General features: G+C 37.7%; 5 protein-coding genes and 1 pseudogene across 5 annotated transcripts; 4 read left to right on the top strand and 2 right to left on the bottom strand.

The window, feature by feature from the left end:
* Positions 1-19526: 19526 nt before the first annotated feature.
* Positions 19527-20285, bottom strand: LOC109187344. The gene has a single exon (XM_019337533.1). It carries the CDS (start codon positions 20283-20285, stop codon positions 19527-19529), a length of 759 nt encoding a protein of 252 aa, XP_019193078.1.
* A 13518-nt stretch (positions 20286-33803) lies between these two features.
* Positions 33804-36995, top strand: LOC109188073 (annotated as a pseudogene).
* An 8941-nt stretch (positions 36996-45936) lies between these two features.
* Positions 45937-49809, top strand: LOC109188072 (probable amino acid permease 7). Its single transcript, XM_019338572.1, has 7 exons — positions 45937-46243; positions 46775-47011; positions 47308-47401; positions 47636-47850; positions 47957-48090; positions 48202-48429; positions 49246-49809. The coding sequence occupies exons 1-7, from the start codon at positions 46102-46104 to the stop codon at positions 49645-49647; spliced, it is 1452 nt and encodes a 483-aa protein (XP_019194117.1). The 5' UTR covers positions 45937-46101; the 3' UTR covers positions 49648-49809.
* A 3153-nt stretch (positions 49810-52962) lies between these two features.
* Positions 52963-54608, top strand: LOC109188075. Its single transcript, XM_019338574.1, has 2 exons — positions 52963-53933; positions 54015-54608. Exon 1 carries the CDS (start codon positions 52989-52991, stop codon positions 53859-53861), a length of 873 nt encoding a protein of 290 aa, XP_019194119.1. The 5' UTR covers positions 52963-52988; the 3' UTR covers positions 53862-53933; positions 54015-54608.
* LOC109188074 (THO complex subunit 3) lies at positions 54459-59746 on the bottom strand. Its single transcript, XM_019338573.1, has 11 exons — positions 59579-59746; positions 59311-59406; positions 56904-57033; positions 56524-56615; positions 56244-56312; positions 55706-55763; positions 55467-55566; positions 55278-55364; positions 55117-55195; positions 54874-55006; positions 54459-54776 (listed from the first exon to the last, which is right to left on the bottom strand). Exons 1-11 carry the CDS (start codon positions 59639-59641, stop codon positions 54742-54744), a joined length of 942 nt encoding a protein of 313 aa, XP_019194118.1. The 5' UTR covers positions 59642-59746; the 3' UTR covers positions 54459-54741.
* Positions 59747-62979: 3233 nt separating this feature from the next.
* LOC109187343 (replication factor A protein 1-like) lies at positions 62980-65461 on the top strand. Its single transcript, XM_019337531.1, has 8 exons — positions 62980-63222; positions 63319-63415; positions 63972-64099; positions 64169-64256; positions 64333-64453; positions 64605-64889; positions 64996-65226; positions 65300-65461. Exons 2-8 carry the CDS (start codon positions 63363-63365, stop codon positions 65459-65461), a joined length of 1068 nt encoding a protein of 355 aa, XP_019193076.1. The 5' UTR covers positions 62980-63222; positions 63319-63362.
* Positions 65462-72089: the final 6628 nt, after the last annotated feature.

The raw sequence follows: 72089 nt of genomic DNA, 5'->3' as shown, positions 1-72089 counted from the left end.
TAGATTCATAACTTCTAAACTGTACAGTTATCAAATTATGAACATATAGTTACGTGATGTGTGAATACAGAGTTTAATAATTGGGAATATGAACATCGAAAATTATGAACATATAGTTCTATAATTATGAACAAATATTTATAAAATTATGAATCTACAGTATAGATGTTTTGAATCTACAATATAGAAATTATGAATCTACAGTATAGAAATTATAAATCTACAGTATAGAAATTATGAATCTAGACACGTGTACACCATGCATGGTACACATGGTTGCACAGCATAATTTGCCAACGTACTATTATTATATACTTAATGGATATGATATTGCTGGTCCAATATATATAAACAAATGTATTTAAATTTTATGAAAATGTCCTTTTTAATCTTTTTACATTTATCAACTTATCAAAAATTTAATTTAACAAACACTTTTAAGCATAATCAACTAGCTTAACTGCTATATTCAATTTTCAATTTCTAACTTATAGTTTTTCAACTTTCAACTACCTTTTCACTAGGTTTGCCAAACATAGTAAATATGACTTACTTTCCCTCAATATAAATTACATATAAAATAATTGCCATGAAAAATTAGTTATATATTAAAATGTTGGCCTTCTCAACTTAATCTTTCTGTGTAAATATATCGTAATTATGTGTCACAAATAATAGAAGAAATGGAAAAAAAAATGAATATTGAAAATGTTTGGGAAAAAAAAAAACACAGAAAAGAAGTCTCTTTAATTTCATTATATATAAAAGTAACCTAGCTATCTAAGAATCAATACAAAGAAGAAAATACTTGATCACAATCTTATAAAACACACACTATTTTAAAAGTTTGTTTTTTTTTTTTTTTTTTAATTCTATGGATCGACTCTATTACAATCCTTCCAAAAATGTCTTTCGATTTCTGATCCCAATTCTTTCCTTCAAGGAACATTGTTTTTCTTCATTTTCTTACTTCTCAATTGCCTAACTTCATTAGGCAACCCAATAGTAAAACATGTTTGTTTGCCAAGTGGGATAGGGGATATGAGGGAAAAAAAAAATCATTTGGCCAACAAATATTGTCCTAGTGGAGGACCATGACTGGTTTACATTTGATAGTTAAAGGACTATGAGTAATTAAATTTGAGCACGGATAGTAACAATTTGAATTGAAAATCGAAGGACTATATGTGGTAAATTTGAAAGTTTAAGACTAAGCAGGACAAAATCACTATAGAGTGTTTGGTAGAATTTATTTAAGAGCTTATAGCTTATTTTAAGCTATAAGTTCTGTTTGGTAATGTTACCAAAATAAGCTTGTAGCTTAAAATAAGAGCTTATTTTGGAAAGATAGCGTTTCAAAATAAACTAGTAGCTTCCTAATTTTTTTTCCATCTTTGTCCTTATTATTTTAAAGAATGACATCATTTACCCTTCCCAATTAAAATATTTTTCTATTCTACTTTATCCACAACTTTCACCGCAATTATTATTATTATTATTATTATTATTATTATTATTATTATTATTATTATTATTATTATTATTCCAAAAGGCTGAACCCCAACCCTAAGGGCATATTATTATTATTATTATTATTATTATTATTATTATTATTATTATTATTATTATTATTATTATTATTACTAGTATTTTCACCCGTGCTATGCACGGAATGGAATTGTTGCAATATATTAAAAATATTTAAATCGATATATAATTATTTAAGAGTTAATTTCACCCGAGGTCGCTTATCTTTCCTGACAATTCCAAATTTAGTCCCAGACTATAGTTATTAATTATTACGTTTTATTCTATGTTATAATTCTTACGCCGTTAATATTCTTACTATTATTATTAACACTTAATTACTTTTAGATATTATTATTACCACTTATATTATTATTAGTTATTTTACGCGCTTTGCGCAAATGAGATAATGCCCAATGATTATTTTTAAATAAGTATTTTAAAGTATATCAATGCAATATTATATCGGAGATGTTCATGCATATATAAATAAATATTGAATTTGTTTATTTAAATCGGTAACTCAAAATATATAAATGCAAGATAATATTTATTGAATTTTCTAATCGATATTTGGTAGTGGTAGTTTTCCCCTACATGTTTCATGCATTGTGAGATGTGTGTGTAGGTTATCATGTGAAAGTATTGAACAAAATATTAATATTTATTATATTTGTATAAATTACTTAATTGGTAAATAAATATATATAATGTATTTTGTATTATAACTTTAATATTTAATTACAAGATAATGTAAAAAGAAGACAATGGACAACGCAGTGAATAAAATAAATTGATAAATTTGAAGGTAATGAATCTTTGAATTGTAGAAAATAAAGATAATATAACTAATGAAATTATATCTATTTTTACATTTTTTATAATGAATAATTTTTTTTAAATAAATGCATTATAGACATCTAATTCTAAATTAAATATGTATTATTTTTTGTTGTAGCTACTACTTTATTTAGTTTAATAAGAGTAATAAAGTGGCTATATACTTTTCATCAACAATAATGCAATCATTGATTTTTTTTTTTTTAAAAAAAATACATACAAAAAATATTAATGCAAAAGTATAATTGAAATATTAAGTTTTTTTCTGATCTAAATAATCAAAAGAATATTAAGTTTTTTTCTGATCAAATGATTTTTAAATTTCTTGATTTATAATCTTTGATGCTTAACTTTGAATGTTATGTATTTAGTCAGACTAATTATTTGAACAAAGTTTATGTTAAATTTTATATTATATATATTTTATATTTTAAATATATTTTAACATATTCGTAGTATATATGTTTAACAATCATGCCAACTCTAATTGGGATGTGGTTCGAAACTAAGACTTTTCTTATAGAAATTAATGTATAAGTTAAAATAATAAATACTTAACGGAATATTTCGTTACTAAAGTTTATGCTAACGAAATTTAGGTTATTTAAGGGAAGAAAATAATATAATAGAGGGTAAATAAGGAAAATCAATAAAAAATACTAAAATAAAAATAATATGAACCATTCATTTTAAGAAACAATAGTATAATATGAACCATTCATTTTAAGAAACAATAGGACCGACATTTTTTTGTTCCAGTTAAGGGCCTAACATTATTGGCTCTTATTAAAATTGTAGATAGATTATAGATGTAGATGTAGATTATATTATTATTATTAGTTTCCTTTCAAGTTCTGTTAGTATATAATGGCCGTGAGGCACAATAATAATATAACCATAATTAAATATTCTTGTATTGTATTCCGTGAGTCACAATAATAATATAACAATAATTAAATATTCTTCTATTCTATATTCTTCTAGGTTCTCTATTACCATCATTAATTATTCCCTAATTTACCATAATTAAATAATTTGACCAATTAAAAAGAGAAACTATTAAATAATGCACGGGACAATTTTTTAATTAAAAATTTTAAAAATTCATTAATAAAACATAAGGTTCTCATAATTTTTTCTTAGAAACTATTTAGGAATTGGGCAGGAAGTTAAAATTCAGAATTTTATTTTTATATATAGTATAGATTAGAATAGGGATAGTATTACACAAATTTATAATATTAGAATAGATATATTTTAATCCAGAATTATTGTACGAATGAAAAAGTAGAAATCAATATATTTTATTAGCAAGAGAGATTTTTTAGGAATTGGGGGAAGTTAAAATTAGGATTTTGTTTTTATATATAGTATAGATTAGAATAGGGATAGTATTACACAATTTTATAATATTAGAATAAAATTTTAACCCAGAATTATTGTACGAATGGAAAAGTAGAAATCAATATATTTTATTAGGAAAAAAGATTTTTTAGGAATTGGGCGGGAAGTTAAAATGTCAGGATTTTGTTTTTATATATAGTACAGATTACAATAAGAATTGTATTACACTATTTTATAATATTAGAATAGAATTTTAACCCAGAATTATTGTACGAATGGAAAAGTAGAAATCAATATATTTTATTAGGAAGAGAGATTTTTTAAGAATTGGGCGGGAAGTTAAAATTTCAGGATTTTGTTTTTATATATAGTACAGATTACAATACGAATTGTATTACACTATTTTATAATATTAGAATAGAATTTTAACCCAGAATTATTGTACGAATGGGAAAGTAGAAATCAATATATTTTATTAGGAAGAGAGATTTCTTAGGAATTGGGCGGAAAGTTAAATTTTCAGGATTTTGTTTTTATATATAGTATAGATTATTATTATTATTATTATTATTATTATTATTATTATTATTATTATTATTATTATTATTATTATTATTATTATTATTATTATTATTATTATTATTATTGATGGGGTGAGGACCCCAGCCCAAGAGATAGGGGGCCCAAAGAAAATAGATAGGAGAACTGGGCCAGCGTCGAGAGGAGCCCGAAGAGCAATTGGGCCGAGTCCGGGAGTCGGCCCAGGCCCAAACACGGGGCCAAGTTCAGAGCTGCTAAGAGGAGTCCAGTAAGAGCTTAGGCCGAGACAAGGAGTCGATCGAGGCCCAAGCCCAGGAAAGGACTCGGCTCAAGGAGCCGTTGAGAGCATTGAAGAGATTCGTTTAAAAGGGAGCCGTTAAGACATTGAAAGCCGGACTCGGTCGGGCCGTTACAAGCCTGGGAGAGCCGTTGGTCGACCGAGTAATGGCGTCCAACGGCTCCGTATCTTAATTAGCCATAAAGTCGGCCATTAAAGGCCTTCAAGTCGGTAGAGAAGGAGCCACTATATAAAGGCTCCTCCATTCTTGTAAAAGGATAGACAATTGAACACCCAAAGGGGGGAGAATACCAAAAAGTTCCGAGTACTAGCATAATCTCCGAAATAGACATACATTTTACCGAAAGGTGCACCCACCAGCCAAAGGTTGTGTTGGACCTCCTTGGGCCCGAAAACCCTAAAACCATCAATTATTATTGTTATTATTGTTATTGTTATTGTTATTGTTATTGTTGTTGTTATTATTATTATTATTATTATTATTATTATTATTATTATTATTATTATTATTATTATTATTATTATTATTATTACTGATGGGGTAAGGACCCCGGCCCAAGAGACAGGGGCCCAAAGAAAATAGAAGTGGGCCAGCATCGAGAGGAGCCCAAAGAGTAGTCAGGTCGAGTCCAGGAGTCGGCCGAGGCCCAAGCCCAGGAAAGGACCCGGCTCGAGGAGCCGTTGAGGGCATTAAAGGGGTTCCTTTAAAAGAGAGCCGTTGAAGCATTAAAAACAGGACCCGGTCGGGCTGTTACAAGCCCAGGAGAGCCGTTGGTTGACCGAGTAATGGCATCCAACGGCTCCACACCTTGATTAGCCTTGAAGTCGGCCATTAAGGGCCTTCAAGTCGGCAGAGGAGGAGCCACTATATAAAGGCTCCTCCATTTTTGTAAAAGACAGACATTTTTCGGACACCCGGAGGAGTGGAAAATAACAAAGAATTTCTGAGCACTGTTGTTATCTCTGAGTTAGACATAAATATTATTGAGAGGTGTATCCTCCGACCAAAGGTTGTGTTGGACCTCCTTGGGCCCAAAAAACCCTAAAACCATCACTGGCGCCGTCTGTGGGGATCGAACCGAAGAGTCACGTGTCCTCTTGAGTGAGGCGAGTCCGAGGAACAATAGTTGAATCAGGAAAACTCCAGACATGGCAGGAAGCGAAGAACAGTCGAGCCGTCACGACAACGGACGAGAGGCCGACTTGAGAAGCCAGCTGAATAGGAGAAATGCTCGGAGCCAAGAAAACGAGACGACACCGCCGCCGACGCCGCAGAGAAACCCGCAATTACCTCAAGTGCTGCTCACCCCGGAGCAGTTGCGCGCAATCGGGCGCGCCTGCGCAGAAGCAAGCCTAGGAGTGAGAGAACAGTCCATCACTCGCCAGCCGCAACGCGAGTTGCAACCGCCTCAGAGGCCCGACAACCGGCAATTGAGCCGACGGGCTGAAAGCCAACCGGCACAATCCGTTCATTCCCGGCTAGGTCCCAGCGTTGGGCGTCGGTCGGCAAGGGAACGATTAGGCCGGAAGGAGCCCAGTCGTGCCCCGTTAGCCGCCCGCGACCGACAAGCTGCACGAGAGAAGAGCCGAACCAAAAGAGCCAGGACTGAGACTCGTCGCGTGGAGCGACCTCCCCGCAACCCCGTCCAACCGGCTGAGTCTGAAGTCGGCGAAAGCACGAAATCCACGGGAAACCGCACCCGTGAGAGGGTCGAAGTGGCTAACCTAGTACAGGAGGTGCGAAATCTGAAAGAACGGATGGAGGGAAAAGCCAAATCCCCAGGACGTACGTTGCTGACCGCCTTACCCTTCTCAGACGAGGTTATGGCTTTTAAGATACCGAGCGACTTCAAGTTCCCGGAGCAAGCCACGTTCGATGGAACCGGCGATCCCCGCGAGCATTTGCTGAGCTATCAGGCCAAGATGCAGGTTTTGGGGGTACGAGACCCGGTCATGTGTCGTGCTTTCTTCCCCACGTTGAAGGGGTCAGCACAAAGGTGGCTGGTGGCGCAGCCCTCAGGGTCGATTCACAACTTTGAAGAGCTGGCAGACCGCTTCATGAGCCATTACGCCGCTAACGTTAAGCCGCAAAAGGACCTAACTCATTTGGGTGACATCCGTCAAGACGAAGGCGAACCTTTAAAAACCTATCTGGCCCGCTGGCAGAAAGAAATCCAGTCCATAGAAGAGGTCGAGGACCAGACGGCGCTCACCTTCTTCATCGAGTCGCTGCGGTCCGGCCAGCTGTATCGAGACCTGAGGGACAATCGGCCGGCCACCTATGCAGAAGCCATTCATATGGCCAACAAGAGGGCCAATACGGAACAGGCTATGAAGTACAAGCGACAGCGCGAAGTCGGCGGATCTGCCAGCGGAAAGAGAACGCGAGCGGAAGCCAAAGAAAGGCGCCCGGACATGGCGCGGCGACCCGAAGTTAGACGGCCGTACGACCGACCAGTGGTCCACGCCTATCGGCCGATTCCCGAGCGTCCGGTCCACGAGGTACAAGCGGTTGCCCCGCCTCCGCCTCCGCCGACCGACGATCGCGCGACAAACGAAGAGACGGGTAAGAACACTAAGTATTGTCGTTATCATAAATCTTATACCCACAGTACGGAGGAGTGCTTCTACCTGAAGAAGATCATGGAGGGCATCATCCAGCAAGGAACCCCGCCTCCTAACCAGTGGAGGCGAAGGCCGGGCAGTCGAGGGGATGAGGAACCCGTCGCAGTTGCCGAAAGCGGTCGAGGCAAACAGCCGGTTTCCGAAGAGGAGGAGGCTCAGTGGCGCCAAAAACCGGTTATCAACATGATAGTTGGCGGGCCGGAAGGTGGTGATTTAGCGAACACCAGAAAAGCTTGGGCTCGGCAGTTGTACGTCGGGACAGTGTACGGGCGTGAGGAGAACTCCAAAAAGGTGTGTCGAGAGCCCATCGTGTTCACCGACAGAGACTTACCAGCCGGAGAAATACCGCATCGAGATGCGTTGGTTATAGCCATGGACGTCAACGGCATCGTCGTTCGGCGAATCCTGGTGGACACCGGAAGCAGCGTCAACGTGCTATATCTAGAAACCTTCACCAAAATGGGGCTGACTCGAGAACAGCTGAACCCCGTCAAAACCCCCCTCGCCGGCTTCACAGGGGACTCGGTGGAGGCAGAAGGGTCGATCACACTCCCAGTGGAGATTGGCACGTACCCGGACGTACAGAAACTCAGCATGAAATTTATTGTGGTAGACCTGGCCTGCTCGCATAACGCGATACTTGGCCGACCGGGTCTTGAGGATTTAGGAGCCCTGATCTCAATTGAGCATCTTTGCTTGAAATTCCGCACACCGAATGGAGTAGGTACGGTGCGCTGTGATCGGAAGGTCGCCCGCGACTGCTATCTGCAGGCATGCAGAGGGATGGGCAAACGCGAGATGCGGATCCATGAGATCATTGAGAGGCCCCCGAAGAAGACGATACTACCTCGCCCAGAGCCTGCTGTCGAGTTGGAGGAAGTCGAGATCGACTCTACACGGCCAGACCGACGGGTCCGAATTGGAGTCGGCCTCTCCGAGACATTGAAAAAAGAAATTGTAAAGGTGCTCCGGGAGCACCGGACGGTTTTCGCCTGGGGCCCAGAGGACATGCCTGGCGTCGACCGATCAATCATATCCCACAAACTCGCCGTAGATCCGGAGCACCGACCGGTCGTACAGAAGAAACGATACCTAGCCAACGACCGGAGGGAATTCGTGAAGAAGGAGGTTGGCACGCTACTAGCGGCCGGGCACATCCGCGAGGTTAAGTACCCGGAGTGGTTGGCCAATGTGGTCCTCGTGCCCAAGCCCCCGGCGTGGCGAATGTGCGTGAACTACACCGACCTTAATAAGGCTTGTCCGAAGGACCCGTTTCCCCTACCTCGGATCGACCAGTTAGTCGACGAAACGGCCGGGTCGGCGCTACTGAGTTTCATGGACGCCTTCAGAGGGTACCATCAAATATTTATGCACCCGGCGGATGAGGAGAAGACCGCCTTCCTGACACCGGACGGAGTTTACTGTTACCGAGTCATGCCCTTCGGGCTTAAAAATGCCGGGGCTACGTACACCCGGATGGTCGCCCGGTTGTTCCAACATCTGCTTGGGAAATCGATGGCTGCATACGTCGACGATATGCTCGTCAAGAGCCGGGAGGAGGATAAGCACGCGGAGGACTTGGCCGACTGCTTCAAGGTAATGATGAAATACAACCTTCGGCTGAACCCCAAAAAGTGCGCGTTCGCCGTCCAAGGTGGCAAATTCTTGGGCTACATGGTCACCAAACGAGGCATCGAGCCTAATCCGGAAAAAGTACAGGCCATCATCGACATGCAGCCTCCTACAACCGTCAGGGACTTGCAACGGCTGACTGGCCGATTGGCCGCCCTTAGCCGCTTCTTGAGCAAAGCGGCGGATAAGACCGTACCCTTCTTCGAAGCCATGAAGAAGAAGGAGGGATTCGCTTGGACAGCCGAATGCCAACGATCGTTCGAAGAGTTGAAACAGTACCTCTCAACGCCCCCAGTGCTGTCTACCCCCCAGGTGGGCGAGCCTTTATTCTTGTACCTCGCTGCCTCAGCCAAAGCAGTGAGTTCGGTATTGGTCCGAGAGGATGACCGAGTCCAGCACCCGGTTTATTACGTAAGTCGCTCGCTGAAGGCCGCCGAGACGCGGTACACCGTTGTGGAGAAGATTGTGTATGCATTGGTAGTTACCGTGCGCAAGCTGGCACCCTATTTCCAAGCCCATACCGTTCGAGTTTTGACAGATCAGCCGCTCGGAAGCGTGCTAAGAAACCCCTTGTCCTCCGGCCGACTTGTAAAGTGGGCCGTAGAGTTGACTCAGTATGGGATTGAGTACCAACCTCGGCCTTCCATTAAGGGTCAGGCCCTAGCCGACTTCCTGGTCGAATGCACAACAAGTGAAGAAGAAAAAGAACACGCCTCGGAGAGCTGCCCAGGCGAGTGGTGGGAAATGCACGCGGACGGAGCGTCGAGCCGACAGCACTGTGGAGGCGGTGTCATGCTCATCACTCCGGAAGGATTCCGGCTATATTACGCTCTGAGATATCGGTTCTCGACATCAAATAATGAGGCCGAGTACGAAGCGGTATTAAACGGCCTCCGACTCGCCAAGGCCCTGGGAGTCGAGCGACTGCGAATCAAGACTGACTCCAGACTGGTAGTCGGACAGATCTCGGGTACATGTGAAACTAAGAATGCAAGGATGGTGCTATACAAAGAGCATGCGGTCGAGATGTTAAAAGGGTTCGGGGCTTACGAGATAGAGTACATACCCCGAACGGACAACATGGAAGCCGACTTATTGTCCAAAATTGCCTTGGAAGGGGTACCGGACCATCTGATAAAAATTTGCCAGAAGGAGGAGCTACATCGGCCGAGTGTTGGAGAGACACCACCGGAAGTCCAGCAAGTAGATCTCGGGGAATGGGATCGAGGGAAAAATCCTGAAATGTTCTGGATAGAGGACATCCGGCGATTCATAGAAAAAGGCGAGTTATCGGAAGACCCGGGAGTCGCCGCGAAAGTTCGGCGGAAAGCCCCCTCCTTCCGGATCATCGACGGACTGCTATACAAACAGTCGTTCGGTGGACCCTTACTAAAGTGCCTACTTAGACCCGAGGCCGAGAAAATAATGGACGAAGCTCATAGAGGCATTTGTGTCGCGCACCAGGGCGCCCACACGCTCGCCCGGAAGTTAGTCGTTCAAGGGTATTATTGGCCGACCATGATGCGAGACTGCATCGAATGGATTTCCAGGTGCGGCGTTTGTCAAGCATTCGCCAGGAAAGACACCCGGCCGGCCACCTTTTATACACCGGTCACCACTGCCATCCCCTTCGCCAAGTGGGGAATAGACTTGTTGGGGCCATTGCCCGTCGCCCCGGGAGGTCTGAAGTTTTGCGTTGTGGCTATCGACTATTTCACCAAATGGGTCGAGGCAGAACCATTGGCTACCATCACTGAGTACCAATGTCGACGTTTTCTGTGGAAAAGGGTGATATGTCGCTTCGGCTTGCCCGAGCACATCGTCAGCGACAACGGGCGACAGTTTGACTGCCAGGCCTTCGCTGATTTCTGCCGCCGACACGGTATCAAGCACACCAAGGTCTCGGTGGCGTACCCACAAGCCAATGGGCAGGTCGAGAATGTGAATCGAACGTTGGTCGATGGGATCCAGAAGAAGCTCGAAGACATCCGAGGAAGTTGGGTGGACGAGCTTGACCGAGTCCTATGGGCTTATCGCACTACCCAGCGGCGAGCGACGGGGGAGAGCCCGTTCTCGCTTGCATACGGCTTCAAGGCCAAAGTTCCAGTCGAAGTAGTCGAACCCACCCACCGAGTTCGCACCTACTCGGATGCAGCGAACGAGGAGAATTTGCGGATCGAGAAAAACTTCCTAGAAGAAAGGAGGGAAGCCGCGAATGCACGGATGGTCGAGTACCAGCAGGCGGTGAAAAGATATCGCGACCGGAAGACTCGCCCGCGAACCTTCCAGGTTGGCGACCTCGTGTTACGCGATCGACAGGCCAGTCAGCCCACCGAAGGGGGCAAGTTTGTGGTTAAGTGGGAGGGGCCATACCGTATTGCAGCGGTGGTCCAAGCCGGAACCTATAAGCTAGAGACCATGGAAGGCAAGCTCATAGATCGCATATGGAACGCCACCCATTTGAAAAGGTTCTATCAGTAGAAAAGGATAGGCCGTGTACATGCTCAAGGATTCCAAAAATCTAAATAAAGCACATGGGTTACAGTTAATCGACCGAGGGACTCGGCAAGAAAAGATAGGAAACAAGGGCCCAGACCCTTAGACGTTTCCGAGAAAAAGCCTACAGGAGTCGCCTCGACTGAGGGACTCGGCGAGTATTGAGAGAAACGACGGGGCACTGACCCTAAACTGTTTCTGAGATAGAAAAAGCCTAATGGGTCGCCTCGACCGAGGGACTCGGCAAGAAAAGATAGGAAACAAGGGCCCGGACCCTTAGACGTTTCCGAGAAAAAGCCTACAGGAGTCGCCTCGACTGAGGGACTCGGCGAGTATTGAGAGAGACGACGGGGCACTGACCCTAAACTGTTTCTGAGATAGAAAAAACCTAATGGGTCGCCTCGACCGAGGGACTCGGCAAGAAAAGATAGGAAACAAGGGCCCAGACCCTTAGCCGTTTCCGAGAAAAAGCCTACAGGAGTCGCCTCGATTGAGGGACTCGGCGAGTATTGAGAGAAACGACGGGGCGCTGACCCTAAACTGTTTCTGAGATAGAAAAAGCCTGATGGGTCGCCTCGACCGAGGGACTCGGCAAGAAAAGATAGGAAACAAGGGCCCAGACCCTTAGACGTTTCCGAGAAAAAGCCTACAGGAGTCGCCTCGACTGAGGGACTCGGCGAGTATTGAGAGAAACGACGGGGCACTGACCCTAAACTGTTTCTGAGATAGAAAAAGCCTAACGGGTCGCCTCGACCGAGGGACCCGGCAAGAAAAGATAGGAAACAAGGGCCCAGACCCTTAGATGTTTTCGAGGAAAAGCCTACAGGAGTCGCCTCGACTGAGGGACTCGGCGAGTATTGAGAGAAACGACGGGGCGCTGACCCTAAACTGTTTCTGAGATAGAAAAAGCCTGATGGGACGCCTCGACCGAGGGACTCGACAAGAAAAGACGGGAAACAAGGGCCTGGACCCTTAGTCGTGCCTGCGGAAAAGCCGTGAAGTGTCGCCTTGACAGAAGGACTCGGTGAGCAGTTAAAAGAGATTAGGTTAAAGGACAAAGCGTCGAGCTCAAGATAATACAAAAAGGAAAAAAGGGGGAATTTCATTAAAAAAGGCCCGAAAAGGAGGCCAGCCTTTACAAAAAAAGGGGCTATCCCCAAATAGAACAGCCCTAAACTACGGGGGAGGGGGTGTCGACATCAATCCCTTCGACTTGGGCCCCTGTCGTTGGTCCAGTCAGGGGAACAGAAGAAGGGTCCACGGCCTGAAGAGAGGACTCGGCGAGCTCAGGAGGTGTTGCTAAAGGAAGAGTCGCCGGATCAGAGGCGGCCGGAAGAGCTGCCGGGTCTCCAGTCGCCGACTGTCCTTCAGTCGCCGGAAGAGCATCTATCACGGGCTTGAGGCCCCAGCTCTCGGGAGTGAAAGAGGAGTCGCGGACCAGCAAGGCAGCATGGATCTCTGTCTGCGCCTCGCGAAAGCCGAGGCGATAGTCGCGCTCGCCCAGGTCCAGGAGAAACTCGTCGCCATCCGGCGTCGACAGCCACTCCTTAGCGATCTCTTTTTGGCGAGCCTCTATCGCCGCCTTCACCTCCGCCTCGAAGGCGGCCGACTTCTTGTACTCCTCGACAGAGGTCGCAGCAATCGTCGCCACCTTGTCTCGCTCCTCCTCCCACTGGCGAGTAACCCTCAGCATCTCGGAGTTGTGCACCTCCACCACCTTGAGGTGCTTCGCCTGCTCTTCCAAAAAGGCCTCCTCCGTCTGACGTAGCTTGTTGGACATAGACCGCATGTCGGTCAAATAGTTCTGCAACCGCTTACTCATCTCCATCTGGAAGGTGAGGTTCTGCGAAACAGACACGAGTCAGGCAATGAAAGGAAAGGACGAAGGGGAGGTCAAGTGGGAAACACTTACGCGGTACGATTGGCGCAATGAGGCCTCGAGGATGTACCCGTCCCCCAGAGCATGGGTCGCCTCCACGTCCTTTGGTAGAAGGACGTTAGCACACCACTTACGGACAGAGGTGGTGCCCATCCAGATCTGGGCATCCTCCTCTACCTCATGGCACAGCCGGATCCTTTTTGGAGCCGGCTCGTCAGTTTGAACAGCCGGGCGCTTAGAGCCGGAGCTCTCTGTCTGAGGAGGAGGTGGCTGCCGAGTGGGCGACACCACTGGCGACGGAGTCAGATCCACCACGTTCTGAGGAGGAGGAGGAGTCGGCCTGGGAGCTGGAGACGGTAGAGAAGAAGAGGCGGCAGCAGTACCGGAGGAGCGTTGGATCAGCCGACGCCTCATCTTTTCGGCTCTGTCTGCCATCTCGGGAGTCGGTTCAAACGCCTCGTCGGAGCTGGAGGAGTCGGAGTCGTACGGACCTGCAAAAAGGAAAGAGAAAGCATGAGGTGTTCCGAGTCGGAATATGGCTAGATAGGAAAAGAATGAGGGGTAACGAAGACTACCTACGGTGGCCGCACCCTCCGGTAGCAAGCCACGCTTAGCCATGGCCCGGACTCGGGACCAGTACTTGACGGAGTACGGCCCGAAGCCCTTCAAGAACTCGCCGCCCAAGACCGCATCGTCGGAAGGAACGGCACGTCGAGGACAAGGCTTGAACAGAGCGGCCGGCCACAGGGTCGGAAAAGTGAAAGAAGAAAGGGCAGGGCGGACGAAGAAATAAAGGAGCTTCCAATCCTTGATGGAATCGGACAACCCCTCGAAAAGCTGTCGCCCCGGGCGAGCGGCGACTTGAACGAAGCCCGGCGAGTGCGAGCCGACCTTGTTTACGGTAAAAAGATACCGGAACAGGTCGAGGTCCGGCTCGCACAACCACCAGTGGCAGAGATTGATGAAGCAAGTGAGGAGTCGGTGAGAATTGGGCGCTAATTGGCCCGGAACCAAGTTATAATGGCGGTAAAAAAGAGAGAGGAAAGGACATGGAGGAACTCGGAAGCCAAAGGCAACCGAGTGTAGATGAATACCGACGCAACCCTCGGGTGGGTCGTAAATTTGCCGGCCCTCCGGAGCAAGGACTATGGCCGAGGGCCCAAGAAGATACTGGGCCATCTCCAGATCCGCCGCAGTAGCGACGGACGGTGGCCCGGAGGAACGGACGATTGGATCAAACTTGCCCCGCGGCCGTATAACGCCACCCGGCAGAGCCGCCACCGTCGTTAGAGGAGCGGGGCTTAGCGGAGTGACCGCCCCCGAAGAAGAGGGGGTCGGAGGAAGAGAAGATGTCGATGGAACGTCCGAGGGAAGTTCCGTACGGCGGAGGGAGGACGTCAATGGAACGTCCGCCGGAAGTTCCATACGACGAGGAGGAGAAGAGGAAGACGAAGAAGGAGAAGAAGAAGAGGGAGAAGTCGCCTCGGTGTTGTCGACCGAGTAACGACGAGAAGAAGAAAAATGCGAGGAAGAAGACATTACCTAGGTCAGGAAGGAAATTGGAGGAGGAACAGAGTGGCCGGAGAAGCTCGAAGTTGAAACTGAAAAGGAAGACTGGAGAAGAGAGTGGGAAGAAAGACGAAGTGGCTATTTGAAGGGTAAGAATTTCAAAGGGCGGCCACGTGCCACCTTCTCGTTGGAGGGGCCGGAGGTGACGAGACGTGAAGGGACGCCGCATTTAATGCCTCAAAAGGCGGGGCGACGGTTCAGGTCTAGGGTTAGCTCACAGACGGCGCGTCTGCCCTAGGCTAGGGTCGAACGTCACATGACCCGGCCTGCTAAGCCGGAAGCCCGTAGTGGGCCATGGCCCCTGGGCCCACGAGATACGAGCTGGAAGCTTCTAGAAGCAACTCGGTAGAACCCGGCCCATCAAACGATATCGGCCGAGCTCACGAAGAAATTCCGGTCGCGGGGCCGGCGATCAGACTCGGCGACTCCCTCGACAGGAGGATCTCGCCATAGCAAGACTAGGGGTCCGTCTCACGGATCCGAGGTCGGGCGACAAAATAGTAAGAAATTGCGAGGTCGGATAAGAAAAGCACACTATTTATTCAAATCAACACGAAGATTACAAGGCCCGGGACTCGGCCGGTGCAAATTACAAGAGAAAAAAAGAGTCATGGCTTGGCTTCCTTCTCTGTCGACGAGCGGGCAGCCGGAGGACCCTCTAGGAAGTATTGGGGGCGGAATGGAAGAGGACTTGGCTCAGGCTCTGGCATCTCGTCCAGATACACGGCCGGCTTCCCATCGTCAATCATTTGTAAAGGCCTCTCCAGAGCGCTCGGCGACATGGCAACGCCGAAAAGCGGAGGAACCTCCCACACCTCTTCCTCCTCGGGAGCAGGGTTCCCGACCTCTGGTCCGGGATCCTCCACCACAGGCTCCATCTCCACATCGATAGACTCCTTGCACATCAGGTCCAGCATGTCCGGAGGCACCACGATAGGGTCTGAAGCCGAGTCGCCCACCAGACGACCTCCGTTAGCCAGCCTTTTCTGCCTCAGATGCTCCAGGTGAGCATGCTCCTTGTTGCGAATGGACCAGCGACGATCACCATCTCTGTAACTCATAGCGCCGTGCTTTCGCAAAAGGAAGAGTGTTGCGATTTGCATCAACTATGAAGGGTCTTTATATAGCCCAGGAAAGGCGAATATCTAGGCGATAATTACGGAGGGGACTGGTATAACTGAGCCGGATTGGACGGATGATGAGAATCTTTGTCAGAGATTAGTTCCATCAGATCCGCCCGGGAAGAGTAAGATTCGCACGCCAACATAAAAAAGATCGGATTTACCCGAGCTATGGGGAATCTTGCAGATGTCAGACTGAAAAGAGTCTGACGATGTGACCGACTCCTTGACCAGTCGTCCGAATGGGCACGCAACAAAACACGACAAAACACAAGGCAAAACGAAAATAGCGCTTTTATTATTATTATGGAAAAGTAGGGTACAAGCAGCAAGGAGCTTATTACAAATTATGGATATGCTCCTAAAAGGATTCCCCCGAGCTATGACCGACCCCGGTACATAAAGGTCACTCGCCAGGCGAGGAGGAGTCGCCCCCAAAGAATCCCCCCGATGGTCCAGGGGGAGAGGGGCAGAATGAGTCCCAAAAAGCTGGCATGAGCGGCGGCGGAATGGGTTCCTCATCATCCGGATACGCCTCCAGGTAGCGGGCGTAATCCTCGTCATCCATAAGACCCGTGACCGGCCCGTCCAGGTCGTCCAGCGGGATGGAGAAAGTCATTTTGAAAGTCAATTGTTCAGGGACGGCCACCTCCATAAAGGATCCATCCTGAGAAGTCACCCTGGCGGTTGCTGGAGTCGGCGGACGAAACAAAGGCAGCACGACTTCTCGCTGAGGTGGGGTCGGCGGCTGCGAAGCTGAGGAGGTGGCACCAGCAGGAGATCTCCGAGGAGCCAGACGAGAAGCTTTTTTCTTGCTTTCCCTCTCAGGTCGAGTCCGCTTAGAAGGCAGCGGACGCCAAGGAGACCCGAAGTCAATTCGCTTCCCTTTCAAGGGAGAGCGACCCATGATGAACTCGTGAGGATAAGAGAGAAGGAAGGAGGCCATTTATAGGTGCCAAGCCTGGATGAAAGAATCCCAACGGCTCCGTAAGATCCGGAGAGGATGGCTGATGATTCGGACGTTACAAGGGCTATTCAGGGCACGGATACGGTAATTAACGGAGACAAGCGGTTGCTACTTTTCCCAACCCAGGTTGGAGGACCGGGTATGGAAAAGTGAGGGACTAGTTGATGGGGTAAGGACCCCGGCCCAAGAGACAGGGGCCCAAAGAAAATAGAAGTGGGCCAGCATCGAGAGGAGCCCAAAGAGTAGTCAGGTCGAGTCCAGGAGTCGGCCGAGGCCCAAGCCCAGGAAAGGACCCGGCTCGAGGAGCCGTTGAGGGCATTAAAGGGGTTCCTTTAAAAGAGAGTCGTTGAAGCATTAAAAACATGACCCGGTCGGGCTATTACAAGCCCAGGAGAGCCGTTGGTTGACCGAGTAATGGCATCCAACGGCTCCACACCTTGATTAGCCTTGAAGTCGGCCATTAAAGGCCTTCAAGTCGGCAGAGGAGGAGCCACTATATAAAGGCTTCTCCATTTTTGTAAAAGACAGACATTTTTCGGACACCCGGAGGAGTGGAAAATAACAAAGAATTTCTGAGCACTGTTGTTATCTCTGAGTTAGACATAAATATTATTGAGAGGTGTATCCTCCGACCAAAGGTTGTGTTGGACCTCCTTGGACCCAAAAAACCCTAAAACCATCAATTACTATTATTATTATTATTATTAGTTGGAGGAGATTCGCAACAATATTACTACTTCGTTATGGGATGCTAGATCATGATTATCCTATTAATTTTAATTTATTTCAAAATGTTGATTCTTTTTTAAAACAAAATGTTAAAGTTTAATAGGTAAACAAATTAATTTAAATTTTATGAAGATGTCCTTTTTTGTCTTTTTACATTTATCAGCTTATCAAAAAGCTAATTTTACCAAACACTTTTAAGCATAACAGTTCTTCAATTTTCAAAATCTAGCTTATAGCTTTTAAGCTTTCAGCTACCTTTTCAGCTAGGTTTGTCAAACATACTCGAAGGAGTTCAGATGGTACTAGCTATTATTGTAAAAAAATCCCCTTCTATGTTCTCTTAAAACCATAGTAATGAAGGAGACTATAGAAAGTTTTTGTAACTTTATTCATAGATTAAATATTTGTAAAACTGATTTTTCTGTTCATATATTTTCTCAACCTACAGAAACATAAAAAACCAATAATGCCTCCACTAAGGCTCAAACTCACAACCTTCCAAATGGAAGTCCAACCCGGATACCATTAGACCACATAATCTTGGTATTATATCCTTAATTTAAATTTAAAAAACAAAAAAATCTTATGAGAGAATATCTTCTAATGCCTTAATTGTTCAGGGAACATATTATGATGTCTCATTCCTTCTCGAAACGTCTTTCGATTTCCCAATTCTTTCCTTCGAGGAACATTATTTTTCTTCATTTTCTTACTGATACAGTATATACGACGGGGTATTCTACTATACTGTATTGTAAACAAAGTACTTACGCTCGGGATCCTTCGACACTGGGTCGGTAGTTTCCGGGCATATAGTACGGGTGTCGAGTAGGTGAAAAGTCCCCCCTCAGAAATAAATGCGGTATTTATGCGAGGGGCGAGGAGACAAATCCCGGATTCTCAGCATGGAGGGCACGTAGTGATAATGCACGGGCTCTGACCGGGGCCGAAACGATTTTGATGTGTGCTGCAATATTCCTGACAAGCCAAGGTACTTAGCGGGGCTCAGTTGCTTGGTCGGTCCTCTATACCAGCCCCTAGGGGACTTGCAGGCTCATTCATCGGTAAGGTCAGTAAACTTGGGTGGTTGGGAAGCCAAGGAACATGGTCAGATCAGGTCTGGTCGTTATCCCCGAGGGCATAGGGTTTGTTACCGACCATCCGGGGTCTGGTAATTATCCTATCACTTACTTCACAATTGCGTAACTTCATTAGGCAACTCAATACTCAAACAGGTTTTTTTTTAGGCCAGTTATGATAGGCCATTGTTATGCCATGGACGCGGGTCCACCTTGCAAGGTGGACTCAAGTCAAAACAATGAAGTTCGCGCGTGTTAAAATAAATGTGTCGTTAGTGGCACCGTTTCATCAACCAATGATTTTTATGTAATTGTGAATATAAAGTTCTTTAATTGTAAATATAGACTTATGAAATTGTGAATATAGCGTTCAAAAATTGTAAATATAGAATTCAAAAATTGTGAATATTGAGTTCTGTAATTTTGTATATTGAAATCTAAAATTGTGAACTATCCTAATTAATTTGTATTATTTATTAGGATAACAATGATATTTTTGTAAGCTTATTTGATTTTAAATTGATTTTTTAAACTATAATTATTTAATTATTAAGATTGATTATTTTACATTTACGAAAACACTTAGAGTTTTTTTATATAATTAATTATTGTTGTGTATGTAAAATTGTTAAAAGTTTGTACGTGAATCTTGTTTCAAGTTATTTGAGATTATAAATTTTAATTTTTTTTCTTATGTAAATTAAATTTTAGACATTAAAATATATGTTAACTTCAAGTAATTAAGACCTATTAATTTTTGTCATGGACCTATAAAATGATAAGATGGATGAGACATGATTTTGACAAGCAATAGTTGTATAAGACAAAAAAGATACATCAAATGATTTCATTACTAGCTAACACTTTTAAAGATGGCCGGTCATAAGCATTCTTGCGTGATGTCGAATCGGCAAAACGGACAGCTTCCCTGTTGTTGGAGCCATGAAGCAATGCAGTTATGGTGAAAGGTATGAGAACATGGCAATGGCGTAATATTGACTCCCGCTGAGAACTCTTCCAAACAAATCGAACACATCACTGATTCCTCCTCTCCACTACTCTTGAACCTTTCTTGCTTCAACCCGTTAATCTCTTCCAAACTCAAACCCCTTGGCACCTTCAACTCCTCCTCATCATCATTGTCATCATCATTACCAAAGTATAAGACTACCCCATCATCATCATCATCAAAATTAGCCCGCACGCCCGTGTAATCTGGTACTTGGTAATCTAGCGTTGAGTGCAGTTCTGGCTCATTAATCTCCACAAAAGCCGTGACTTTGTATGCACCGCCGCCATTGTCGCCATTGAAGCGGTGCGCAACTCGTTGCGCGTACACTACGCAGATTCGTAGGGAAAGCTGGGTGCATAAATAGGGAGACAATCCCGGCAGCCATTGACGAATTTGGTCTCTCAAGTCACGATAGGACAACCTAGGAGAATGGAAACAAGCGTAGGAGTCGGAGCTTGTCTCGTAGAAATCAACAACCTGGCCCTGCAGATTTCTCAAGAATATCCACCGATTGTATTTCAAAACAACTTCAATAATTACCACCGTTGTTGGATCGGCCACCCCAAAACACAACGTCGACTTAAACGAAATTCTCATCGAGGGTCGGTAGTGTACATGTGTCGCCATTGATATGATATGATATGAATATGAATATATGATAGGATACGATGGAAATTGAAGAAGGAGATTGTATTTATACTTCTGAAAGCTACAAGCCTACTAAACTTTATTTATAGCACTTGCTTATATTTTGATTAGGATTAGGATTATGAATAGGAAACCGAGTCGAAATTCATTTTAAAACTTAATGGATATGATACTTCTTGTCCAATTTTTTTGGGATTAAATATTTTGATTAGGATTAGGAATAGGAAACCTCATGTAATCAACATTCCCAACATTCACTTGAAATAATCAGCAGTGTGAAAAAACTTTTTTTTTTAATAATTGTGAAAATTTTACAAAATGATCAATTTGTTATTGTGTGTCAATAATATTAGAAGAAATGAAAAAAGTGAATATTAAAAATGTTTGTAAAAAAAATAAAGAAATCAAGAAACTCAGAAAAATAGTCAACCTCTTTCGTTAGATAAGTATAAAACATATATATTTATAACACTCTCATTTCACCATTATTTTACCATGCTCCTACCTCGTTAAAATTATCATAAAAAAAAGCTCGTGTGATAAAACTAGTCTAGGAAAATAGTACATGATTGACAGTAAGGCGATCTGCAAATCTTGCGGCTCATATTGTTGCTCGGGAGGCCTTTTCTATGTCAGGTTGCGGGGAGTGGTTTGATACGTCTCATTTTTTTTCTTGTAGACGGTCTTGATGATGATTTAATGAATTAAGTAGAGTGTACAAGGTCCAAAGCGTGTTTTCCCCTACTTGTTAGACTACAATAATGGTACTAACGGCCTCCTAATAAGTGCAACGGCTCCCTTCCATAAGTGTCAAAGCTTCTCAGTAATTGTTGTATGCTCTCCTACATAACTGCTCTTTGATGAGTCGGTGTCCTACTATAAGTGCATTGGAATTTAAGAACCGTTCCACCTTCTCCTGCTTCACTCTTGACCGTTACCAACTTACCGTGTTGATTGTTTTGACTGCTTTGGGTCAATCCAAATGTGTTTCAGGTCGGGTCTAATGACTAATCTAACAAGCTAAGGCAGTAATGGTACAGTATACTCATTAAATATCCCGTCACCAACCCCTACCCGCAGACTACGAGGGTAGAGAAGTTGGTTGTCATGACAAAAAGGCTATGTTTTTTTTTTGAATGCTAATTAAGGGATGGGCTTTTTGTCATTTTCATAATATCTATAAACATTTTTGTTAACCGTCTTCTGCTCTTTGCATGAAACCAAAGCTCTATTCTTCAATTCTTTCTCTATATCTAAACTTTAAGTGCATAAATTTGCACCTTAATGTGCATAAATTTACTCCTTAATGTGCATAAATTTGTAAAACTTTGAAACTGTGAAGATGAAATAACTCTAGGTGCATGCATAATGTTGCTTCTTAAGGTGCATAAGTTTGCACCTTAAGGTGCATAAATTTACAAAACTTTGAAACTGCAAAACTGAAACTCCAGTTGTATAATTTTTTGCTTCTTAAGGTGCATAAGATTGCACCTTAAGGTGCATAAATTTTGTAAAATTTTAAAACCACGAAGCTAAAATTCCAATTGCAAAATTTTGCTCTTTAAGGTGCATAAGTTTGCGCCTTAAGGTGCATAATTTGCAAAACTTTGAAAATGGTTCACACATAATCTATTCTTTCATGCATAAGCTCTTAAACTTCTTCTCGTCTGTTAGTGATTAATTGATATATTGAAGATGCAAAGACAGCAGGAAGTAGTGGAGAAGATGTTGTAGCTTTAGAGATCGAGTGATCAAGAGCTATTGATTATCCCTTTAATAAATTTTCCCTATATTCTAGAAAATAAAGCTAAGTAATTTATATGAAACATATTTTGTGATTCAATTATTTTTTAAAAATAATTTAATTTACTTTTCTTATGAAATATATATTGTGACTCAAATTACTCTATAAAAACTTGAAATTGACCCAGCTAAAAGAAAAAGTATTTATAAATATCATACCAATATATAATATGTGTGATTTATAATGTGTTTTCTATTTGAACTATTTTATCTGAGTGTGTATTATATTTTGTTATAAATATGTTTAACGTGTTACGTTTTGAAGTATTCTGATTTCTCGCTCAATCAAAAAGATTTTTAACATACTCTACCCCTATTTAATTTGTAAGTTTTGTTGTATAAATCTTATTGTTATATGTTTCTTTGATTTTAAATTGATTATTCGTTTTTATAAATTATAATTATTTATTTATGAACGCACTGATACAATTATTGATATTTTGCATTTCGAAAAGCACTTGCAATCTTTTTTAATGATTATTATTGTGTATGCATGTAAAATTGTTAAAAATTGTTAATCTTATTTCTAATTATTTGACATTAGTATTTTTTTTTTCTTTATGTAAATTAAACTTTAACATTAAAATGTATGTTAACTTCATTTAAGGTCTATTATTTTTTGTCATGTCATAGACCTATTAAATGATAAGATCTGACATGATTTTCACAAGCAGTAGTTGTACGTATAAGAGAAAAAATATACATCAAATGATTTCATTTATAGCTGCGCTAACACTACATTTAAAGATGGTGATGAGCATTCTTGCGAGATGTCGAATCGGCAAAGCGGGCAACTTGCATGTTTCTGGAGCCACGAAGCAATGCAGTTATGGTGAAAGGTGTGAGAACATGGCAATGGCGTAATCTTAACTCCCGTCGAGAACTCTTCCAAACAAATCGAACACATTAATGATTCCTCATCTACAGCAGTACCACTGTTGAAACTTTCTTGCTTTAACCCGTTAATCTCATCTCAACTCAAACCCCTTAGCAGCTTCTCGTCGTCCTCATCATCGTTTTCATAGTATATGACTACTCCGCCATCATCATTATTATAATCAAAATCAACCCGCATGCCCGTGTCATCGTCTTCGTCGTCTGTTGGTTGGATATGTGGCTCCTTAATCTCCACAAAAGCCGTGACTTTGTTTGCACCGGTACCACCATTGTTATTGGCAACTGCAACTTTCCGCGAGATTCGTTGGGAAAGCTTGGTGTATGAGGAGGGAGACAATCCCGGCAGCCGCAGACGAATTTGGTCTCTCAAGTACTCTTCAGACGACAACCTAGGAGAATCGAAACAAGCGTAGGAGACGGAGCTTGTCTCGTAGGAATCAACAAGCTCGCCCCGCCGATTTCTCAAGAATATCAACCGTTCGAGTTTCAAAAAGACTTCTATAGTTAGCAGCGTTGTTGGATCGGCCAGCCCAAAACACAACGTCGACTCAAACGAACATCGTCTGATCCTGGGTTGATAGTGTACATATGTCGCCATTGATATGATACGATGGAACCAATAATGAATTGAAGGAGATCGATATGATATACTACTGAAAGCTACAAGCCTGGCTACTTAACTTTATTTATAGCCCTTACATATATTTTGATTAGGATTAAGATTAGGAATAGGATACGTCGTCCAAATTTTACAACTTAATGGATATGATACTGCTTGTCCAATTCTTTTTGGGATTAAATATTTTGATTAGGATTAGGAATAGGAACCTCATGTAATCAACAATATTACAACAATCCTAACATTTCTAGAAATCATTATTTTTTTTTTTAATAATTGAGAAAATTTTATAAAATATCAATTTGTAATTGTGTCAATAATAATAGAAGAAATGAAAAAAGTGAATATTGAAAATGTTTGTAAAAATTAAAGAAATCAAGAAACTCAGAAAAAAGAGTAAAATACCCAAAATGGTCCCTCGACTATAGCTAAATTCATAAATTGATCCTCGACTTTCAATTTCAACCAATTAAGTCCTTAACTTTGTAATTTTGACACGATTTGGTCCTCAATCTATTTGACCGTTTGTTGACCGTGATCGACGATCTCCAGAAGAACCTTCAGCTCTCGTCGGAGCACGTGGAGGCCTCCAGGATGACGTTGCACTGGTTTGGAAACACGTCGTCTTCTTCGCTCTGGTACGAACTCAACTACATTGAATCCAAAGGGAGGATGAAGAAAGGCGACCGGATTTGGTAGATTGCTTTTTGACAGTGGATTTAAATGTAACAGTGCGGTCTGGAAATGCAACCAGAACTTTAAAAAATCGACGATGAACCATGAAATTGCATATATATCCTCAAAAATCACAGTCAACAAATGGTCAAATAGACAGAGGACCAAATTGTGTTAAAATTATAAAGTTAAGGACTTAATTGGTTAAAATTAAAAGTCGATGACCAATTTGTGAATTTAGCTATAGTCGAGGGACCATTTTGGGTATTTACTCCAGAAAAAATGGTCTACCTCTTTCATTAGATAAGTATAAATCATATATTTATAACACTCCCATTATCTTACCATGTTCTTACTTCGTTAAAAATTACAATGCAGGTCAATAGCGCCTCCACTGAGTCTCGAACCCACAACCTTCCATGTGGAGTTCAACTTGATATCATTAGACCACAAGGTATTTCAAAACAACTTCTATAATTAGCATTATTGTTGGATCGGCCAGCCCAAAACACAACATCGACTCAAACGAAGATGTGATCGAGGGGAGTAGTTATGTTGTGCATCCGTATGCAAAAACGACGTCGTTATATTAAAAACGCGCGTCTCTCCTTAAAAAAAATCAGGTTCGATTCCCAACAACAGCATTATGTTGTTCATTCATTATGGAATTTTAGTTCATAGATTATGGAATTTTAGTTCATTGATTCTGGAATTATAGTTCATCGATTCTGGAATTGTAGTTCATCGATTCTGAAATTTTAGTTCATAGATGCTAAAATTATAGTTCATCGATTCTAGAATTTTAGTTCATATGTTGTTGCTGGGAGTCGAGGAATTGAAATTGTACATGATTAACGATAAATATGTTACCGGAGTATATTTTTTAAAAAATTTGTTAAGTAGAGTGTACAACGTCTAGAGCGTGTTTTCCCCTACTTGTTACATAGACTCAACTTTTATAATGTACAATAGTATGTAACAGCTACAATAATGGTACTAACGGCCTCCTATTAAGTATAAGGGCTCCCTTCCGTAAGTGTCAAAGCTCCTCTGTAATTTTTGTGCACTCTTCTAAATAACTGCTCTTTGATGAGTCGATGTCTTACTAATTGCATTGGACTTTAAGAACCATTCCATCTTCTCCTGCTTAACTCTTGACCATTACCAACTGACCGTGTTAATTGATTGATATGACTGCTTCAGGTCAGGTCTAATGACTAATCCAATTATCCCTCACTAGCCCCCTACTCGCAAGCTGAGAGCGTAGGTCAATTAGGCAGTAATTTTACTGTAAGGGTCTTAGCTGTTCTTTATTATATTTGGAGTAAATATCACTTTTGGTCTCTTGACTATTATAGGCGAAGCACTTTTGGTCATTGACTATTGTTTTTTTCAAATTAGGTGCATGACTTTTTAACTAGTATCACTTTTGGTCCTCCGAACTAATTTTCCGGCCACATATTACCAGAATTTCAACCGGAAAAATGATATGCTATAATTAGATAGGTATTTTGATCCTTTTAAATTTATTTAATTTTTCTCTTTTATTTTTTTTCTTCTTCATGCTTTCTTTCACATCTCTCCGTTTAATACACGTGAATTACTTCCTACCTTTTTCCTTAGTTTCTGTAACAAAACAAATGAAATAAAATATCAAATTCAGTACGAATTGTTCGAGTTTACATCACCACTTGACGTCTACCACTAGCAGCCTAAGGTCTCACGTTGGTTAATTATATTATCAGGGACTATTTGAATATTATGTCTTCTTTTACAGTTTGTTGTATTCGTTTGGTTTCTAAACAATTTAATTCGGTTGCTCATACGTGAGCCTCACATGCTTCTCATTAAGCTAATTCTACTTTATTTCTGAGTTTCTTTATTAATCTATGGCTCAGCTGTTTTTGCTTTCAAAAAAGTCATTTCGTTATGAATATTTTTAACGCGTTGTGAAGTATTTTGATTTCTCGCTCAATCAAAAAGATTTTTAACATACTCTACCCTTATTTGTAAGTTTTGTTTTATACATGTTATTGTTTGTAAGTTTATATATTATTTGGTTTTAAATTGTTTATTCATTTTTATAAATTATAATTATTAATTATTAATTATTTATGAACGATACAATATAATTATTGATATTTTGCAATTTAGGAAAGCACTTTGCCATCTTTTTAATGATTATTATTGTGTAGGTAAAATTGTTAAAACTTGTTAATCCTATTTCAATTTATTGGGAACATACTAGTTCGTTATGTCAGAAGGTCAGCGAACAACGTGGCTCATGTGCTAGCACGGGCAGCGGGTTCTATGTCTGTCCTGGGTGTGTGGGAGTCTGTCCCACCTCCTTGTATTGCAAGTTTGATCTAATCTATTCTTTTTTATGTTTCAAAAAAAAAATCAATTTATATGACATTAGTATTTTTTTTCTTATGTAAATTATATTAAACTTTAGACATTAAAATATATGTTAACTTCATGTAAGGCCTATTATTTTTTTCTCATGTCACGGGCCTATAAAATTATAGGACTAGACATGATTTTGACAAGCAGCAGTTGTATAAGAAAAAAAAGATACATCAAATGATTTCATTACTAGCTAACACTTTTAAAGATGGTCATCATGAGCATTCTTGTGTGATGTCGAATCGGCAAAGCGGGCAGCTACCCTGTCTCTGGAGCCATGAAGCAATGCAATTATGGTGAAAGGTGTGAGAACATGACAATGGTGTAATCTTGACTCTTGCAGAGAACTCTTCCAAACAAATTGAACACATCAATGATTCCTCCACTGCATCAGTACCCTTCTTGAAACTTTCTTGCTTCAACCTGTTAATCTCATCCAAACTCAACCCTCTTGACGGCTTCAACGACCCATCATCATCACCGTTTTCGTCATCAATGTATAAGACTATTCCATCATCATCATCATTATCAAAGTATAAAACTATTCCATTATCATCATCAAAATCAACCCGCACGCCCGAGTAACCTTGTACTTGGACGTCGTCTGATGGTTGCAGTTGTGGCTCCTCAATGTCCACAAAAGCCGTGACTTTATTTGCACCGCCATTGCCACTGAGGTGGTGGCGGGCATTGGCAAATGCAACTAGTTGCGCGTACACGAAGATTCGCTGGGAAAGCTGGGAGCATAAGGAGGGAGACAATCCCGGCAACCACCGACGAATTTGGTCTCTGAAGTCACCATACGACAACCCAGGAGAATCGAAACAAGCGTAGTCGTCGGAGATTGTCTCTAAGAAATCAACAACCTGGCCCCGCCGATTTGTCAAGAATATCCACCGTTTGTATTTCAAAACAACTTCTACAATTAGCAGCGTTGTTGGATCGGGCAGCCCAAAACACAACGTCGACTCAAACGAAGATGTGATCGAGGGTCGGAAGTGTACAGGTGTCGTCGCCGCCATTGATATGAAGGAGAAGGAGATCGTACCGCACTGCACTATCGATGTGTTTTGATAACGGAGAATGATACTGAGAGAGAACTACAAGCCTACTTAACTTAATTTATAGCTCCCATTTATATTTTGATTAGGATTAGGGATAGGAAAGCTCGTTGAAATTTTACAACTTGATGGATTTTATTTTTTTTTTATTGCGCAAACTTAATGGCCTGGTTATGATACGCAAATTATGCCGAGGAATCGTGTTCACCGAGAATGGTGAACACAAGTCAAAACGACGTCGTTTTTAGGCAAAAAAAAAAAAAATCGCGGATGTGGAGTTAACGGCGCGTTACTTATCAAATTATGAATTTTATGAAAATTCATAATCTCATAACAGAAAATTCATAATCTCATAACAGAAAATTCATAATCTCACAACTGAAAATTCATAATCTCATAACAGAAAATTCATAATCTTATAACAGAAAATTCATAATCTCATGGTTCCAAAGTGAATGTGTAGGCATGGTTCCAAAGTGAATGTGCAGGCATGGATTCATAATTTATGAATGTCCGTGATTTCGGACGGGAATATGTAGGCATGGTTCCAAAGTGAATGTGCATGCATGAATTCATAATTTATGAATGTCCGAAACTCCGAAATTATGAATGTAATGAAAATTCATAATCTCATAACAGAAAATTCATAATCGCATAACAGAAAATTCATAATCTCATAACTGAAAATTCATAATCTCATAACAGAAAATTTATAATCTCATAACAGAAAATTCATAATCTCATGGTTCCAAAGTGAATGTGTAGGCATGGTTCCAAAGTGAATGTGTAGGCAATCACGTAATTAATTAAAAGAAAAAAAAAAAAAGATAACGGTGCACTAACACCGTTGGAACCGTGTTCACCATGAATGGTGAACACGGTTCCATGGCATAACGTCTGGTTATGATACTGCTTGTCCAATTATTATTGGGATTAACTATTATTATATACTTAATGGATATGATACTGCTGGCCCAATATATATAAACAAATCTATTTAAAGTTTATAAAGATGTCATTTTTAATCTTTTTATATTTATCAACTTATAAAAATCTAATTTTACCAAACACTTTTAAGCATATATAATTGATTAGCTTAACTGCTCTTTAATTTTTAGCTTCTAACTTATTGTTTTTCAACTTTCACTTACCTACCTTTTCATTAGGTTTGCCAAACCTTGTCAATATGACTTACTTCCCCTCAATATAAATTACATAACAAAATTGCCATGAAAAAATAGTTATATATTAAAATGTTGGCCTTCTCAACTGAATCTTTCGGTGTAAATCTATCGTAATTATGTGTCACAAATAATAAAAGAAATGAAAAAGTGAATATTGAAAATGTTTTTAAAAAAATTTCAAGAAACTCAGAAAAGAAGTCTCTTTCATAAATTCTGTAGTAGTTTAGTCCATAATTGTATATCATATATATTGACAAGGATGAAAATTCTATTATATATTTATTGTCAAGAGTTAATGTCATATAAAATCTTCTGAGTATATTAGTTTTGTAACATTTAGTTCTAAATTTTAAAATTGACCATTCGTGATCCCTTGACTTTCAAATCGTTACTATCCGTAGTCCATGTTAACCACTTATAATCCTTAAACTTTCAAAATTTAACCCAACTATAGTCCTAGTGAAAGGACCACAACTTGTTAACATTTAATAGTTGAAGAACCATGAGTAGTTAAATTAGACATGATAACAATTTGAAAGTTAAAGGACCACGTGTGATCAATTTAAAAATTTAAAATTAAACATGACAAAATTATTATACTAGAATGACCCTTATGGTATTAACTCTTATTGTCAAACATCCCCTTCTATGTTTTCCTAAAACCATAGTAATAATGAAGGAGATGATAGAAACTTCTTGTAACTTTTATAATCATTATTATCCTCATAATGATAACAATAATTTAATATTTAACTTATTCACAATTAAATATTTGTAAAATTGATCAAGAATTCATTATATTAATTATTCTCCCCGTCTCATTTTATATATCTTTGATTAACGAAATTTGATTGAAATTATTTTTAATGTAATTTTTCATAAAATTAACTTAGTATTAGTATACAAAATTAATATATTTAGAAACTACACAAAAAATTAAATTTACAAATAGTAAAAAATACTAAAAAAAAAATAAACAAAAAAAAAAAGAGTTTATTTGACCCATAAATAGTAGGTAGGACAGATAATATGAGCCATAAGAAGTATTAAATATAATATGTTTTATCAGATGGTACTAGCTCTTATTGTCAAAAATCCCCTTCTATGTTACGTTCACTTAAAACCATAGTAATGAAGGAGACCATAGAAAGCTTTTGTAACTTTCATAATCATTATTCTCACAATAACAATAATTTAAATTTAATATTTAACTTATTCACAGATTAAATATTTATAAATTTGATTAAGAATTCATTATATTAATTAGTAAATAGAATATGTTTTATCAGATCTTCACCGGAAGAAGATCATATCTTTAATTTAAAACAAAAAAAAAACAAAAAAAAAAAAACAAAAAAAAAAAAAACAAAAAGCAAAAAACAAAAAACAAAAAACAAAAAAAAAAAACAAAAACAAAAATAAAAACAAAACAAAACAAAAACTTATGAGAGAATATCTTCAACTTCAATGCCTTAATTGTTCAAGGAACATATTATGATGTCTCATTCCTTCTAGAAACGTCTTCAATTCCCAATCCTTTCCTTCGAGGAACATTGCTTTTCTTCATTTTCTTACTTCTCAATTAGGTAACTTCATTAGGCAACCCAATACTCAAACAGGTTGTTTTTTGTTTTCTTGCCAATTGGGATATGCAATTGTTATGCCATTGACTCGGATCACCTTAGAAGGTGGACCCAGGTCGAAAACGATGCAATTTGTCCGTGTGAAAATAACAGTGTCGTTAATGGTGCATGTCGTTTCATCAGTCAATAATTTTGTTGGTCCCGATAGGGTCGAAAGGAGAGTCTAGAGGGGGGTGAATAGACTCAACTCGATTTTTATCGAAATAACTCCTTTCGAGGTTATTACGCAGCGGATTTGTTAGACTAGTTTTATATTGCTTTGCACTGTTTGTTGCTTTATGAAAACTTTCGGTTTTGAGAGTATATGATATGCAATGCACGAAAGTAAAGCAGAGAGTAAGTAAAGAGAGAGAGACGAGAGATTTTTATAGCGTGGTTCGGCCAACTGTGCCTACTCCACTCTTCTTTCACAACTCGTGAAAGGTTTGCACTATCATTCCTAGTACAAACTACACCAAGCAAGCTTCCTTGATCACTAAGCCGGACAGCTACTTGAAGGTTTTTAAACTCCTAGAGTTTACTCCGCCTCTATCAACGTCTTCTTCAGAGTTGAGGGTTGGTAGAAAAGATTTGCGTATTTCTCCAACAGGTTGAAGTCTTGGCTGACTGGTTGAATGATGGATGATCAACGTATATAAGATGCAAGACTTCTTCAAGATTGTGAAGGTAAAATCTGATGATTCTTCTTGTAAACTTCACACCTTGAAACACTGGTTTTCAAAAGCTTAAGAGAGTGAACTTGTATAAAGTGCTTTTGAATATGTATGATCAGTCGATATAAAAACCAGCGCCTTCTACAATGGAGAAGATGGGTATTTATAGGAGAGGAAATATCCATCCAACAGAAGATGGGTATTTATAGGAGAGGAAATATCCATCCGTTGGAGGGAGATGGTATTTCAAACCTATGGACCAGTGGTTAATAACCGGAGAGCCTGATGCATTTATTGCTTCATTAAATGCGGTTGTACCATATAATCGTTGGAGGCAAGAACTTCTGCAAGTTTTGTCTTCTAGCTCTGAAAAGAAGTACCATGGCATTTAATGCACCTTGATTTGTGTGCTCCTAGTCCTTAGGATATCTTGTTCCTGGGATGATTCATCAGCTGAGACAAAAACAACATTCTCCTTGAATTATGAGAAAATGGATTGTCTTGGCAGTCTGATCATAGACTTAACGTCTTTTCATGAAAGTTTGCTTTCGTCCTGTAAAGGAGCATCTCTCCATTTGTTGAAGATCCGAGAGGTTGATTCTCTTGTTGATGTAGCTTCTGCTGCAATCCTTCGATCTTCTTTTCGTTCAAGAAGTCCTAACTAAAAGATCATAACTCGGTTTCGTGTGTTTAACTATCTTAACACGAATTACATGGTGAGTTATGACACCTTTCGTCTAAGACGAAGGTAGCAAGAAAAATGATAAAAAGTTAGGGGTCTACGATCTAAGTTACATTGGTATCATCAAAATTTTAATAGATATGTTCCTAACAAATTTTAATTGTGAATATAGAGTTATGAAATTGTGGATATAGAGTTATGTAATTGTGAATGTATAGTTCTGTAATTTTGTATATTGATATCTAAAATTGTGAATATTCAGTTTTAAAATTGTGAATATAGATGATCGAATTCTGAAGACAAACGGAAAATTAACGGCAATGAAAGAAACAAATTTTTTTAAATTCAAACGGCGTCGTTTTGAAACAAAACGACGTCATTTTGAACCCGGGTCCACAACATTATTTGCCAAGTATAGGAGGGTATGAGCAAAAAAAAAAAAAAAAAATCATTTGGCCCACAAAAAAAAAAAACAAAAAAAAACAAAAAAAAAACAAAAAAAAAAAACAAAAACAAAAAAAAAAAAAAAAACCACCTGCTTGCAACATCTCATCTCTCCCATTGTCTACCTTCTCTTTTTTCCGCATCACCTACAAAGTCAGAAAAAACTTCTAAATTTGTTATTGTTGGTGATGCTTTTCGAATTGTCAATTATTGTTTTCACTTTGTGATTGAATTTGTTAAAACAACTAAATTTGATGGTTACAATCAAGATATCATATTACTTTGGTTAATGATTGATTTAAAAAAAAAAAAAAAAAAAAAACAATTCATGTTTTATATGAGTTCTATGTTTACCATTAATTAATGTGGATAAAAATGCAAGTTGATGGCTAGAGTGTAATATGACACAAGATATTGAAAAAATAACATGAAAATAACAAGTAGTTATTTTGAGTGAGTGAATTTAGATTCTTTTAATTACGAAGATAAAATTTAATATTTTTATTAATTTATATTTTCCAAACTGAGCATGTGTACATAATAAAAATAAAATAAGAAAAATTACACTTTTCGTCCCTAAGTTATAGGATAATTGTAGAGTTAATGATAACTTAAGAACAAAAAGTGTAATTTTTCTAAATAAATGTATTTGAACTTTTTCTTTTGAATGACAAGAAAATCTCTAAAATGTCAATAGACTTATAAGCATCAAACTTAGGTGACTCAATGACTCAACAAACAATGCTAAATGTCGATGCGCACAACTGATATGCTACTTATTTTTTTACATAATTTCACACTATAGCTGTCAAGGTTAGGGATGGCAATGTGCCCCGTCCCCTCTGGAGATCCCCGTCCCCGTCGGGAATGGAGACGGAGACAGGGAATAATTTCGGGGATGGATCGGAGACGCGGACGGAAAATTTTGAAATTTCCCGGCGGGAACGGGGATACCCCTCCCCGCCCCGCCCCGCCCCGCCCCGCCCCGCCCTGTCCCCGATTAATTATTATAATTAAAAATTAAAAATAATAATAATAAATAAACATTATATATATATGTTAATTTTTTAAAATTAAAACTTTAGTTTTAAAAATTAAAAATTATGGAATTCTCGTCCCCGTTTAATTTTCCGCGGAGGTGGAGATGGGGACAATTTTTAATTCTCCGTCCGGGATGAGGACGGAGGCGGAAAGTATACTTCCGACCCCGCTTCGCCCCGTTACCATCTTTAATCAAGATTTGAATATTGATCTATTCTCCAAATACTATCTACTGAACGAATGAGTTAAATATTAACGGACAAACTTAAAATCTCATCATCATTATTAAGTAAACAATCTGACTAAAGTTGCCTTAATATATTTCAACTTTTTAAGAAGTATAAAACGTGTAGTTAGAAATTCACTAGGGTCCAAAAAACGTCCAACTCAATTATTTTTGGTGGGTGGTTTGGGGAAGTCATGTTTATTACGCACATGCTTTAACAAGGCGACGGATAGAGATGCAGAATAAAAATATCAAGGCGCCAATATTCTATAATATATACACTTGCTGCCCGGAAATTTGTCGCCATTGTTAGCTAGCTTCTGGGGAAGTCGAGAGCTCAAAGTGTATCAAGGGCACAGACATCGTACCTTATCGGCCATGGGATTTGATGAAGAGGTTAAGGTTGATAGTGCTAAGATGCCTCTGTTGCAGCATCATCTGTGCTCTTCTCCTTCATCATCATCGTCGCCGCCGTCAACTCCACCAACTCAAACTATGAAGCTCCCCCACAAAAGAACTGGTAATTTTTCTTTCGTTTTTCTGAAATTTACTTTATTAAAGAAAGAACTAAACTTTTTCATCGAACACAAATGGGAGGCAAAGGGCCAATTCTTTTTTTTTTTTTTTTAATTCCGATATTTTTGCTAAATTTAGCAATCACTCGCAAAATTTTGACATGGGTTGACTTTGATATCAAATTGAAGCAATTGATCCATTTCAACTAAAAGCCAAATACTTGGACTGCACATTTATGTTTATAATGATAATCCTTTAGTATGTGAAATAGCAATTTGGGTGTCAGCATGAACTGAAATTGCTCCTATTTGATGCTCAGTTGAATCCCATACAGAACTATAAAGGAAATCAGTTCTCTATAACAGTTTGAAAATTCAAATTTTAGAATTTAGAATTCTGCTTTCATCTTGGAAATGGGGCTGCTGCGTGTGCTGTTGAATTCTGATCTTTTTTAGCATAATCAAGTTTTTTTTTTCTGGAAAATAATGTATCCGTCCACTGAAAACTCAGGAAACGAATGGACTGCTTTGGCACATTTAATCACAGCAATTATAGGCTCAGGTGTGCTATCATTAGCTTGGAGCATGGCACAACTAGGATGGATTGCGGGTCCATTGTCCATGCTGTGCTTCGCTTGTGTATCACTTACTTCTGCATTACTTCTCTGCAACTGCCACAAATCCACTGACCCAGAGTGCGGCTCCATCCGCCATGGCTCTTACCTTGTTGCAGTTCAGTCAATTTTAGGTGAGCAATAAGCATGACGAGACTTTAGGCCTTTGGCAGCTCTTTCTGGTATTATTGCTTCTCCAAAACGTTTCAGGATCAGGGTACCACTAATACCATCTTAGACCTAAGTCCATTGTCATGCCAATCTCTGAAAGTGTTTTCTTACAAAATACAAGGAAGAACCCTCAAACATGTTGGTAAAGTGTACGTGCAACAAAACTCAAACCATTTGCCGGAAGGATGACTTAACATGCTTTTCTCCGTGTGATCAGGAAAGAAAAATGCTTGGTTCTGTGCCATCATTGTTCAAATTTACTTCATCAAGATTGCGATTGTGTATACAGTTACCTCTGCTAGTAGCATTGGGTATGCCAAAAGTTATATGTTGTTGCTTTACAATATTAGCATCGGGAATTGCTTTTGAAATGCTGGCTTCGTTTTCTTAGTTTTGGATAATTTTAGTGATGTATTCCTCTTTTTAGTGCAGTGCAATTCTCAAGTCTAACTGCTATCACTATGAAGGGCATGATGCTGCTTGTAGCTATTCAACTACAATACATATGGTTATATTTGGAGCGGTTCAAGTTCTAGTGTCTCAGGTTCGTGATTTTCAGAACACAAAGTGGCTCTCCGTAGTTGCAGCAATCATGTCTTCACATATTCATTTATCGGAGCAGGACTAGGCTTAGCAAAAGTAATTGGTAGGTACTCATTACCAAATCATCTTCGTTATAATATCTGACAATAATTTCCTTGCCAGATTTTAAAAGTTACACATTGTGAATTATAATTTTCAGAGAATGGAGAAATAAAGGGTAGCATTAGGGGATTGCCTTCGGAGAATGCAGGTGAGAAAGTATGGTCAGTCGCACAAGCACTTGGGGACATTGCCCTTGCTTTCCCATTATCTCTTGTTTTCTTAGACATACAGGTGCACCAATTTTACTATCATGGAGATTTAAACATTTTCACTTGAACAAGAATAGCCAATAGTGAAATGTTTAATTAATTATATGAATGGGAAATCGTCAAATATGTGAAGGATACATTGAAGGAAACTCCTCCGGAAAAGGTGACCATGAGAAAAGCATCAACAATAGCGGTCTGCATTACGACTTTCTTCTACCTATGTTGTGGAGGGTTTGGTTATGCAGCCTTTGGCACCAACACACCCGGGAACCTTTTGACAGGATTTGGTTTCTATGAGCCATACTGGCTAGTTGATATCGCAAATGCAGCTGTCATTGTTCATCTTGTCGGAGCATATCAGGTACATTCTACTACTTCTCCAAATTTCCTAGCTCTCATATTTTCAAGAGGCAGGGTGCTGGACTTGGCTCTTGCTAGGACTCGAACCTGTGACCTGGCTCTGATATCACTAACCCTTACCAATACGCCAAAAGATATAGTCCTTATAGACCCCCATCACATTTTCGAGAGGCAGGGTGCTGGACTTGGCCCTTACTGGCCTCAGCCCAACAATGATTGTTTCTCTCTCACTCTCTCTTTGTGTCTCTATTTTGGTACACATATTCTTAGGTATACACCCAGACATTTTATGCAAATGTTGAGAGCTGGCTTGGCAGGAAATTCCCAGAGAGTGAAGTTGTACACAGGGATTATGATGTGAAGCTCTTATGGTTACCAGGTTTTAGGTTGAACATAGTGAGATTGGTTTTCCGAACTGCGTATGTTGCTATAATCACTGGAATTGCAGCACTATTCCCCTACTTCAACGAGGTGGTGGGAGTTGCAGGAGCATTAACCTTTTGGCCAGTTATAGTGTATTTCCCAGTGGAGATGTACCTGAAGCAGAAAAGAATAGAATCCTGGACGACCATCAAGATCGTTCTTCGTACATTCTCCTATACATGCTTGGTTGTCATCCTATTCGCCTTTGTAGGCTCTGTTAGAGGGTTGATAGTTGCAAGGTTAAGCTAGAAACTCTCCATCACTCCTTGAATGATGATGATGATAACGACGATGATGATTTTCTTTTTCTTTTTCATTACACATGTATTATTTGCTGTTATATGGATTGAATATGTGAATCTTTGGACAAAAACCTTCCCTGGCTGTAGAATATATTGAAGATCTTTAAAATTAGAAAGTAAAAAAAAAAAATTGATTGAAAGCTTCCGGTGTGTCCATTGCAACGTCAAGACTCCGGTGTATATTTCATTAGGTATGCAACGTAAAGTCTACAAAAGTAAAGCGACTGTTTTGCTAAGGTTTCACTATTCTAAAGAGACATAGCATCTCTAGAACGCATTATTTGCCTAGAATATAAGGAAGATCACTATTTATACTGAGAATAAGGGGTTCTATACTTCATTTCTCTGTTTTTTCATTTTCAATTTTTTAATTTTCCTTTTTCATTTCTTTAGTTTTCCATTTCTCCAATTTTTTGGGACCTCAAGGTCAGCAAGTACTGTTCAACTTATCTTTCCATTTTCCATTTGGAGAAGTTTGTTTTTTCCAAAATTCTTAAGAAAGTAGAGAAATGAGATGAAATAGGAAGAATTTGGAGTAAATTTAGTAAACAAGTTTTTTATTTTTCATTTTTCTAACTCTCTAATTTTCTGTTTTTCCAGAAAATCCACCATTTTTTCACTTGGTAAACAACTCCTAAATGTTTGTATTCTAGTTCTAGTCAATGGAACAGGAAAGGTGATATGGTGCACTAGGGGTACAAATCTGTTGAACACTAAAAATAATAAGGGATAAAATATATTTGTAATTTGATAAAATTGAATCAATCAGGCACAAAAATAACTCCAATACGGAGTAATTATTAATCATGAGTTTGAATCTTACTAACAACAATCTTATTATATTTGTACTATATTTTTTGAAGTGATTATAATATTGCATTTAAGAGTTGTTTATTGTTATATTAAATTACATCAATCGATTGTATTATATATTACATAATCATTCTTTTAATTTAAAAAAAAAAAAATTGTATACATGTAATAAAACTGAGTTAATATCACTTTTGATCTTCACTATTAATTTGGCAAAATTTAATCTTTAGACCTTTTCTAATTGACCAAATTCAACCCAAAATATTTCACTTTGCAAAAGAATAAAGTTCGATAAAATGTTCAAAAATGAGGGATTTTAGACAGTTTCACTATATTTGATCAAATTAATAATTAAAAAATAAAATAGACGAACAACTAAAAGTTGTATTAATTTCATTTTTTTTTTTAACATCTGGATCACTAATCACTTCAGCATTAAATTAAACGAAAGTCGCAAAGAAGAAACGTCAAATTGGCAATCTGACCGTTGAGCACCTTAGGCACAAGACTCACGCAAAAACCTTAGACAAGGAAAAACTCCCATGAAAAAAAATTCTAAGGGGAAAAGAGTACAACTCTAAACACAGTCTTCCGGACTATAAGGAGTTATCCGACCTAGAGGTCGGTTTTGCAACACGATTTGCGAGACGACGAAATCAACCGATCTGGCGGCCGGGAAGCTAGTTAAGATCGGGTTAACTGCGATCTAGAGGTCTACTTTACCGCTCTACCGACCGGGTTGCTAGGTACCACCAGGAGGTCGGATTTCTACCGATCTAGCGACCGGATTGCTAGCTGCAATCCGGAGGTTGGGTTAACTGCGATCTAGAGGTCTACTTTCTACGATCTAACACTAGGAGACCCGATGGTCTAACGATAGCGAGACTGGGAAGGTCATTCTACTCGTGAAGCGATTACGAGACTGGGAAGGTCGATCTACTCGTGAAGCGATTACGAGACCGGGAAGGTCGATCTACTCGTGAAGCGATTACGAGACCGGGAAGGTCGATCTACTCGTGAAGCGATTACGAGACCGGGAAGGTCGATCTACTCGTGAAGCGATTACGAGACCGGGAAGGTCGATCTACTCGTGAAGCGATCTACGAGACCGAGAATGTCGATCTACTCGTGAAGCGATCTACGAGACCAAGAAAGTCGATCAATGTGTGAAGCGATCTACGAGACCGGGAAGGTCGATCTACGCGTGAAACGATCTACGAGACCCGAAGGTCTAACAGAAACGAGACCGAGAAGGTCGCTTTGCTCGGGAAGCACTTTAGTGCATGAGCTCCACAAGCTGAGGGAGCGTGCTTTACAACCTTATCAGTGTAGCCCCTCACTCCCTTAGTTGCGAGAATCGTCAACCTAAGGGAGTAGATATGATAGTTTCCCAAGTTTGCTTTGCAACTTTGATTGCGATCAGGAAATGACCCGACTGATCTCATAATGTTGATGCATCAAACTATACTTAGGGTATCGACGGTCGGTTTTCCTAGCTTGTAGGACTTGGAGGATTTATGAAGTTTGAATTTACCGATCAATAGACCGGACCTCTAGTATGATAGAGGGTTTGCATGCTACTCGATCGATCTACTCGAGAAATACTTTAGCTACTCGATCGATCTACTCGGGAAATACTTTAGCGAACGAGCTACTCTACCTGTGTAGCCCCCCACTCCCTTAGGTGCGAGAATCGTTAGCATAAGGGAATAAATACGATGGGTTCTCAAGTTCGCCTTTTAACTTCGATTGCGATCGGGAAATGACCCGATCAGGCTTATGATGCCAATGCATTGCATATACTCATAGCCTCGATGATCGGAAAGTGGCCCGATCGGGGGCTCTCGGTTCATAAACTGGGCATAAAAGGGAGCGCACTCCCCCATTCAGCTGATTGTCGTTTTCAAAACGCATTTCGCTATCGTTAGACCTTTGGGTCTCATAGTGTCCCTTCGCTTGGGACCCTCGGTTCATAATCCGAATGCACCCCAGTCAATATAATTTTTTGGTTCTCAAAATTGAAGCATGTGCTCCATCTCAACTAAAAACCTAAGCTGATAATTGGACTACACGTTAATGGTTATATGCTCAACACTCAAAAACCTATCGTAGTGACTAAATACAGTCACCAGAGGCTAGCAAATCACAAACGACTAAGAGCAATCTTTTAGTCAAGTAATCTAGATTAGAGTTCGACCGAGCTCGAACCAGTCGCAACCCGTTAGCCCGAGTGAAGGGCATTAGGAAGAGCGTTCCCACATATGATCCGCACGGTCGGTTGAGGTCCCCAGACCGTGAGTAAAATCCAATCTCTCGATTGGTAATACTTGATCGCTAGACCGCGTTAAAAGCCCAATCTCCTGATTGTCGGTAAAGTAGATCTCCAGATCGCAACCAAATCGACCTCCCGGTCATGTTCAGTAGTCCGGTCATTAAATCGGCAAAGTATGTTTCCGCAAATCGCGTTGCAAGTCTGAACCCTAGGTCGGGCGCTCCCTTTTGGTCCACCAGACTGCGCTTAAAGTTGTGCTATTTTTCCCTCGACTAAATTTTTTCCCACTGAATTTTTTATCAGCTTAAGGTTTTTAACAAGGCAACCGACGCATGTCACAGACCGTGTAACCAGTTTTTTCCAGTCCGAACCCTTCCTCATTAACTCGTCGTCAGGGCACGAGCTGGGGGGGCTTCGTGATAGGATATATACCCTAGATATGTGTTCCCACTTATAGTCGGATCGGGGTTAAGTGGTTCGGAACCCGGTCCACGGGTCCAAGTCAGAGGTGACGAGTCAAACCCGCCACCATGCGTATATAAGGGCTTCTAGCCCTCCAACTTAGGGGATTCCACTCTCTACTAGCTCCTTCACTCTCCACATTTCTTACTCTCTCTCTCTCTCTCTCTCTAAGCTGTGTTTCTCTCCCTTCTCTCTATACAAAATAGATCCGAGAACACAACATTGAATAAAAGAAGGACCTTTGCTCTGTCTTCTCTCTATTGTACGAGTATATTTCATATACACAATTCATATACTTACATACAGTACGTACGACCGGCACCCCGGGTTCAGACTCCCCGTACGTTCCGTGCTCTTGTTTGGGGTCGAGGTCAAACGATTTGGGTAACGGTCCACGGGTCAAAGTCCAACCCGCCCACGCTTGGGCCAATAAAAGGGGCCTTGGCCCTCCATTTTAGGGGATCCCCTCTTCCTCCCTAGAGACACTCTCTCTCTCTCTCTCTAAATGCTCTCCCTTCTCTCTACAAATATGAACATCAATGAATAAAAGAGATCCATTTGAGCTACTTCTTGTCTACTCTATATTGTTCATACATTTTACATACACCGTACATACGCGGGAATTACCCGTATCACATATACTCATATTTTGTAATGTGGCATAAAAAAAAATATAATTTTCGCACAAAATTGGAGTAAGATTCAAACCCACAATATCTTGTCTAAAGGATGAGGACTACACCACCAAGCTACACATTAATCTAGTTATATGATAGTTAAAATTTGTAATAATAGTAAATCTTTTGCACATAGGCACCAAGTTCACCACCACCAAGCTGTGAAGCAAAACGGATCAATTTTTTTCCTTTTTTTATGCCACATCACACAATCTGGCGTGGCAATTCGAATGTCACGTGGACAAACTTAACGAAAAAAATTAATGGTGTTAAGTATTGTCCTTACTTGTTTTAAATCTTAAAGTACAGGAACTAAATTGAACAAAATAAAAGTACATCGACTAAATTGAACAAAATGCTACAGTACAGGGACCTAGTAGGTACTTTGTCCTAGAAACTTCTGGTAACTTTTATAATCATTATTCTCATAATGATAACAATAATTGAAAAAGGCTTGATTCAAGCCCGGTCTTAAGGAAAGAGTGCTCACTTGACTCTTGCAAAAACCCAATACCAAACACTAGTCAATAGGATTAGGATTTTTCTACCAACGGATCCAACAATATATACACACACAGTGTTAGATATTAGGATTAGGAATTAGATTATATATAGTGTTAGATATTAGGATTACGAATTAGATTATATAATATTAGGATTACGAATTAGTTTATATATACTGTTAGATATTAGGATTAGAATTATATATATACTGTGTTAGATAATTATATATATATATATATATATATATATATATATATATATATATATATATATATATATATATATATATAATTTTCGGGTTCGGGGACGGGTATCCCCGTCCCCGATCCCCGATATTTTTCCCCGTCCCCGATCTCCGATATTTTTTCCCCGTCTCCGTCCCTATCCCATACGGGGACGGGGATCCCGGACGGGGACGGGACACATTGTCATCCCTAATAATAATTTAAAAATCAAAGGATTTGATCAATTTAAAAGTTTAAGACTAAGCATAGCAAAATCAGTATATTCGAAGAACTTCAAATTGTAGTAACTCTTATTGCCAAAAATCCCCTTCTATGTTCTCTTAAACCATAGTAATGAAGGAGACTATAGAAAGTTTTTGTAACTTTCATAATCATTATTCTCATAATGATAACAATAATTTAAATTCAATATTTAATTAAATATTTGTAAAATTGATTAAGAATTTATTATATTAATTAATAGATATAATATGTTTTATCAGATCATCACAAAAAAAAAAAAAAAAAAAAAAAAAAAAAAAAAAAAAAACTTATGAGAGAATATCTTCTAATGCCTGAATTGTTCAAGGAACATATTATGATGTCTCATTCCTTCTGGAAACGTCTTTCGATTTTCCAATCCTTTCCTTCGAGGAACATTGTTTTTCTTCATTTTCTTACTTCTCAATTTCGTTACTTCATTAGGCAACCCAATACTCAAACAGGTTTTTTTTTTTTTTGCCAAGTGGGATATGCAATTGTTTATCCATGGACCCGGGTTGAAAACGATGCCTTCACCAATTCCATGCATGTGTATTAGCTCTCTTCCTCTCATTTTTTGGGTGACCGAGGAAACCCTACTATTCTTCTTCATCATCTTTTTTTATATGAGTTCGGTGTTTACCATTAATTAATGGTCATGGGGATAAAAATGCAAGTTGATTTGGCTAGAGGATTTTTTTTTTGAAAACCAAAAGCTATGGCGTATTTTAATTAATGAAAGGAGCCAAACAATCAGGGGGACATAGTCCCAGTACATAGAGTGTTCCTGATTAAAAGCTAACATAGCTAAAGTATGAGCACTAACATTAACTAATCTAGAAATAATATTCAAAGAGCAATAAGAAAAAAGGGCCATAGTTGCTTGGCATTGATCCTCCACCACCCCTACATAGGATAGGATGGTCGTAGGACTAGTCAGTAAATGATGTTGAAGCTTTGCGCAATCAATCAACAAGTCAACATCCAATTCATTACGCTCTTTAAGCTATAATAGCGTTTCCTTGCATGCAAGAGCCTCTGCCATAAGGGGTGAGAAGCAACTAACCTGGTAGTTTGCCATTTGTTGCCGTCTTGAAAGAGCCGTCCGAGTGAAACAGTACAATACCATAAGTTGCATCGCCCGAGTGCGGGCGATATCCTCCATCGAAGAAGCAACGTGGGCGGCCTTGCGGGAGTGGTGCAGCCGGCAGCATGGTGTGGGATCCGCCAGGGCAGTGCGCCTGGGCATACGCAGTCCTGGCAGCCGCGGCTCGGTTCCACGTGGCGGGTGGTCGCGGCAAAGCTCGTCTCCATACAGCATCGTTTCGGGCATTCCACAAGTGGTAAAGACCCCAACCGTCATGGCAAACTGCTCCGATCCTCTGTTAAGTTGGTCATAGCACCCATGAGCCATTCTGGAAAAGTAGTAGCAACAATATTTGTAACAGGCAAACCCAAAATATTCCATACTATTTTAGAATAGTCACAAGTAGTAAATGTATGCATAACATGTTCATGAGATATATCACACATAGGGCATGTTGGATCCACTTCCACTCTTTTTATAATCCGGTTGTTTGTGGTAGGGAGAATATCACACAAAGCTCTCCACAAGAAAGTTTTCCATTTGGGGAGAACTTTCAACTTCCACAATGTAATCCATTTATCAAAAGCACCAGGACTATGCACATAATCTCCAACAATCTGCCTATATGCATTCTTAACAGAATACATTCCCCTTGGATAATATGACACAAGATATGAAAAAGTAATATGAAAATAACAAGTAGTTGCTTTGAGTGAGTGAATTTAGATTTTTTTTTAATTAGAAGATAATATTGTTGGTGATAATGAACCAAAAATCGATTTAATATCGTAAAATAATATTTATATATACACACACGAAGTATATAAAATATTATTCGATATATTATATCCGAAATATATATATATACACACAAATATATATATAAATCAGACCGTCATGGTTATATGCATGAATATCTACGGAAAAGATATGTACATATCAACCAAATGGAATTTATAATACACAGATTATAATTCCAACCAAACTATAACATTATAGGAGGATTTTTGCTTAGAAGCATAATCCAAAATCGAAAGAAGGAAAGATTGGCTCGTGTTTGGATAAGGGTTTTTAGCGTGAGTCAAGAGACCACTCTTTCCTTAAAACCTTATTTGCCACCTCCCAAAAGTGCTAGGAGCGCCGTGGCCTAGGTTTCCCAGGATAAAACGCGCTACGGTTCGACGTTTGAGCACCCAAACGAACGAACCCGGCGAACTAGAGCAAAGCCTTGAACACAGTTCGGCTTAAGAAAGGAGTAGAAGCAGAGTTTTTGAGGAGAGAAAACACTTCTTGTGTTGTGTGTTCTTGTCACTATTTCCTTAGAAAAAAAAATTCTGCTGCACTCTACCCCTTCTTATATAGGGAGTGAGGAGTGAATAGCCTTTATTATAGCATTTAGGGGCACCCTTACAACTTCCGTAACAGCAACCATTAACATGGGTGTTAATTCAAAAATTAAAATTGGATTTAATTCAAAAAATTAATCCCATAACAGCTGAATTAAATCCCAACAGATTCGTGTATACTGGCCGAAACTTGCAATTGCAAAGTTTCGGCCAAGCTGGCCGAAATTAGCAATTGCAAATTGCAATGCTTGGCCGAAATTAGCAATTGCAAATTGCAATTAACTTACAGTTTCAATAGTTTCGGCCAAGTGGCCGAAACTAACACATTGTTGGAAAATGAACACTGAAGTTTTGGGATTTGATTTACACCCCCTACGCGTGAGAGAGAGCCTCTATACTATACAATTCAATAAGTTTAATAAGAGCTCATATATAAATAGTGGGGCAAATCCTCTTCCCAAACCAATGTGGGACAAAAGCTTACTTTTTCCCTTCATTTTCCAACTCAAATGGGTCTACTTTGAGAATCAATATCTCATTCACCCATTATCCGTTTTGAGCGTACAATATATCAATCTCTTCGTCTCACTACGAAGAACCCGAATCCACTTTGACCCGACCCAAATCGGAAGTGGACCCCACTGATAATTGTACCACAAAATAGCCACTTAATATGCCATTTTATGTCATTTCAAGCTATTTTTTTCCAACAAATATTTAATATTTTTATTAATTTATATTTTGAAAACTAAGCATGTGTACGTAATAAAATAAAATAGGAAAAATTACACTTTTTGTCCCTAAGTTATTATAGAATAATTGTAAAATCCGTTTCTGAGTGTTGATTATGTTCACTTTTCGTCCCTGAGTTATACTAAAATTGCAGATGTTGTCCTTAATATTTTATTAGTAAAGGGACAAAATGTAATGATAACTTAAAGGACAAAAAAAAAAATGTAATTTTTCCAAATAAATGTATTTGAACTTTTTCTTTTGAATGACAAAGAAAATTTCTAAAATGTCAATAGACGTATAAGCATCAAACTTAGGTGACTGATGACTGAACAGACAATGTCAAATGCCGATGTAAATTAAAACACAAGAAATATGCCACTTACTTTTAACATAATCTCACACTATAGCTGTCCAGGATTGAACATTAATCTCTTAATTCTCTTCCCCTAAATACTACCTACCTACTGAACCAGTGAGCTAAGTCCTAGGCTCCTAGAGGACAAACTTAAAACCTCATCATTATTAACTCAACAATATGACTAAAGTTGCCTTAATATATTTGAACTTTTTAAGAAGTATAAAACGTGTTAGAAATTCACTAGGGTCCAAAAAATGTCTTAACTTAATTATTTTTGGTGGGTGGTTTGGGGAAGTCATGTTTATTACGCATTTACGCACATGCTTTAACAAGGCGACGGATAGGGATGCAGAGTAAAAATATCAAGGCGCCAATATTCTATAATATAGACTTGCTGGAAATTTGTCGCCATTGTTAGCTAGCTTCTGGGGAAGTCGAGAGCTCAAAGTGTATCAAGGGCACAGACATCGTACCTTATCGGCCATGGGTTTCAATGAAGAGGATAAGGTTGATAGTGCTAAGATGCCTCTGTTGCAGCAACATCTGTGCTCTTCTCCTTCATCATCATCGTCGCCGCCGTCAACTCCACCAACTCAAACTATGAAGCTCCCCCACAAAAGAACTGGTAGTTTTTCTGAAATTTACTTTATTAAAGAAAGAACTAACCTTTTTCATCAAACACAAATGGGAGGCAACGGGCCAATCCTTTTTTTTTTTTTTAATTCCAATATTTTTGCTAAATTTAGCAATCACTCGCAAAATTTTGACATGGGTTGATTTGATATCAAATGAAGCAATTGATCCATTTCAACTAAAAGCCAAATAGTTGGACTGCACATTTATGTTTATAATGATAATCCTTTAGTATGTGAAATAGCAATTTGGCTGTCAGCATGAACTGAAATTGCTCCTATGTGATGCTCAGTTGAAGTACTTTACCTGCATGTTTTTTCAGTTGTAATCCCATACAGAACTATAAAGGAAATCAGTTCTCTATAACAGTTTGAAAATTCAAATTTTAGAATTTAGAATTCTGCTTTCATCTTGGAAATGGGGCTGCTGCGTGTGCTGTTGAATTCTGATCTATTTTTAGCATAATCAAGTTTGATTTTTGTTTTTTTCTGGAAAATAATGTATCCTCCCACTGAAAACTCAGGAAACGAATGGACTGCTTTGGCACATTTAATCACAGCAGCTATAGGCTCAGGTGTGCTATCATTAGCTTGGAGCGTGGCACAACTTGGATGGATTGCGGGTCCATTGTCCATGCTGTGCTTCGCTTGTGTATCACTTACTTCTGCATTACTTCTCTGCAACTGCCACAAATCCACTGACCCAGAGTGTGGTACCATCCGCCATGGCTCTTACCTTGTTGCAGTTCAGTCAATTTTAGGTGAGCAATAAGCATGATGAGACTTTAGGCCTTTGGCAGCTCTTTCTGGTATTATTGCTTCTCTAAAACATTTCTGGATCAGGATACCACTAATTCACAATTTTTCTTCTTTCGAAGTGAACATAAATACCCGATGCCCTAAGTTCATTGTCATGCCAATCTCTGAAAGTGTTTTGTTACAAAATACAAGGATGAACCCTCAAACATGTTGGTAAAGTTTACTGCATATGCAGTGCAACAGAACTTAAACCATTTGCCAAAAGGATGACTTAACATGCTTTTCTCCGTGTGATCAGGAAAGAAAAATGCTTGGTTCTGTGCCATCATTGTTCAAATTTACTTCATCAAGGTTGCAATTGTGTATACAATCACCACTGCTAGTAGTATCGGGTATGCCAAAAGTTATGTGCTGTTCCTTTACAATATTTTGCAGCTACTGGATGCTGACTATTTAGGACGTGCGAATTGCTTTTCCATGTAATCTCATTCATCTAGCAACAAGTTTAGCATTCAAAACAATCGGCTGCTAGTCCTAGATAAACCCGTACTTTGTGCTTTTGAAATGCTGGCTTCGTTTTCTTTGTTTTGGATAATTTTAGTGATGTATTCATCTTTTTAGTGCAGAGCAATTCTCAAGTCTAACTGCTATCACTATGAAGGGCATGATGCTGCTTGTAGCTATTCAACTACAATACATATGGTTATATTTGGAGCGGTTCAAGTTCTAGTGTCTCAGGTTCGTGATTTTCAGGACACAAAGTGGCTCTCCGTAGTTGCAGCAATCATGTCTTTCACATATTCATTTATTGGAGCAGGACTAGGCTTAGCAAAAATAATTGGTAGGTATTCATTACCAAATCATCTTCGTTATAATATCGACAATAATTTCCTTGCCAGATTTTAAAATACACTTAAAAGTTACACATTGTGAATTATAATTTTCAGAGAATGGAGAAATAAAGGGTAGCATTACTGGATTGCCTTCTGATAATGCGGTTGAGAAAGTATGGTCAGTTGCACAAGCGCTTGGAGACATTGCCTTTGCTTTCCCATTCTCTCTTGTTTTCTTAAACATACAGGTGCACCAATTTTGCTATCATGGAGAATTCAACATTTTCTCTTGAACAAGAATAACCGATAGTGAAATGTTTAATTAATTATATGATTGGAAAAACATCGAATATGTGAAGGATACATTGAAGGAAACTCCTCCAGAAAAGGTGACCATGAAAAAAGCGTCAACAATAGCGGTCTGCATTACGACTTTCTTCTACCTATGTTGTGGAGGGTTTGGTTATGCAGCCTTTGGCACCAACACACCAGGGAACCTTTTGACAGGATTTGGTTTCTATGAGCCATACTGGCTAGTTGATATCGCAAATGCAGCTGTCATTGTTCATCTTGTTGGAGCATATCAGGTAAAGAGGGAGGGTGCTGGACTTGGCTCTTGCTAACCTGTTACCTGGCTCTGATATTACTAACGCTTACCAATACGCCAAAATCTATAGTTAGTAGCATAGACGCAATTTTATTTCCTTGCTATAATCTCCTTCTTTGGCTCCTTACTCTATGCTTGTGTCTTGATAAATCTTTTATGATGATTATGATATGATCTTGATGTTGATGAGATGATCTTATGTGTTGATCTTGATAATCTTGATGATTATAAGAGGATGTTGATAATTGTGTGTTGATTCTTGATAAATCTCGATGTTCTTGATTTTAAAGATAAAGCATGATTTTGTGATTTAAATATGATTAGAGCCCTAGGTTGAATCGTGAATTTCGTATTGTGATATTCTTGGTATATTTGGGTGGGAATTCGCACGTTCGGGTGTTGATTGTGTTTAGAAGTCATGTTAGGATATGTTCAATGTGATTCTTGATTTTGATCCGTTATTTGACTACGTGGTATTGTCGTTTGCGTTTAAAAGTGTCTAAAACATGGTTTCGGGCTCCACAAAAGATTCCGGGACTCAAGTATTGAAAAAAAGTCAGTGGGGGTAGGGGAACCCGCCACCTACCCGCTGCCCCTAAAGGGCGTCGCCGGCAACGGGTGCCCGGCGGGCAGTCGCTGTCATCACATTTTTGAGAGACAGAGTGCTGGACTTGACCCTTCACCGGTCTCTGTCCAACAATCCCCTAGTTGCTGGACTAGGCCCTTACCGGCCCAACAATGATTGTTTCTCTCTCACTCTCTCTTTGTGTCTCTATTTTGGTACACATATTCTTAGGTATACACCCAGCCATTTTATGCAAATGTTGAGAGCTGGCTTGGCAGGAAATTCCCAGAGAGTGAAGCTGTACACAGGGATTATGATGTGAAGCTCTTATTGTTACCAGGTTTTAGGTTGAATTTAGTGAGATTGATTTTCCGAACTGCGTATGTTGCGACAGTCACTGGAATCGCAGCGCTATTCCCCTTCTTCAACCAGGTGGTGGGAGTTGCAGGAGCACTAACCTTTTGGCCAGTTATAGTGTATTTCCCAGTGGAGATGTACCTGAAACAGAAAAGAATAGAATCCTGGACGACCATCAAGATCGTTCTTCGTACGTTCTCCTATACATGCTTGGTTGTCATCGTATTCGCCTTTGTAGGCTCTGTTAGAGGGTTGATAGTTGCCAGATTCAGCTAGAAACAACTCTCCATCACTCCCTGAATGATGATGATGATGATTAGTTTTCTTTTTCTTTTTCATTACACATGTATTATTTGCTGTTATATGGATTGAATATATGAATTTTTGGACAAAAACCTTCCCTGGCTGTTTTAGATTGCTTGTCTATTTGGGTGTTAAGACTTGCTATTTTTTATGGAGTATATATTGTAACAATGTTGAATACTAAAAATAGTAAGGGATAAAATATATTTGTAATTTGATAAAATTGAATCAATCAGGTGCACGAAAGTGACTCCAATACAGAATAATTATTGATCATGAGTTTAAATTTGACTAACAGCAATCATATTATATTGGGAAAATGGCACTTTTTCCCCCTGAATTATATACTTATAGCACTTTTTCCCCCTGAATTATTTATGTAAGCACATTAGCCACCTCAATCATTTTAAAAGTGGTGGTTTTCCCCCCTAATATATTTTATTGACATTTCTACTCTTAAAGTAAACATTTTATTTATTTTTCCTTTTCAATAAATTATTGCGTATACATAGGGATGACCACGGTTCGATTCGAATTGAACCAGACACTACAGCAATCGAATTAAAAGTTTCCGGTTATGATTCAGATCCAGAACCCAATATTTTAATTTCAATTCATTAAAATTATGAATCAAAAAAACTGGATCCTGAACCGTGAACCGGCGGTTCTAGATCCGGTTAGCGATTTTAAACCGTCTTTATTTTTAAAATTTTAATTTTTTATTTTAAAATAGTCTAAATTCAACAATAAATGTATTTTATTTTTTTCAGTTTGGACCATGAACCGGCCGTCCTGGTTCACGATTTTAATAAAATCTAAATATCGTGTTTCGATTCTAAATTGTAATTAGAATATTTCGATTTGATTTCTATAGTGTCTGTTTGGTTTGAACCAACTTGTGGTCATAATTTGTTAAAGAAAAAAATAAATGAAATATTTATTTTAAGGGTAAATATGTCCATTTAACATTTCAGGGGGAAAAACAGCCACTTAAATAATTCAGGGGGGAAAAGTGCTATATGTATATAACTTAGGGGGAAAAAGTGCCATTTTCCCTATTATATTTGTACTATATTTTTTAAAGTCATTATAATATTGCATTTAAGAGTTGTTTATTGTTATATTGAATTACATTGATCGATTGTATTATACTCCCTCCGTCCCATTTTCCATGTCTTACTTTCCTTTTTAGTTTGTCCCAAAATGTTGTCCTCTTTCCAAAATTGAACATCAACATCATTCTACTTTTCCAATTTACCCTTATGACTTTTGCTTTTATTTCCAAAAGTAAGAAAAGTGAAGGGCATAATTGGGAAATGACATAACATTTACTTTAATTCCTTAAAAAGCGTGTAAAAAGCAAATGAGACAACCATTTCGGGACGGAGGGAGTATTACATAATCATTATTTTAATCTATACTATATATAAAAACAAAATCCTGAAATTTTAACTTCCCGCCCAATTCCTAAAAAATCTCTCTTCCTAATAAAATATATTGATTTCTACTTTCCCATTCGTACAATAATTCTGCGTTAAAATTCTATTCTAATATTATAAAATAGTGTAATACAATCTATATCTATACTATATATAAAAAACAAAATCCTGAAATTTTAACTTCCCGCCCAATTTCTAAAAAATCTCTCTTCCTAATAAAATATATTGATTTCTACAATAATTCTGGGTTAAAATTTTATTGTAATATTATAAAATTGTGTAATACTATTTCTATTCTAATATATATCTATTTTATATATCAGTGTTGCAAAAATGGTGTCGCTGGCCGCAGCGAGGAAGGCCGGAATCGGCCTTCTCAGCGGCCGCCTCGCCGGCTGAACCGGCCTTTAATTTTTTAATTTTTTATTTTTAAGTTGTAAAGTGTCAAAAGTTCGACAAGGCATAACTTTTGACTCCGTTGTCCGTTTTGGACAAATATTTTTTTGAAATCGCGTATTTTTTTGAGATCTATCCACCGCAAACTGCCGTAGGCGGTTTAGCCCACCAATTTCTAAAAAAAAAAAATACTTTATTAAAGAGTTTCTAAGAAAAAACTATGAGAACCTTATGTTTTATTAATGAATTTTTAAAATTTTTAATTAAACAATTGTCCCGTGCATTATTTAATAATCTTTCTTTATAATTGGTTAAATTATTTAATTATGGTAAATTTGGGAATAATTAATGATGGTAATAGAAATCCTAGAAGAATATAGAATTGAACAATATTTAATTATTGTTATATTATTATTGTGACTCACGGAATACAAGAGTTAATGCCATTTTTGGTCCTAGACTTATTGGGGCATTGACACTTTTCATCCTCCATAATAAAAATTGCCACTTTGTAGCCACTGTTATTGATCGTTGGACAGTTTTGATCCTCCGTCAATGACGTCGTTTGTTGATCGTGAATTAGAAGGGTTTTTCTGTCTTTTGATGTTCTAATCCTTGTATTTCTCCATCCATTGGTCACTGCTACATCCATTTCTTCAAACTGAGGTTATCCGCTTCAGTCCTTTCTAACATTAAGAAACCATCTTCACCCAACTAACAATCACGAATTTCACATTTGACATCAATCCCAATAACAGTGTCTACTAAGTGGCAATTTTTATTATGGAGGATGAAAGGTGTCAATGCCTCAATAAGTCTAGGACCAAAAATGGCATTAACTCCGGAATACAATACAAGAATATTTAATTATGGTTATATTATTATTGTGCCTCACGACCATTATATACTAACAGTACTTGAAAAGAAACTAATAATAATAATAAATTGTAATAATTAATAACTATAGTCTAGGATTAAATTTGAAATTGTCAGGAAAGATAAACGACCTCTGGTGAAATTAACTCTTAAATAATTATATATCGATTTAAATATTCTTAATATATTACAACAATTCCATTCCGTGCATCGCACGGGTGAAAATACTAGTTTTAATAAAACTGAGTTAATATCACTTTTGATCTTCACTATTAATTTGACAAATTTTAATCATTAGACTTTCTTTAATTGAACCCAAAATATTTCACTTTGCAGAAGAGCAAAGTTCGATAAAATGTTCAAAAAATGAGGGATTTTAGACCGTTTCACTATATTTGATCAAATTAATAATTAAAAAATAAAATAGACGAACAACTGATAAAAGTTGTATTAATTCCTTCCTTTCAAAAAAAAATACAGTTGTATTAATTCCATTTTAAAAATAAAAATTAAAAAAAAAATAAAAAACCATCTAGATCACTAATCACTTCAGCATTAAATTATCAATCTGACCGTTGGGCTCACTAAATATGACCGTTACGAATGAGGCAATCCCCGCAGTTTAAATATGTGGAGGAAAACATTTCCATTTCCTACAACAAAGCAATCAAATCTAACAAGCTCTCTCATATCTCACGCTTACCATTTTACTTGCTCTTCCATTTAAGTTTTAGTTTTAAATTTTTTGAAGTTTTAGTTTTAAATTTTCAGCTTCCTTCCAATAAGAACGTTATCATCTACTTACTATACGAGATGGCAGAAATGAAAGATGCGCATGTCGTCGTGGAAATCCCAGTCGACGAAGAGCATCAACAGAAGAAGCAGATCGCCATCTCTTCTGCAATTCAGCACCATCCATTAATGGAGATCTCGCGAAGCCCAGGCCACCTCTTACTTCTCAAGCTTTGGCAACGAGAGGAGGAGCTCTTCGGCCGCAGAATCGCGGCCAAAGAGACAAGGCTGGATTTCATCAGACGCGAGATCTTCCAACTCTGCTGTTTCTTCTTCACGTTCCACGGATTTTTCTTCACCATATTGTTCACTTCCTATTCGGAAGACGGCGACGGCGCGTGCCGGAAGTGGTGGATCCCGTCGGCCGTGTCCGCCTGCACTTCACTTTTCATTGCTTTTCTTGTTCAGATGAAGCTTTGCAGGTTCTGGAAGATGTCGAGGCAGTTGCAGAGGGAGAGGAACGATAGCCGCGCGGTGACGAGGTGTATTCAGGAGCTGAGGATGAAGGGGGAGAGCTTCGATCTGTCGAAAGAGCCTCTTCAGATTGGGAAGAGGATGAAGAGTTCCAGTGTGGAGATCAAGTGGAGGCCTCTCACTTGCTGCTCTCAATACGCAGTAACCGTTTGCCTTGTTTGCTTTGCAGGTCTTCTCTTCCCAGCTTCAAGGTTCCTCGTCTGCGCTTGAAATCCCAAACCGGCAAACCCTAAGTCAACAACTTTTTGGAGCATTGAAATGAAATCATCCATTCGTTTTAAGGTAAATAATATACATTATTTCTATCATCTTTAAGCCATTTATATTATATTAGGTTATTTCATTAGTTTTTTTTTTTTTTAGATGGAATATCAACCATGGGAATGAAGCGTTCTTGGTCCGATTGTTCCTGTGAATAGGACACGCAAAGAGGGCAATGTCGCATTACATCTATGCGAGATACAAAAGCAAAACTACTTCAATCTCCAGCTTGAAAGTCAGATGTTCAATTCGATGCCAAAAAACCTCAATCTTTCAGATCGGTGGGTTGCCAAGTTCCTTCTTGTGGATGGTTATTGCAATTTTGCATCAATCTTGGAAAGAAGAATATTCTAGCTCTGCACCCACGACTCCAATTACCAACACTTCAGTTTTCAATTGGTGGGGCATTAAGATCAAGCAAACTACTTCAAAGAGTTGGCAAGCTGCTATATTTTACAAGAGCCACCACCTACTTCAACCTGCTACATTTACAAGTTGTCTATTTCCAAGGATTAAAACATTGTTCAAAGCTTTGCACCCACAACACAATCGGTGACAGGGTTTTGCATTTGTATCACTTGAGCAACAAATTATCAGCACTGCTTAATAAGCCCAAAGTAACACTACTTGTGTTAATTCAATTGTAATTGCCTCCTCAGACATCTTTTTACATTAATAAAAAGTATTCCTTTCACATTTTTGTGACGTGTCTCTCAATTAGCACAGTAGAAATAGCACTTGCAAACAGCAAATGGCCTTCTGTGCATGTTCAAGTACCCCACCACTAATTATGATGGGCAAAGGAACTTTGCTTGTTTTGTAGGTGTTGTTATGCACTCTCAAAGCCAAATATACGAAACACACCTGAAATAGAGTAGTACAAAAGTAAATTAGAGATCATACAGACAGGATTAGAGATTTAAATTTAGTATGTGAGAATCTATCTTTGCAGGGTGCAAACCTTCATCAGCTTGATACTTGTTTTTATCATCTCCAGCATGAGCAAGCAAGTTTAACTTTGGGTTCCACTCCACACTGTTCATTGCAGCACGACAGGGAATCTGGTGAACTGACCGCCCAGTCTGAACATTTGCCTGTTAAAAATAGGAAGCATCATTGAAGTGCTCAAGATTGAGTAACTAAAAATTTTTTTAAAGTGTGTCCAACACCAGAAAGGAGCACAAGATGATTCAAAAGTACTTACTATATCTATGAACAAATCCTCACTTGCAGAGGCAATGTATTCTCCTGTATGATTGAAACTTATTGTCCTAACTGGCCATCTGAGTATAAGAACAAGTAGATCATCAGACACCATGCCTATATGGACATAACAAGTTGAACCATTTGTTTTGAACAACTCACTCAAGTTTTGTAAATGTTCGAACACAGAGCATTTCCTTAATATCCCAAAGGCTGACTAAGGAATCAGCACTTCCAACAGCAAAATATCTGTTTAAAATAGTAACAAGTATTGATTGGCACAGGCATTTTCCAACCAGAAATAAGGAGAAGAAAATCCCATTCTGCAGAGAATAAATATATTAGACAAACCTTCCAAGTGGGTCAATTGCAATGCAATAACAACCAGCAGTGTGAGCCATAAGTGTGTCAAGAGGGCGCAGAGAAGGATATGATAGAACCTCCACCGTTCCTAAAGATAAGGGTAAAACAGAGAAAGTTCTAGGTTAATGGTAAACAGTTTGACATTAGCAATTATGGATTTATGAGCAAACCCCTTCTTGAACTAATGCCAAAAAAACTAATTGCCTTGATTGATGATTTGCTCTCACCATTCCCAGTAGTCAGAAAGAACATATCTCCAGTCATATTCCATGCAATCTCATTTACCTGAAACCAGGAAAAAAAATGAAATACCAAAGAAGATTTTACTCCAATCAAGAATTTCTTGAGGGCAACTAATAGAACAAGCATAAAAGGAAGTGCATTTTTTATGTCACACAATAAGAGCAATACATTGGTGTCATGTGAGGAATCCATGATTCACGAAGTCCTAAAAGAGTATACCTTGCTTTTGTTCTCTCAATCACAAGATGAAGGAAAAGATGTGTTGTGCAGATGAGCTCAGTAAATCAGTGCCATTAACATCCAAAATTCAGAGATTTAAGTAATTCAAGTGCTAACTCAGCAAAATAAGCTCAAGTTTTTATCATGTTTGATGCCTCTTTACAACACCTTTATCAACAAAATCAAATAAATCTTACAGTTATCTGTAATCAGCTTTTAAGAATCAACAAAATCAAATAAATCTTACAGTTAATCTGTAATCAGCTTTTAAGAAATTTCTGCAAGACGCAAGAAAATTATTACCTCATAGTTGAACTTCCGCTTATGCATAGCCTTAAACTTGCGAACATCCAATATTGTCAGTTCATCTTCCTGCCACATATCATAAATGAACCAGGAAGTTGCTAAACAGATAAGCTGGCTGTGTATGGGGTATAACTTTTTTCAATTATACATGTACAGATAAAACTATAAAAGCATTAATGGATAAGTGTGTGTGAAAGGCAAGCTATTTGACAGCAGAAGCAAATGTGAGAAAGATCACAAGTAATGAACTGAAGACATGATTTAGTAAAAGCATTACCCTGTTGCCAACAGCTATATGAGTCCCATCGGGTTTATAAGTGATATTGATATTCTCCCCACTTAATTCAACTTGCTGTGAGCATTTGCCACCTGCCAATCACAAAGCAAGTATGTGTGAGCATCTCACACAATATCTCTGCCCACATCAGAAGAGTTTATTTTACTCTGGAGAATGAACTACAAGTGTTCTCATGTATCAGCTAATATAAATATCTGTTGATTTTAGTTCTCTTTTATGAGATGATAAGCTCATTACAAACCTAAAATCAGCTGCCCCTAATTTTCAAACCACAGAACCCTCTAAAAATAAATTTAAGACAAGTTTTCCATCTCTTAAAGTGACACCTAGATGAGGCAAGTAGTAGAACATAAACTTACTGCGAGCATCCCACAATCGAACTGTCTTGTCACCCGATGCTGTTGCAATCAACTCAGCATGCTTGGGGTCCCAACATAATTGGTCCACACTGTCTGAATGGCCTTTTAGTTCAATATCTTTTGCCTTTCCCTGCAAAATTACTTCAAGTAGCTAGGAAAGGGAATAGAAAAGGTACTTGATAGAAGCCCCCCAGCTATATACTATACCATTCAAGAAAACTTATAAAGATTTTGTAGCGCTTGTTTTACACCTTAAATACCAAAAAACATAACATGATGATAATCACCAGTTTTTTGGTGAATAAAGTCTAATGTTACATGACTGTTGTAAATTACAAAGCCAATATAGTTCACCCAAAACAGTCAATTAATGTACAAATGTACAATTCAAATTTCAGATAAGAGAAATGAAAATGAAAGCAAAAGTTATTTGGTTTTCCATTTTGCCAATTCTCCTTTGAATCAAACAATTCTAATGCAACTAGCAATTCTGTTTATAGGTATTCAAAGAAGGAAAGAAAAAGAAAAAATTAAAATTAAATATAAAACACTTTTAAAAATCCAAATAGTCAAAAGATTTAACTTTACCAGATGGATATTTAATAATTTAAATATAAATAGGACTAAGATTAGGGCTCCAGTCAAAGGACTTAACTTTACCACTTGAACATTGAAATAAAAGGGTAAAAGTATCTCTAAAAAGTCCATATACTATACAATTTAATTCAATTTAGTCTTTGTATTTGTAGTTTGGTCAATTGGTCCTCTATACTTCTGAAATTGAAAAAATTATTTGCAAAGACTGGCCACATTAACCCAGGCAATTAGCAATGCAAACGTTGTTAGTTACATAGCACTAACATGTCAAGATCTATAGCCATTACAGCTTTTAATAGATGCTTAATATCTATATAAATTAAATTAAATTAAAATTAAAATAGGAAAGCCACTCCCTCAATGTTGCCAAATTTGGTGTCTATACTTTTGAAATTAATATAGTTAGAATATAATAGACTAACCAGATTAACCTAAGGCATTACATTAACAATGCAAACATGTTAGTGATAATATGTCAATATCTATTGCATTGTCAGCTTTTCTATATTTTTAATTTTTTATAAAAATTAAAGTACAATAAAATAAAAATAGGAAAACCCCTTCTCTCAATGTTGCCACCTCTTCAGCTCATCCACCACCACCTCTACAAATCATCCACAAAAGACACCAAGTGAACCCACCTTTCACCTTCATTGAAGGTGCATAATTGCAGATTCTCCAATCAAGCCTGTTTCCATTTAAAACAAAATTTAAAAAGAAAAAATGGATAAATCTTGAGTGTAGACTATCAAAAAGAGAAGGGAAAGAAGAAAGAGGCATTGTTTCCCATCATGAAGTTTCTATAGAGCCCTGAATCCTGATGGTGTGCATACTCTAGCCATAGGTTAAGTGAGAAAGGTGATTTAAACTTCGAATCAATGAGGCTCTTGCCCTAGCCCTAATTCTAGCTAGAGAACCCAATGCCTGAGAAATCATGACCAGATTAAGAAGAAACATTTTTCTTCTTTTATTCTGTTAGCTTTTGTCATTAATTTTATCCATTCCAAAAGTACTTTTGGAATGGATAAAATAGAGTTTCAAAAGTGAATGCTACGTCGTTTACACGAAAGCATTGGTTAATGACTTGGGTTAACATTGTTAGCTTTTGTCATTGGGGGTGTTTGGTAAATAGCTGTTAGCTAATTGAGTTAGTGGTTTGACTAGTTGATAGCATTAGCTGATTGTAGAAAGATATTTGGTAAATTAGCCTAATAGCCGATTACATGCAAAATGACTTTCTCAAAAAGCTTAGAAAAAGATGTTTTGAGCAGCTTTTTGAATTTTAGCGTTCTGGAGCAATAAGCTGTTACAAAAACCTAATTAATCAAACACTCATATTGGTTGTTTAACCAAGTCAAACAAGTCAAAATTGTCTTATAAGCTAACTATGTTACCAAACAGGGCCATTAATTTTATCCATTCCAAAAGTACAAGGACCAATTTGAAAAAAAATAGGGCATCAGAACTAAACTGAATAAAATTGTATAGTACAGTAAACTTCCAGATATTTTTATCAAATAAAAGCATTTCTCCTTCTATAAACCAGATCAAGGTAGATAATGAGCTTAGCCAAATTTACGGGATAAATAAAACAGATGTATTTAGCAGAACTGCATATAGAACAGAAAAACTTGAATTTTTTTATAATCTCAAATGAAAGTTTACAGGAATGAAAAGTTCATGAATACGAAAATAGTGTGTTGATTTGACGAAACAAACTTGACAACACCATTAATCAAACAATATTTTAGGTACTAAACAAATAGAGAGATGCATTAAAGGTAATGAAATATATAAGGAGAAAGCTTACATGACCATGGGGCTCAATATGCCATATGCGAGCAGTTTGATCAACGGAGCCTGAGGCTAGTTTCGTACCATTGCAATTCCATGCTACTGAATGAACCTTTTGATTTCACAAAAACATAGGAAAAAAAAAAGGAGACAGAGAGAGAGCGTTTTTAGTATTGAAACAAATTGGACGCATAAAAATTCAGAAGAAAAAGAAAAAGGTATTTAGTTAGGGTTTCTGAAAGAGGGATATGTGTAAATGACAATGAAGAAACACAACTCAGTACCTTCTTCTTGTGGCCTTGATATTCTCTGGTATGGAGGTTTTTGAAGGGTATTGATTCCGCCATTCTCACGTATCAGCTCTGCTGCGGCTCCGCTATTCTCTTCCCGCTCTGATTTTTTGGCGTCAAAACTCAAAACTGAGGCAGCTCAAGAGCGGTGTTACAACTTACAGCTTAGAAGTGCAGTAAAATATGATATCCAAATGTTATTTTAATACTCCGTATTTGGATGATTCTTTTCTTTTCTTTTGTTTTTTTTACTCGATATCTCAATTGACTAATAATTTGAATAGAAAGAGAGAGAGAAAAAAATACAACAAATTAATAATTCAAAAAATGAATAAGGTTAAAATTGATGCAATTAGGTCACTTAAACGAAAAATAATGCAATTAGATCACGGAACACTTCAAATGTATGTAATCACTTCAAATGTATGTAATTTCATCTGATAGTAGATTATTATCAATTTTAGTAAATTATTACATACTTACGTGGTAGTTGAGTGGGCATTTTTAATAATTTTTAAATAATTTTTAATAAATTTAATAATAATTTTTTTATTAAAAAAAAACGACGGGGTGCGAAAGGGGTGCCACCTCGTCGTTTTTTATATTTTATTATTTAATTTTTTCAATTTTTAAAATTTATTATTAAAAATTATTTTAAAATGTCAACTCAGCTGCCACTTAAACAGGTAACCTGCTACCCGATTAAATTGCATACATTTGGAGTGTTGAATGATCTAATTACACGTTTTTTAAGTGTTCAGTGGCCTATTTGACCGCATTTTCTAAACTTTAATTTATTTATCTCAAGTAATAATATTAGTTTTGGAAATAAATAAATTTGTAGTATTTTATAAATGAAATGAAATAATTAAATTTAAGAAAAAAAAATATAGTTTAGGCCATTTTCTAAGTTAGGGTCTGTTTGGAAGTTCGAAAAATGACTTCCGAAAGTCATTTTTTTTCAAATTTTTCAGTGTGTGGTTACTCAATGAAAATGAAGTCAAAGAAAAATATTCATTATGGTCAATGTAAAAAGAATTCAATTTGGTGAAAAAATATCTTCCTAGTTTTTTAGCCGAAAGACCTTTTTCGGATTCTTTGAACCTATTTATTAACTGCAAATTTTTCTTCAGTTTTCTATAGAAAAAAAAAAAAAAAAAAACTGAATAATTAGATAATATAAAACATAAAACATGTTTACTGACACAATTGTCCATTTTGACAACTCAAAACATTTTTCAGTTTTCTATACAAATTGAAGAACTTTTTAAAATATGTTTAACATAATCACCTATCATATGTTTTGTTATATATTACTATAACCACATTCTTGCCATTATCTACTCACATATTTATTCATTATTACGATTACATTCATTACCATATTCTTTTCATTATCACCATATTCTATCTTTTATACTCGCATTTACGTATATAAATATAGGGATGCACTCAGGTGCGAATAAGTGCTCAGGAGGGAAATGTGAACGAATCAGCGCGCGACACGTGTCCAAATCTAATAACTTAAAAAAAACGCAGTGGCATTTTCGTAAATAATTGAACATCGAAGTACAAGTAAAATCACTTACAAATGCACCTACTTTCACCTATAATTGCATGTAATTTTGCCTTGTTAGCATTCACTTTCCGCAAACATTCATGCACCTGGATGTGGTTATAACTATATGTGCAACTATTTATAACTATAGGTGCAACTACTTATAACTATATGTGCACCTACTTTCACCTATAAGTGCATGTAATTTTGCCTTGTTAGCATTAACTTTCCGCAAACATTCATGCACCTAGGTGTGCTTATAACTATGTGTGCAACTATTTATAACTATAGGTGCAACTACTTATAACTATAGGTGCACATACTTTCACCTATAAGTGCATGTAATTTTGCCTTGTTAACATTCATTGATCTGAGTTCAGCGGGTAGTAATACCCATGAAAACCACTCGCAAACATTCATACACCTAGGTGCAACTACTTATAACTATGTGTGCAACTACTTAGAACTATAGGTGCAACTAAGTATTGATGCTCAATGTAAATTTTTACTTGCACCTATAATACATTTTACATGCACTTGTAATACATTTTACTTGCACTTCGATGTTCAATTATTTACGAAAATGCCACCGTGTTTTTTAAAAAAATCAGTGTTTCTCATCCATTAGATCTGGACACATGGACGAACAGAATTCATTCCTATTTCGCGCCTAGGCGAAGCATTCGCACCTGAGTGCGATTCTATAAATATAAATATAATATATTAGCTTACGCTTAAAGCTAGACATTATTCACATTATCAAAATTAAAACGTGAAATCTACACCACGTTTTATATGTTGATTGAACTAATTATATTATTGGTTCAGATATTTTTTAGCTATGTTATATCGTAATACAAGTTTGGTCCGGATATTTGATATTGAAATTTCACATATATCATACATCAAAGTAAAAATTAAATGTATACAAGTCATTCAAATCTTCTATTATAATATAGCAGAAACTATAGTTCCCGCCAAAAGTAATAAAAAAAATAAAAAATAAATAAAATAATATATATTGAATTGAATATATTGAATTAACAAATGCAATGTCGTGTCTATTCAGAATCCAAGTCTGTTATAAAATAATAATAATAATAAAATTGAATATATTGGATTAACAAATGCAATGCCGCGTCTATTTAGAATCCAAGTCAGTTCAGAATTCAAATCAATTCAAGTCTGTTCAATGAAGAATTAAACAAATACATTAAAGAATTAAATACATTGTTGATACAAAATTAAATTCTTCAATGCCTTTTTCAAAAAAAATTCTTCAATGCCTATGTCTGTTCAGACTCCACGTCTGTTCAGAATTCATCAAATCAAATCAAATACATACATACATAAAAATAAGGATACAACTTTTGGGATTACTAACGTAAATATGGAACAATTTGATTCCTTAACAATTCTATAAATAGTGAATTACAGGCCTATGCATTCAACCACACGTTGCTGAACAACAAGTAATATCTCTCATCTCTCATACAGTATGTATCCAATGTATGTTCTTGGAAGTGATATCTCACCCTTCAATGTTACGAGTGCAATGAAGGTTCGCGTTATTCGTGCATACAATGTATCGGAGAGGACAGGAAGCAATGCAATCAGATGCAAGGAAATTGTGTTTCATGATTCTGAGGTGATAACAGATGCAAGGAAATCAATGCAATCTCATATTGAATATAACACTGTTTAATTTCAATATTTATATATTTATTTAAATTTCAATATTTATATATTTATATATATATATATATATATATATATATATATATATATATATATATATATATATATATATATGCAGGGAACATTGGTACATGCCCACATCCCAAAACAATTGGTTCCAAAATTCATTAACAATTTTAAGGAAGGTTCAGTTTGGGCTGTTAAGAATTTCTTAGTCATCAACAACTTCTACACGTACAGGACAACCCCTCACAAGTACATGATCAAGTTCAATTACCAGACTATAGCTAAGCAATTCAAAAGAATTGAGTTTCCAAGTCAGATGTTCCGTCTCACACCATTTGAGGCTCTAAAAGTTGAAGGTGTTAATGATAAGCTGTTGGTTGGTACGTATATTATGTTGAAATTACCTTTTTTTTTAAAAAAAAATTATTTTTATTTTCCAGTGTGTTAAATTTTGTTTTAAATTTCATTACAGATGTAATTGGAAAAGTGGCTGAAATATACTCACCTCAAGAAAAAATGATTTCTGGGAGAACAACTCGGCTTATAGACTTTATCATTGAGGATTTAAGGTAATTATTTAATATATATATATATTTAAATCTGTATTATATATCAACTCAGGAAAAAATGATTTCCTGGAGAACAACTTGGCTTATAGCCTTTATCATTGAGGATTTAAGGTAATTATTTAATATATATTTAAATTAAGAAAGTCAAGTTGCTAATGAGATAATGTTAAGGGAAAAGGGAGACCAAATCTTAGTCTGGTCATGATTGGTTGGATCAATCACCATGCCTGGTGGAAAATTAAGGCATCAATTTATTATAGGTTTATCACCACTAAAAATCATTTCATGATAATATTATATCAACTTGAAAAGAAGTAGGATGTGCAATGGTGAAAGAGTAACGGAACCAGTGATCTCAACAGTTAAACAAAGGCACTCAAATGGAGACTTACAGTAAGAGGATTGCCCAAAGGGTTCCCAGTCTGTGGATCCCAGCATATAAGCTCCCCAATTTTACTTATCAATTATTAAATCTATATCTATATATAAAGTTGGGTACTTATTTATTTTTTGGTATTAAAAGTTTGAGAAATCTAATTTCCCTCAACTTTTACAGTGGAAATCAGATTAGGTGTACTCTATGGGATGATCATGTTGGTAAGATTGAGCCATTTTTTAATGCAAGTAGTCATGAACCAATGGTGGTGATCTTGCAGTTCTGTCGAATTAGGAGAGATGCCACGAGTAAGTACATATATACTTATATATACACTATTCTGTGTAAAATATGTGTAACATTTGTTAAATGTCTAGATGGCGAGGTGAGGCTTTGCAGCTCATATGATGTGACACAAGTCCTTATTAACCAGCAATCTAAAGAGTTTTTGGAGTTTAGGGAGAGGTAAAAGTAATTTATTTTTAAGTATTGTACTATTTTTTTAAAAAAAAATTGTTTCTTATGACTTTACTATTTTTAGTTTAATTCTTCGTGGTGTGCAAACACCCATGAGGAGCATTGAATCCTTTCCAATGATGGAGCAGACCCAATGTAATGCTCAAGATATGAAAACTATCAGTGAAATTTACCAAACCAGAGAGGTAATTGGTTTGTGTTGTATAATAATAAAAATCTACTGTATTAGGTTTTAAAATATATAAAAACCTAATACAGTAGAGCCACAAATGGTGTGAGATTATAGCAACTATCCATGCAGTACTTATATGCATTTTACAACTTTTTATGCTATAGTATGGGGACTACTGGGTTGCAGCTAGGATAGTTGCTATAGAGGATTCTGTCAATTGGTATTACAGTTCATGTAGAGCTTCTGGCTGTAACAAGAAGCTTGAGTCAAAAGGTGGGCTATATTACTGTACAAAGTGTGAAAAGAGCTGTCGAGAAGGTAATTTGAGATACAGGTTGAAGATCAGAGTTGCAGATCTAGAAGGAAATGCACCTTTTCTCCTTTGGGACAGAGAGTGCAATCAGCTATTGGGAATTTCTGTTGCAGAGTTGAAGTCAAGGCATTCAAATGTATATTTTTATAACATTTTAGTTCTGGGAATATATATAAATGTATTTTACAGTACGTGTTGTTGTGTTGTTGATTCTTAACGGGAGATTTATTTTTTATTGTTAGGCAACTCAACTGATCCCATCAGAATTACAATCCTTGGTTAAACAGTGCATGCTATTTAGGGTGGTCGTTAGGAAAGAACAATTTGAGAATCTCGACAACGTATTTTCTGTCATGAGGATAAACACTGACCAAAGATTGATTCAAGTGCATGCACCAGAGCTTCTGCGCATTCCTGACAAGTATTTGAGCTCCAAAGTTGACCAAATGGTGGAGGATGATGATTTTGAGGAGGTACACTTTATGTTATTTTATTGTAACGATTATTATGTGCAAATAATAAGTTTGATTTTTTATTTTTAATTAGGAATTTGTTGAGGTTGATGAAGGGGAAAATCTTCTTGGGGTTGGTGTTGCTTGCAATCAAGATGATGTGGGTGATAGTTCAGTTGTAAAGAGGCGCCTTCTAGACGAGTCTTCATCAACCCAGACATCAAAGAACAAAGGGATTAAGGAGGAAAGTGATTGAATATAAATTGCTTTGCTGAGGTTTCTGATGCATGTGGACCAGGATGCCTGTTGGCATTTTATCTTTTTTTTTTTTTTGGTTATTGGGTTACAAAGACAGTATGATGCCTTTTGGCATTTCTTTTCTTTTTTAATTTTGGTTACATCTGCTACTAGGGTCTTTGGTGGCTCAAGGACAAAAAATGGTACATGGATCTTTTAATAAATTGTGCCTGACTCAAGGATCGTTTTGCTTATTTACCGTGGTTTGAAAAATTTACTGTTTTAAAATATTTGTGAATTGTGAATTTGTGAATATTAGGTTTGATTATCAAGTTTTTCAATCACCTCCTCTTCCAAGTAGGTGGTTGCATTGTAATCAAATTGTTTGGATTGTTGAATATTTTTTTGCAGTGAGTTCAAGTATTCCTAAACATATATAGCAGATGTGGTGATTAGCTGATGTGATGATTTGGTGATTAGAGTCCATGGTGAAGAAATTCCTGTGGATCTATAATAGTCCATTGTTTTTACATCGAGTGAGAAGCAGAAATATTTATAGATCTATAATAGATGTTTATAGAGAGTCCATTATTTTTTTTTCTTCGGATGTATAAATGTGTAGATTATTATAGTTTTGAGTTATACAATATTGTAAAGTATTGAAAATAAGTACTTTTGAATGTATAGATGTATAGATTATTATATTTTTGAGTTATACAATATTGTAAAGTATTGAAAATAAGTACTTTTGATAATTCTCATGATTGAAAATCTCAAATTAGTGCAACAATATCCTCAAATGATGTACTCAGAACATTACAATTAGCTTTTGTAAAAAAAATTTACAGTCTAAAACTTAGTAATAAAAGACAACAATATAAAGTTAACTAATGCTGTGAAAAAAAATAATGTGCAACAATGTGAGTAAGAGGCCGAGAAATGGGAATTTCTAATTGACATATATGTTAATGAGCAATTGAGCATAGAGTGTATGTATAGTGTATAGTGAGCTTACAGGAGAGTGGTATTTCCTTCCAAGCCTCGCATGCCCTTTGCCGTAGTTTCTCGAGAGGGTAAACACCAGCCACGCAGAAATTAGCGGGATCCTCATGCCGCATTGTGTACTCCTTTAGGTATATCGGCTTGGCATAGTTTCTCGAGAGGGTAGACGTCATCCATACAAAAATTAGCGGGATAAATTATCAAAATATCTCAAAACTAATATTAAGAATTCTATGACAAACTAAGACAAGCAGCAAACTACTATGTTGTCTGAATGGAGTAGTTTTAACAGAGCTGACATTGTAAGAGAATTGTGCAAACTTACTTAATGGTTGGGGGAGAGTTAAGTGTTTGCATAGACCGTCAATCCCAGCATCAATGATGGAAGCCAGACCGAGGTATGGGTTTGCACATCCGTCAAACACCTTAACCTCAAAGTCGTTAAAGCCATTCGGAACTCTAGGTGAACTGGCTGTTCTTAGATGATGAGTGCACTACACCATGCTTTCTGAACAAGACACCAAAAGACAAACAGACGAAGATTTCGTCTCAGAACTGAAATAATAAATATTTTTCCTTTAATATCACTAAGATGAACAGATGTTATGCTCAGGTTATCAACAGAAGTACACAAATATAGAGGATTAAGCAAAACCATCTCAGAAAAATGAGCTTTACTCTGTAATTTTAGGAAACACCGAAACACAAAACCTCACCCCTCAAAGCCCCTACCCTCCTTCCCGACTCTAACTCCCCATACATGCTCAGCACAGATAAGCAGGTTGTCAATTGAGCATCACATCACTCAATAATGGACAAGAACGCTAGAACCATCTGGACATGGGCATAAAGCCATAAATACAATGGAAGTTTACACTCACCAATACCCACAAATTTAGGCCCAAGTTACACACAGATGTGGGGTTTATTTTCATAGTATGGGAGATAGCTGCCAACATGATTGTCCTAAAGACAGTAACCTCAAAACGACATTGAGATCATCTTAAGTGAAATACTAAAAGCTTCTTCATTTAGCACTTTATTAAGAGAGTTATTAAATATAAGGGCCTAAGGGGAAGCAAAATGCTGAGCAGCAATATTAAACGGTAATAATAAAATTCAACATTCACTTTCTAAATTCATAACATTCACGGTAATGGTTGACATCAACTCACTATGTATGCACAAAAACTGGAGTACCCATATACTCTTCCACCCTTCTCCATTTTTATCTTTGTTTTCCTTTTCAGAAGGAAAACTGGAACATTGAAAAAATTAAAGAGAGCAAATAGAGATGATGGGTTAGGTATGCCATGGTTTAGGAAGTCTACCTGCAATCGAATGTGAGGCCAGTCTCATTTTCCTTCCAAGGCTCCCTCCCCTGCCATATAATCTCGGCTGTGGACTGCATCAAATGCAACCGTTAATAAGGACTAATAAGCCACAAACTGTTCTCGGGCAGCAGAAAAAACTAAACAAATGTTCTAAAACCTTTGCACGCGAGATTAGACTTGCAAAACATTAGTCATAAAATAATATTTTAGAATTTTTACTAAAATATATTATTTTCACGGTCAAAAAATTCTAATTTTATTTTCGACATTTAACACTGCAAAATATGAATAGGCAACACAATTAATAATCAAATTGGTATTTAGAATCCAACTATTAGTATTCCACTAACTGAACAGCTGCTATAAATCTAAGCTATCACTACTTTAAAGCTATTTAGTGAGAAATGAAGAAACTTACAGGTTCTGTTTGTATAGGATCCAAGCGAAGGACTACTGAGAACCACAGAGGTCAGTCTAACATTCATCTCTTCTTAAAGCATTATAAGTGGTGTAATAGAAGTACGAAAGCTATGCGGAGTACATTCATCCCTATCTCATCAAATCATCCCAATCCTCTCTCTCTCTCTGTTACCCGCCTCAGTTGCGATCTGACCATTTCCCATACTTTTCATGCTGATCTTACTATTTCCGCATTGAATAACCCGAACCCGTGGATGTTTCGTCATTCAGTGATCTCAGTCTCACCCTGGACCTCCCCTCTAACCGAACCAGTGGATTCATACTTCATAGTGAAATCTCAGAATATTTTAGGATCTATGAACTTGAGATGTGAAAAAATACATAGATCCACAACCTTGAGCTTTCCAAAAAAACATATCCAAGTAGGAGAAGTAGAAGCATCTTCTTCGTTTTGAAAAGTGTAGAGAGAGACAGAAATGGTGAAATGAGAAGCTTCCCGAGAGACATATCTATTGACTATCATTTTCTTTATTACTCCGTATTATTATTATTATTATTATTATTATTATTATTATTATTATTATTATTATTATTATTATTATTATTATTATTATTATTATTATTATTATTATTATTGGCGTGGGGATTATTGTTAACATTTTTTTTATTTAATGTATTATTTACTTTATAAAAACTATAATTACCATTTTTTACATTGTATAAATAATATTAGTCAATTATAATATTACAAAACGAATGGATAGAATTTTAATAATATTTCTTTTGTTCATCTATTTATATTTCTGGTGGTAATATTTTTTGGTCTTTGGGTCAATAAATTACATTAAATAAATCACAGTAATACTTTATTTAAAAAACATTCGAACCAATCTTTTTTATACATTTATTTTTCTATTTAGTTATAGTTAGTAAGTTAGTATTATTATTAGAACATAACAATATTTATAGAATGTTATTTTCTTTTATATTTTATAGTATTTAATTATTTAATTATTATTACGGTATAAAATAAAAATTATAATTTCCATTTGTAGTCAATTTCCTTTGCACTTATCTGTAGATAACATTTTTTTTTTTTTTGAAAGTCTGTAGATAACATTAAATATATATATATATATATATATAATATATATATATATATATATATATATATATATATATATATATATATATTTATTTATTTATTTATTTATTTATTTATTGTTTATTTTCTCAGAGAATGAAATTGTGTCAAGTTCTAAGATAAGTAAAGCTTCAACCAGTGGAGGTCTATGTGATATTACAACACGAAATCATATCTACGGTGTATTTCAAGCATCACTCTCTACCCCGTTGCGTATAGTTTCTCACGGTTAGACTTAAAGTCTTTTTTTTTTTTTTTTGTATGTTATTTTTTGTAATGTGAATTATTAATTTTTTTAATGTCATCATTTGTAGAACGCACATTAATTAGTTCATCAATCCACGACATACATCATGCGTCAGACAATGGATCATCTACACGTACGAATATTCAAAATCAAAATTTGATATATATAAAAAAAAACAATGAAAGTATATATTCTGTTCAAATTTACTTATTATTATTATTATAACATCTAATAAGATGTTAATTCTATTAGGATGTGGGAATGGTACAATAAATGATGTGCAAATGCATTTGGAGTCAAATTGTGATTCAGCTCTCCCGACTCAAAACAACTATCCCAACCTAAGTGTAGAAATGGATGAAGTGCTTGGTCATCAAACAAACACATCAAACATACAAGATGGTTAGTTTATAAGAATTTGATTGTATAAAGTAAATATTGTCTCACAAATTCTTAATATTCTATACTACAATTTCAGTTGAATCTGTAGACCTTGGTGACCCGGACGACATATGTGAGCATTGTGGTGGTTTTTTTTGGTACGAGGAAAGACTCTACAAGTCAAAAACAAAAAAACACAGTTAAATACTCAGGATGTTGTGTGAACGGGAAAATCAAACTGCCTAGAAACACACTACCTCCAAAGAAGTTATATGATCTTTTTTTTACATTGAGTGAAAAGCAGAAAATATTTTCTTCAAATATAAGATCGTATAATAATATGTTCTGTTTTACATCAATGGGTGCTAAGATAGACAGGACAATAACAATGGGTCATCCCCTCCAATTTTCAGAATCCATGGTCAGAACTTCCATCGTATTGGTAGCCTGATTCCACCAAATGGGACCTATCCGAAGTTTGCACAATTGTATATTCATGATACTGATAATGAAATTAAGAATCGTATTGCTTCTGTCAGGTATAGTACATGATGCCACAATTTGTTAATTTCATCAATTCATTTAACAATTACTTTAAATAAATATAACGAGTCATTTTCTTTATTCCTCTATAAAGGGAGAACATAGCTACACAAGATTTGCATGTTGAGGTGGTGGAGGACATTAAGGAGGTTTTAGACGGGAATAATGTGTTGGTTAAATCATTCAGTATGGCCAAGGCAGAAATTGAGAGAAATCCACGTGTAGAGATAAAAATGAGATTAATTGGTAAGAGAACTAAAGATGCAAGAACTTATAACCTACAACGACATCAGAGGTTGCTGCACTTATTGTTGGTGATTTAGATCCATCCATAGGCCACAGAGATATTTTGGTTGAGAGCAATTCCGGGGTGCTTAAGCGAATTACTGAATTAAATCCATCATACCTACCATTGCAATATCCTATTCTATTTCCTTATGGGGAAGATGGATATAGAGAGGATATACAGTTTGCAACCAATGGTTCTAACAACAACAATGCAAGGCAACGTATATCTCAACGGGAGTATTGTTGCTTATCGATTACATGAAAGGTTAGAAGAGATTTCTACCATATTGTATGCTCGGAGGTTATTTCAACAATTTATAGTGGATGCATACACAATGGTTGAATCTGCCAGGCTTATATACATAAGGACACACCAAAAATCGCTGAGGTGCGAAGCTTTGAAAGGACTGACAGATGCATTGACGCGAGGTGAAGTACAAGCTAGCACCAAGGAAAGCGAATACTTTTACCATCAAGTTTTACCGGGCGGAGCAAGGTACATGATCCAGAATTACCAGGATGCAATGGCCATTTGTAGACACATTGGTTACCCCAACCTATTCATAACGTTCACGTGTAATCCAAAATGGCCCGAAATACAGCGGTACATTACAAGCGAAATCTCAATGCAGAAGATCGTCCGGATATTTTATGCCGTATATTCAAGATGAAATTGGATTGTCTAATAAAGGAAGTAAAGAATGGTGAGCTTTTTGGTCCTGTGAAATCAGGTATATATTGAATTCCATTAAACGCTATGTTTTTTTTTTTTATTTTACTTTTGTCTACGTATATCATGTTAAACTAATGGAAGATTATTATGTAAATGTAGTTTTTACACCATTGAATTCCAAAAACGTGGACTACCGCATGCACATATTCTAATATTCCTCAAGAACAAAGTTGACATGACGAGTCCGACGTACATGGATTCAATCATAAAGGCTGAGGTACCAGACAAGACAATGCAAATGAAATACTACAATGCAGTCGAGGAATTCATGGTTCATGGACCATGTGGAATCGCCAGAAGGAATTCTCCGTGCATGGTTAATGGAAAGTGTTCAAAGCACTTCCCCAAACGATTTGTAGCAGAGTCTAAGTTTGACCAGGATGGGTATCCAGTTTATATGCGTCGGGACAATGGTAGAACAGTCAAGAAGAATGGTATAGAACTAGACAGCCGATATGTTGTCCCGCATAATAGATATTTGCTTTTGAGGTACAAGGCTCATATCAAGTAGTAGAATGGTGCAACCAGTCGAGATCAATCAAGTACCTCTTCAAG

This window comes from Ipomoea nil, unplaced genomic scaffold (assembly GCF_001879475.1).
Source record: "Ipomoea nil cultivar Tokyo-kokei standard unplaced genomic scaffold, Asagao_1.1 scaffold1421, whole genome shotgun sequence".
Classification (NCBI taxonomy): domain Eukaryota; kingdom Viridiplantae; phylum Streptophyta; class Magnoliopsida; order Solanales; family Convolvulaceae; genus Ipomoea; species Ipomoea nil.
This window is presented reverse-complemented; position numbering and strand designations above follow the sequence as displayed.

Bases quoted from the DNA above. Each gene is read 5' to 3' on its own strand.
- LOC109187344 (XM_019337533.1), bottom strand. From the start codon at position 20,285: ATGGCGACACATGTACACTACCGACCCTCGATGAGAATTTCGTTTAAG.
- LOC109188072 (XM_019338572.1), top strand. From the start codon at position 46,102: ATGGGTTTCAATGAAGAGGATAAGGTTGATAGTGCTAAGATGCCTCTG. The intron at 47,402-47,635 runs GTATGCCAAAAG...TTTTTAGTGCAG, and splicing joins ACCACTGCTAGTAGTATCGG to AGCAATTCTCAAGTCTAACT. The intron at 47,851-47,956 runs GTAGGTATTCAT...TATAATTTTCAG, and splicing joins AGGCTTAGCAAAAATAATTG to AGAATGGAGAAATAAAGGGT.
- LOC109188075 (XM_019338574.1), top strand. From the start codon at position 52,989: ATGAGGCAATCCCCGCAGTTTAAATATGTGGAGGAAAACATTTCCATT.
- LOC109188074 (XM_019338573.1), bottom strand. From the start codon at position 59,641: ATGGCGGAATCAATACCCTTCAAAAACCTCCATACCAGAGAATATCAA. The intron at 59,407-59,578 runs GTACTGAGTTGT...TGAAATCAAAAG, and splicing joins ATCAAGGCCACAAGAAGAAG to GTTCATTCAGTAGCATGGAA. The intron at 56,313-56,523 runs GTAATGCTTTTA...GATATGTGGCAG, and splicing joins ATATAGCTGTTGGCAACAGG to GAAGATGAACTGACAATATT.
- LOC109187343 (XM_019337531.1), top strand. From the start codon at position 63,363: ATGATTTCTGGGAGAACAACTCGGCTTATAGACTTTATCATTGAGGAT. The intron at 63,416-63,971 runs GTAATTATTTAA...CAACTTTTACAG, and splicing joins TTTATCATTGAGGATTTAAG to TGGAAATCAGATTAGGTGTA. The intron at 64,100-64,168 runs GTAAGTACATAT...TTAAATGTCTAG, and splicing joins AATTAGGAGAGATGCCACGA to ATGGCGAGGTGAGGCTTTGC.